Source organism: Terrapene carolina, unplaced genomic scaffold (genome assembly GCF_002925995.2).
Source record: "Terrapene carolina triunguis isolate 2854851 unplaced genomic scaffold, T_m_triunguis-2.0 Scaffold193, whole genome shotgun sequence".
NCBI lineage: Eukaryota > Metazoa > Chordata > Testudines > Emydidae > Terrapene > Terrapene triunguis.
Window position 1 is genome coordinate 2,419,008 of NW_020664544.1, and position 71,181 is coordinate 2,490,188.

General features: G+C 49.0%; 2 protein-coding genes across 3 annotated transcripts; one reads left to right on the forward strand and one right to left on the reverse strand.

Moving 5' to 3' along the window:
• The first annotated feature begins 5,559 nt into the window (after positions 1-5,559).
• CCR7 (C-C motif chemokine receptor 7) lies at positions 5,560-19,787 on the forward strand. Its single transcript, XM_024193394.1, has 3 exons — positions 5,560-5,623; positions 14,690-14,739; positions 18,291-19,787. The coding sequence occupies exons 1-3, from the start codon at positions 5,614-5,616 to the stop codon at positions 19,356-19,358; spliced, it is 1,128 nt and encodes a 375-aa protein (XP_024049162.1). The 5' UTR covers positions 5,560-5,613; the 3' UTR covers positions 19,359-19,787.
• A 6,405-nt stretch (positions 19,788-26,192) lies between these two features.
• On the reverse strand, positions 26,193-45,179 carry LOC113407077 (death-associated protein 1-like). 2 transcript variants are annotated; one of them, XM_026654809.2, is made up of 5 exons: positions 43,129-43,353; positions 42,158-42,266; positions 41,216-41,358; positions 30,598-30,640; positions 26,193-29,368 (listed from the first exon to the last, which is right to left on the reverse strand). In XM_026654809.2, the coding sequence occupies exons 1-5, from the start codon at positions 43,176-43,178 to the stop codon at positions 29,249-29,251; spliced, it is 465 nt and encodes a 154-aa protein (XP_026510594.1). In that variant the 5' UTR covers positions 43,179-43,353; the 3' UTR covers positions 26,193-29,248. The 2 variants fall into 2 exon arrangements, with proteins under 2 accessions (XP_026510594.1, XP_026510595.1); XM_026654810.1 differs by lacking the exons at positions 42,158-42,266; positions 43,129-43,353 and adding an exon at positions 45,146-45,179.
• Positions 45,180-71,181: the final 26,002 nt, after the last annotated feature.

Genomic DNA, 71,181 nt, shown 5'->3' on the forward strand with positions numbered 1-71,181 from the left:
CTTCCTGCAGCTACAGGCCTGGCAGCTTTGTCTAAAGCAGCTCTGCTTAGTTCATAGGACACAAATGTGAGAGTCTGGGAGCCACTTTCCTTAGCATATGGACATTGGTTAAATGTGCAGAGAGCTTGCCAAGTGATTTGCTCATGTCAGTAGAAGAATCAGGAACAGTACGCAAGAGTCCTGACGCTCATCTCCTGCTTTGAGTGCTAAATTATTCCCTAAAATGCATAGTAAATATAATCCCACACCAAACTCTTACTTCTTAAAATAAAAAGAGAACTGAAGAGAAGCAAAATAGCATAATTGAGAGGGAGGTGGATTCCCAGTGACAGCATGTATGTGCCCTTTACGTGTGTTTGGCCCACAGAGAACGCTGAGTCAAATGGGCTTGTGGTTAGCTGGGATTCAGAATCCTTCTGGCGAACTGCCTGGCTCTGATTATCTACAAGATGTGCCTGCTGCACAGGCGCGTGCTTCCTCCTTCGTGTGGATGGCTGTCACTGTAACAGCCACATCAGCAGAGAATATTCTCATGATCTTTCAGGATATCCCCTAAAAACACAAAATTACCCCCTGGCTGGTGAATGCCAGCTCACCCTGGCTTTTAATGTCAAGAATTCCCTCGAGATTTCACTTCTGCTATTTTGTTTGTTTGAAGGGCACACTGACTTCAGTGAAACTGAACTTTTCCAGGGTGGGTTTCCCCCCCCTGAAACTCTCTATTACCAGAGAACTGGCAGGGACATTTAGAAAGTTAGAAGCAAAACTTCTAGTGAGATAATCCAGAGATGTGACACGCTGGCTCTCCTGTGTATCTTATTTTGCATAGGGAATTTTTCTGTGCTTCTCTGGCACAGAAAGGGTAACTGTGGACATAGGGAGAAGATGGCAGAGTTGTCTCCACAAAGTTTCGGGTGCTTCACTGCGCTTTCAATTAGGGGGCAGATGACAAAGGCAGTTAGATACCCAACTCTTATTGAAAATCAGTGAGAGTTGGGCACTTAAGTGGTTTTGGAAATTCTCCCCCTTAGTGACCTACTGATTTCCCAGCCTAGATGAATCTGGGCTTCCTTCAGTGATTAGGGGAGAAATCTTCTGAGCTGGGTCAGAGGGCAAGCAGAAGGGTGGGTAGTAGTCTGGGCTCCCATACATCAAGAGGCATTCCTCCACAGTACCTTAATGTGTGGCGATACAGAAAGTGCTTGGAGGTAGGGCAGGGACCAGTATGTCTGAGATTTGAATTTGGCCTTCAGCGTTTTACTTGGCAATATGAAACCTTTTTTCTGATACTTAGCCTTACTCTGTGCTGGGATGATTTCAATCCCGTAGTTGGAAAGGATTTGTTAATGCTGCTAGCTCAGTGCATTTTATGAGATGATCCATGAAATGCAATTTGGCTGATTCTTTGCACTTCAGTACATGGAAATAGGTGGCAGTGAGCAAAAATTGGAATTCCCAGCTGATGGGAAATTCTGATATTTCAACATCTGTTTGGGACAAAAAGTCAAAATAATAAAAAAATTTGTGGAGTGAAAAATTCAGAAAAAATTTGATTTGGAAATCTTGAATCATTTCCTTTTGAGTCAGATCTGCAGATACAGTTTAATATCTGTGGTGGCACAGAGCCTCTTGAGTGGTGTAGTTCAGGTGCCTTCTGCCATCATTACTCTCTCTGGGCCAGGCTACCTGGCCAGATTACATCTCCCATGATGCAGCACATGGTTCAGTGCATCATGGGGATATAGTCCAGCCAAGAAATACAGTTCATAGAAGAGAATGGGGACATGAAGTATCTGAACTACAATTCCCCTGAAGCACTACAACATCCTAGGCAGATTCAATTTAACGTTAAACTGATTCAAAACAAAATGTTTCGGTTCATTGCAGCAAACTAAAATGTTTCTGGTCAGGTTGAACCAAATTTTGTTTAGATTTATTTTTAATTTCCTGTAGAAAATTCTAATTTTATGGAAAGTGTATGTGTGTGTGTGGGGGGGTCCTACCAAAACATCATTTTAATGGAAAATCCCAACCAGTTTTAGAATTGGGTTTTCATGCAATGAACTGTAATGCTGATTTCTTCTTCTTCTTCTTTTCTTGCAGTCTTGATTGGCAGTAGTAAAAAGTGGTTCTAGCATAATGATATCTGTCAATTCCTGAATCCTCTCTCTCCTATGATTTGTTTGAAAAAAATGTTAATTTGGATTTTAATGTAGTACATTCTCTCCTCTCCTAAAGGGCCAGTTGGCAGTGACTTCACTGGGTCAGGCCCAACATGAAAAGTTTCTTAAAACTTTGTGTGATCTGAATGTCAAGTGTCAGCTTAGCCCCTGTAATAGGTAATCATCAACACTTTGAATTGCACCCAGAACTGGATGGGAAGCGTAGGTGTTATATGATCCTCCACTCACAAGCAGAAGCTTCCAAGTAGCCTCCAGCCTGGAGATAAGAAAAGCATGGGTCGCTGTGGATTGGAGCACATCAGGGAGGAAGGGCTTGACCCCCTGTCCTGACCCCGCTACCTGAAATATGGTAAGAAGTATTTTGAGCTAGTGCTGTCATATGATAACCAAGGAGCAGCAAGAAACCATACCACTGAGCACAGAAGCAGACATATCTCCTCAATAAAGGGAGCACTCCTAGTCTATCCTTTCCTCCTTCTGACTCCCCTCGATCCAAGTTAGTACATCAAGGACAACAGAGGAATAGTGGGGGTACTGGATTGCCATACTCTTCTTTATCAGTTTTCCCTACAGAACATCCATCTCCATACACCTGACTACTGAAATCAGCCATCTGCCATTGGGACGTTAACCTCTTCCGTGCTGTTTTTGTCTGTGAAGTATGGTAACCTGGACAGGACAATCATGGAGGAGGGGCACCGAGGGACCAGTGTACCCGTGTTTGCAGATAAGACAGTAATAACAGTCTGCTAGGATTCTGAGCTAATGGTCACCAACACAATCTCCTTTTTGGAAAAAACATGAACATGGCTGCTAAGCAACAGGGGTGATAATATTTCACATTGAAAACACATTGTGCATTGTTATTTTTAACATTTCTAGCCGCACCTTGCAGAAAGTTATTTACATAGATTCACTCGTCTCTGACAACCTATCATTTAACCTGAAGCAGCAACGACAGCTTTGAAGATAACCCATGTGAAAAGCATACAGGAAGCTGCAGAAGACACTGCAACATCTGCTTGGCTGCCCCACTCTCATTGTCTCTGACCGCAGCCAGAATTACTCAGTATTGACACTGCATTAGGCTCAGGTTGGCTCCTATATATTTGGTAACTGCTGGCCAAGAGAGGGTTCAGAAGAATGTGACCATCCTACCAACTCCACTCACTCCTATATCCAGTAAGTAAAGTGTGTAAGTCAAAACCTTTCCACCTACCATTTCTAAATATTTACTTGCCCTACAATGTGGTTTTCCTCTTCAGACCTCATTCCAGGAAGAGGTATTAAAAAAAAAAAAGGGGGGGGGGGGGATGAATCTCTCTCAAAGGTAGCACATCTGCTTCTGCAAGTTGTGTAGTCAAAGTAAAAAGTGTCAGAGATTCAGTTGTTAAATGGACCTACCTATAGCTAGAGAAAGAGGGAGAGAGAAAGAGCTAGTGTGACTTGCATCATGGTGGTATGTGCTTAGGAAGCCACAAGTGAATTTTTGTAGATCGTCCCAAGTGAGGACTGATTAAAACTTCAGTACCATGCCACGTGCAGTATCTTATAAAAAAAGCAATTTTACAAAGTTGGCACAGAAATTATTGGGAATATTTTTTCTTTTCCCTCCCTCCCTCCCTTACCATCAGCATAATGCTTGCAGGATAACAACTTTTGGATTGGCTAGTGAAATGGTTCTAGTTATTGGGCTAAATTCATCTTTGGTGTAAATGCATTGAAGTCACTGGGGTTGCATCATGGATTTATTTGGTCCGTGGTGTGAGAGAGACAACTAGGATTACACAAAGCACAATTAGGGGAGAGCAGCACGGGACTGACAACCCTTAAGAACAAAGTCCCTCCAAAGAGCAGGTGATACAGTCCAGCACGGGCAACTGCAGTGCAAAGTTCCCACTCTCTCCTCCTTTGCAGTGTGCCTCGTTGTTAACCTGGAGGAACCATCTCCTCATGCTCGCTCACAGGCCCTAGGAGTTCTGCAGAGGCAGTATGCTCGGGAAGCTCCTGGTGTCCATCCTGTGTACTGAGAGGCCTTGGAGGGAGCGGCCAGGAAGGAAGGATCAGGCCAAAGGAGGGATACGATATCCTTCTGTAGGGGACAGGGTGCGGAAGATTGGCGAGGAGCTAAGTGGCGGACCGAGTATGTGACTGAATGTGAGCGGAAGATGCAGGCTGTGCAGTTGAAGGCCATGCAATGAACCTTGTGCGGCAGATCCAGCCAAAATGTAGTTTGGTATAGTTCAGCATGCTTTTGTCTGTAAACAAGTCAGCTTATATAATATGTATGATTTATGAATGCAGCCAGCTGTTGACCCCATGTAACCTTGAGATAAGCGCGGGGGGATATAGCATTGCAGCGGACTCCCTTCAGTGGAGTCCTGCCTGGCCAACTGTCCCGGACGGTCACCGTTCCCTGCAGCCCCTCTGTGCGCCCTGGGACTCCCCGCGCAGCTTGGAGTGTAAGTTCTTCCGTCAGTAAAGCCTTACTTTTTTACTCTCAGGCCTGAGTGTCATTCTTTCGCCGGTATCATGGGCCCCCTTGCAGGCACACCTTCAGAGTCCAAAGCTCCTGCAGTGACACCGTCCCACAAGGAGGGGAGGACACTGTTGCGGAAACTGGACCTTTAGTCAGGAACTTTTGATTTCTCTGAAATCCTGGAGTGATGTGGTGGTGGGGAAGGAGCAGGGGAATCACATATCCACGGAGACTTTCGAGGCAGATAGTGTGGTGAGATATTTAGCAGATGATAATGCAAACCACAGAGAAATAATAAGAGGAGGAGGAAATTTGTTTGCTGGCTTAGAAGCTGTTGAGCATTTAGAGACGGGGGAGATCAACTTGGTGATGGGAGCCAATATAATAACCTAGATAGATTTACCGTGGCTTCCTCACTGTAAACAAACCACTGGAGAAAACTTGTTCCCTTCCCACGTAGCTGTTGAGTGCTCTCCCCAGGAAAAGATGGTAGGGGGGGAGTGGTTTTTTTTCTGTTTCTCATCAGTCCTTGGGTTCTGGTAGATGTGCTAAATGTACTGCAGTCTATTCTCACCTCAGTGTGGATGAATTATAGGGAGGCGAAATAACAAAGGAATAACAAGCCCTCTCCTCTTGGATACAGCCACTGTCCTCGTGTGCCAGATTCTGCTGTTACCGAACTCTGTTTGGGGAGAGCTCCACTCTCGGCAATGTAGCAATGCACCAGGAAGCACTCTGTGCTGTGGTCCCCTGAGAGGCGTAGTGTGGATGGCTCAGTGGGGAGGTAGGAGGAGCATGATCAAAATCTCAGCAGCCTCCAAGCATGTCGTGTATAAAAGCCAGAGTTCCCCAAAAGGGGCCCTTCACAAGAAATGCTGCACTCTGACACCACACTGGAGTATATGGTGCTTCCACCCACCCTGAGATTGTAACGCCAGCAGAAGGCAGACCATGGACAGTGGTGAGTGCATCTTCCCCATCCTTTGGATATACCCATATGCTCTTGTTCTCATTTGCGCTACTAGGGATGCTCCCTGTGTCATTGCAAATGACGCTGAGAGGAAAGGAGCAGCCATGCATTACAATGAAATATTTTTTTTTAAATTTCTATTTAAAATATTCTTTTTAAATTGTTTTAATTTTCCTCGATTTTCACATCTTAAAACAAACAGGGGAAACCATCTCGCTAACCAGATTTTTAAAACTACTTAATTTTCCTATTTTTAAATGACAAAGAGGACCTTTTCTCCCGAGTGTCGTTGACACACTCTAGTGATTTGAGTAGGAGCGAGGACGTTTGGATTCTGTTCCTGGCTCTGCCACAGACGCCCTGTGCAGTCTTGAGTGAGTCACTTCCTCTCTCTCTGCCTTGATTTCCCCTTGTGTGAAATGGGGATAATTTTACAATGCTTCTCTCTCTCAAAGGGGCCTCGTCATGCTCCATGGATGAAGGTCTGCAAAGCATTTTTAGGTCCCTGGATCCATGCAGAGTTGTTTTGGATTCACTCAGTGGGGGACTGAATCTAGTTGGAGTTGTATTTCCATGGATTATTTCATTGTGAAGCATCAAAGTGAGCTGCAGCAGGCACTGGCGCTGTCTGCCGTTGGGAATACAGCATCAGCGTTGTTCCTGGAGAGAGAGAACTTGCAGCTAGTTACTGTCAACATTTAAGACTCTCCTTGAGTGCTTGATTATAGCTCAGGTCTGCTTCGCAAGAACCTATTTCAGATTTGCCTTCAGTGGTTTTGTTGCATCCATAGGGTTAATCATAGGAAACTAGAGTAGGGGGTCAGAGATGTGGCTGAACAGCTAGAGTGCAGATATTTTTATCCTTCAGACTCCAGGCTGTACTCAAGTAATTTCCTTCCTCCTGATGTTTGCTTTTAAACATACTTCTTTTCACTTTCTTTAGTGCTCAAAACACTTGCAAAAAATCATTCCAGGATGAATGAAGGGGGCAAAGAGAGGTGGGGGTGGGGGAGAGAACACAACAGAGAACCGCAGAATGGTAACAGCTTTGCCATCAGAAGAAAGCAGAAGGTTGAACCACTTTGCAAATGAATTAAGCAAAGTGGGATTGAAAGACACCTGATAATGTTCTGGGAATGAATGGCTGGTCAGTGCTATAGTTAGGTGAGTGTGTGGTACAGATTCAGGGCAAGCTCTGCTCTGCTCTGAGGTACTGGCTACAGAAACCACAGAGTACAGAACAGTGAAGCCTCACGGCATCAGTAGATGGTTGGGCTTTGCTCTGAGATGGAAGGTGGGTCCTGCTGCCCTATCTTCATGCCATATTTTCAAGTCAAAGTCTGGAATGAGTAGGGAGTTAAAAGGGCTTCTCTGTGCATTTAGGCCTCTGCCAGCACAGCAGCCTGGGGGACGTTATTGGGACGTGCCTCACAGTAGCATCTAAATGCCCCAGTGTAACGATGCTGTTCTGGCAGGACCCAACTGAGAGTGCCAATTCAGGACAAATTGCTCAAACAGGGCAGTTACAGCCCAAGGCTGGGGTTTTTCCACCTCTAAGGCAAACCAAACCAGGCAGACTAAGAGGACTTTAGTCTCACCCCACTGGCTAACCACAAGTCACACAAGCAATTCCCTTAGACACTCCAGTTTCCCATTATCACCACCAGTGCCACTCGTTATGGGGACAAATGGTTATGAAAACCAATACCCCAGTAAAAGAAAAAAGGTTCTCTCGATCCCAAAGGACCAAGCTCCAGATCAATATACAAATCAGATCTTACCCAAAAATCACACTGTTGCCAATCCTTTAGAATCTAAAATTTAAAGGTTTATTCATAAAAGGAAAAAGATATAGATGAGAGTTAGAATTGGTTAAATGGAATCAATTACATACAGTGATGGCAAAGTTCTTGGTTCAGGCTTGCAGCAGAGAGAGAATAAACTGCAGGTTCAAAATCAAGTCTCTGGAACATCCCCAGCTGGGATGGGTCATTCAGTCCTTTGTGTAGAGCTTCTGTTTGTAGCAAAGTCCCTCCAGAGGTAAGAAGCAGGATTGAAGACCAGATGAAGGAGAGGTATCAGCCTTTTATAGTCTTTTCCAGGTGTAAGAATACCTCTTTGTCCTTACTGTGGAAAATTATAGCAAAATGGAGTCTGGAGTCACATGGGCCAGTCCCTGCATACTTTGCTGAGTTGCAAGGCGTATTTGCCTTCTCTCAATGGGTCAGTTGTATAGCTGATGGTCCTTAATGGGCCATCAAGCAGGCTAGGCAGAGCTAACACCAACTTGTCTGGGAAGTTTCCCAGAAGCATAGCATAAGTTTGAAATACAGACAGTATAGAGCCAATATTCATAACTTCAACTACAAAATTGATACACACATATAGACAGCATAATTATAACCAGCAAACAATTACCTTGTCTTAGACACCTCATTTGACCCCCTTTATACAAGATTTGGTGCCACTGCAGGACTTTGGTTGCAACCATGTTCTATATGGTCCCAGTTCAAATCAATAACGTGACACCCAGCTGAGATGAGTCCCATTGTGTAGGTGCTGTACATGCGTAGAGAGACAGTCCCTGCCCCTTAACTATTTCAATGGGATCTTTGAGTTACCTTACACTCTTTGAAAATCCCACCCATAATAGGCAAGACAGAGAAACGGTGGGTGCAAGGAAGTATGTTCCCCTTTGCAGAGATGGTGAAACTGAGATGCAGAAAAATTAAGTGACTTTCCCAAGGTCACACAGGGAGAAGGTGGTGGAGCTGCGGAACAAACCCAGGTTTCCTAGATCTCAGTCCAGTCTTAATCACAAGACCATGCTTCCTCTCTAAGGAGTTTTTGAAACTCCAGTAGCACATGCCCACAGTGAACATAGATTGCGAATAATAAATGGGCAAACATAGGGCAAGGTCTAGGGCAGCTGTCACGGAACACGTGTGCTTCGAGTAGGGCCAGTGCTGTTCAGGGATAGAGGATCCTGAGCCTTGGCGTGGCGGGGAAAGGAAAGAGGTGCAGAATGCCATTCCGCTTAACTAAATATGGGGGGACGACAGGGAGGTCACCTCATTGTCCATGCCCTGTGAAAGCCTACAAGACATTAGATTATGGATTAGAAACCCTAGACTGCAAAATGTACTCACATTACAAATCCCTGCTCAGTTGTGTAAAGGTAGCAAGCTCCGGCTCAAGGGACTTAGGACCTGATCTCGCAAGGCACTTCAGCACATGCTTAACTTTACCACCAGCACAATTGGAGCCACTGGGACTACTCCGATGCTCAAGTGCTTTTTCAGCCTGGGGCTTAGTGGTTATTACTGACACAGCGCTTATGGCAGAAAACACGAGTTACTCTTTTTTAGAATGAGTTTTCTGCTAATCTGTTTATCTCTGCAGCCCTCTCGTTCGGTTCACAATTTCCATGAGGGGGTGGGGAAAAGAGAGTTTATTTCTTGCTGCTATCACAATGTGTTGCGAGTGCCTGAGACGAAAGGCCCAGTTTTGCCTGACTGGTCTTTTTCGCTACTGAAATGAGGGAACTAGGCCTTGATGGCAAGAGCTGAGTGAGAGAACGAGAGAGAGAGGGGAGCTATGGGCACTAACACCTCCACGAGAGAGACTAAATATGCTAATAAGTGATGATGAACCATTCTTTCTCAGAAACTGGTTGTTTCCATGAAGGTCACAGAGTTTGAAGAGAGTGAGGGGGGCGTCAGAAGCAGCTTCTGCCTTAGCAGGCACCCTATCTGAAACCCAGGCCAGGTCTACACTACAGACTTACAGCGGTATAACTGTGTGGCTCAAGGGTGTGAAAAATCCACACCCCTGAACGACATGGTTATACCAACCTGGCGGCCTAGGGCTGCCAATTTTGATTGGACATATTCCTGGAAGTTTCATCACATGACATAATCTTTAATGAAAGACTCATCTTTAATTCCTGGAGACTCCAGGACAACCCTGGAGGGTTGGCAATCCTAACCTGGCCCCTGGTGTAGACAGCGCTGCGTCGACAGAAGCTCTCCCGTTGGTGTAGTCGTGTCTTCACTACAGCAGCACTGCACATGAAGATAAGCCCACAAACACACATTGCATTAGCCCGTAGGTGTGTCTACACCGCACACGAAGGTACAATGGGTCACACAGTTATGCCTACCCGTGCTAGTTTTAATCTAGCTAATGAGGACAATAGTAGTGCAGATGTGGCGGCATGGATTTCAGCTCATGACAGTTCCAGGGTATGTACCCAGGGTCCCCAACGGGCTTGTATTGGGGTGGTTAGCCCACACTGAATCCTGTACGGCTCCATCTTCACTCGTCTTGTTACCCGCACTAGCTAGATTAAATCTACCATGCGTCTGCCTAACCGCACTGCATGAACTTGCCGTGTAAATGTGCCCTTAGTCTAAATGTGGGTTTAGGTCCCTGACTTTGAAACTCAGGTTCTGTATTTCTGGCTAGTGCGAGAGGATCATTCGCCTGTGGCCATAGCCCCAGAGTAGACTCTTCTCTATAAGAGCCAGGCAGGTTTTCTGCTGAGTTTATTGGGTCTGTTGCTGCTACTGTTCAAAGTCTTCTCCAGCCATCTTCTGAAAATCCAGTGGCATCGCCAACTCCCTGTTACCCTGCACCTGGTGCAGCCGTTTACTGTGCAAAATGGGTGTAAAAGGACCATCTCTGGCTGAGAGTTTAGCCCACCCCAATCTATGAGTCCTAGATTCATAGCAGGTGAGGATGGAGCAGACCTGTTAGGTCACTTGTGGTTCATTATGCAAGAGTCCGTGTAGGATGGTTTTCTGGTCCATTCTGCAGGGCTGCATCCGGTCTAGGTTTAAACGCCTCAGTTGATGGGGTTTCTGCTACTTCGCTTGGGAGGCTGTTCCATAGCCAAATACATGCCATGGTCTGGAAGCATTTACTTTGATGCTCAGCCTAAAGTTTCCTGTTCCTAATTCCATCTCTTTACTTCTGCATAGGTTGTGCAGCTGAACACAAATGCCTCTTTTTTCCTCCTGCTGCAGAATCTTCCCTGATCTGGCTTGAGATCTGTCCCCTTGTGCAATGAGAGGATCCAGAGCATAATGAATACGTGGGGGGGAAATAGCCTAAAGCACTCATGCCTACCTCCATGCCCCCTGAAATTAATGGGCATTTTGCCAGTGACTTAATGGGAGCAGAGAGGGGCCAATGCTAAGCATTTTTTAACATCCTACCTTGTCTCCAGAAGGAGTGAGGAGCTCTCAGCTAGGTCCCACCTCCCCACTGCTAGGCTGGTAGAGACCATGATGAGATGGTCTCAGCTGGGAATCGCTGCTCCCATGTTAATCTAGGAGAGGAACCCGGCTGAGCTGGAAGTCTCTCTGTGCAGGTCTTCTGGTGCGTTTGAAAAACAGAGTGGTTGAAGAGCATGTACAGAAAACAGCCAAACGACCTGGGGGGGGGGGCACTGGACCCCACGTCTGAACTAGTTCCCTGCCCTGGATATTTTTTTATTTATTTAGCATGGTTGTGAGTTTTTGTTACGGGGACTTTCAAGGGGGGATTTTCTATTAGTATTTTGAGAGATGAAACTTTAGGAAAATACCCAGAACCAAGAACAGCCACAAGCCTTTTTTTTTTTTTTTTTGCGTAAACATGCCCATGAAACTTCAGAGTTCAAGGGGCTGTTTGGCTCATTTCTATTCCGCTCCTGCCAGCCACTTCATCTCTCCCCAATTCTTTGGAAAGCTTGGCTCCCTGCAGTGGTGTTAGCGAGATAGGGCAGTGGGCTCTCGTGCCCACTACACTTAGAATGGGACTCACTCAACAAGCTGATGAGGGAAAGCCAGGTAGGAAGAAGTTGTCTCCTTAGTCAGTCCTTTCTGGCTTGTCAACTGCCCGGGGGGGCGGGGAGTTAAGCAGTTTTTCTTGGGACTGGAAATCAAGTAACACTGAAAACTCCTAAAGAAAGCAAAACGGGCTCTTTAAAGGAAAGTTATGTAGATGAGCTATCCAAAAATGGTTAGTTGAGTCACTTTTGTTTTCAGTTCAGTATCACTCTCCAAAGCGAAAACCAGACCACTGTGGGGTTGTGATGTTGTCACTCAGAGGTTAAGTGCGGGCAGATCTGGTCAGCGGTTGGATGAGAGATGCAGTGCCCTTTAAATTACTGAACTCCTGCCTTAACCTGGTGCTAGGAGGCTGCAGGAGGTGCGGTCTTGGAGGAGATTAAAAAAAGACAAAGGCCTCACTAATCACTAAAGATCCCACTGGGTTTCTGGGAAGAGTTGGGGTGTTTGCCTCCGTGTCCCCTCCAAAGCCAGGTAACTGGATTCTGCCTCACTAAATTCCACCAGCTGTTTCAACTGATGGTGGGCACCCTCCAGGTTTCCTGCCCCATATGCGGTGGTGTAGCGCTCAGTGAGGGGTAGCAGCTCTCAGTGGTGAGCGAAGTTGTTCCTGCTGCCAGTTTTGAGGTGGGAGGAGGTGTTACACTTCATCCTTGGAAACATCTGGCCCTGGCCACTGTCAGGGATAGGATACCAGACTGAATGGGCTACTGGTCTGATCCATTCTGGCAGCTTTCCCTGATACCCCATGTAGTTTGGTCAAAGAAACAGATGGAGACCAAAGTGTCTGTGCTTCTGTATTATGTCTAGGACCCCCCAGACGGGGATTGTCCTGGATCCTGTGGGAGGGAAGGGTGTGTGCACAACACACAGTTATATCAGACGTTTGATGACAGAAGCTGGCAAGTGACCCACAGCTACATGCTGCAGAGGAAGGTGAAAAACTCCCAAGGTCACTGCCCATCTGACCTGGGGGGAAATTCCTTCCCAGCCCCACATATGGCGATCTGCTAGACCCTGAGCATGGGAGCACCAACCAGCCGAGCCCCTGAGAGAGAGGGAGAGAGCTCTGTGCCACCTCGGAGCCCTGGCCCTCCCTGCCAATGTCCCATCTCCAGCCAAGGCCTAGACTTTTGAGAAACTTTGTGGTAAGTTCACAGAAGGCTCTGGGAGGAAGAGAACCATGACTTTCTCATCGCTCTATAGGAAGACTAGGCCTCCTTTGGTCTCACATCAGCATGAAACAACCTACAACATCTTTGCTGATTGTCACCCACTACTGAGCTAACCATTGATCTGAATAATGCCATTACCTGTACTACAGACCTAGGACCTACAGGTGGCAGTGTGGCAACAGACTCCTGAAATAATGGATCTCAATTCTCCCAGTGCATAGGAGCAATTCATAGATTCTAGGACTGGAAGGGACCTCGAGAGGTCAAGAGCTTCCTAGAGCTGAGACCCGGCCCAAACTGGCATTGCAAAGGCACTGCAGAGAGACAACAGCCAGCAATCCGAGAAAGAATAGAGCTGAACACAGGAGGGTGGTAACAACAATGGGAGTGAATGAATAATTCAAACTCAGGAATGAATGGGTTTAAAGTACAAAGGCAGCATAGCCTATGGAAGAAACAAAGGGCTGTGAACCAATGGGTCATCACTGGCTCTGCCAGTGACTTGCTAAGCGACCTTGGGCAAATCATTGGACTTTATTGTGTCTCAATTTCCCCATTGGTAAGATGGGGTCTGTCTCTCAGGGTCATTACTTGGTTGATCCCTGTGTGAAGCAAGTGCTAAATATTACTAGGGGGTTGCAGATGTCCTAGCAAACAAACCCACCTGCTCCTAAGAGAGATGTGGGAAGGGCCCAGTCATACCAAGGTATGTCTACACAGGATAGTTCAGTGGTTTGAGCATTGGCCTGCTAAACCCAGGGTTGTGAGTTCAAGCCTTAAGGGGGCCACTTAGGGATCTGGGGCAAAATCAGTACTTGGTCCTGCTAGTGAAGGCAGGGGGCTGGACTCGATGACCTTTCGGGGTCCCTTCCAGCTCTATGAAATAGGTAGGTATATCCCTGAAGCCTAGGGAGGAAGTTGGGCTTCAGAGCCAGAGCTGCAACTCCACAGCACTGTCTACACAGTAGAGCACTAGTAGGAGCCCCTGGGCAGGGGCTCTGTCGACGTGGGCTGGGAGGCTCGCTGCCATGGGCTGTGTAGATAAACCCCAAGAGGCCACGTATCTCCCAAGATGGGCTGCATCTACAGCTCCCCTCAGAGCCAGAGGGAACTGAGGACTTTCACGGCTTGCAGGATCAACTTCTAACCTAGGTAGCTGATGACTGGAGGCTGAGGTAAGAAACCGGAGTCTGTTTTAAACAGCGGAAAGCAAAATGCTTTCACTGGCCTCTGCATCTTCGTTAACCACAGGAGGAAGAGCTGCTTGTCTGCGATTGCTCTAGCACATCACTCCTGGCTCTGAATTTACTCTTTCCTTCCCTGTCTTCAGCAGGCAGCATCTCTGAGTTCAAAGCATAAGTCAGCTCTGACACTTAGAAAAGTATAATAAATTTCAGCCTGCTTCAGTCAACTGTATCCTGTAGGTGAGCTCAGTTCTTTGCTCTGTAGTCTTCTGTCAGGGAACAGCTAGGCCAAATTTATCACAGACACAGCTATACTTTTTTTAAATTCACATTAAGTAAGCTTTAGCCCACAATTAAGAGGCATGTATGAGCTATGCATGGCTGGTTGCTGACTGTATCCTCGTCCCCTGCAAGCGAGAGAGGCTATGTGTAAAGAAATAACTAAAAATAAACCAGACATCGTGATAAACCAAGCACAAGTTAACTGTCTTTAACTTCATTCACCTGGTTTCTATTTCTTGCTTTTATACTAACTTGCTATGTGACTTGGGGTTTGTCACGTAAGCCAAGAAACTCAAAGGTCTTTAGGCGCCTCTCACTGATTTCACTGGGAATTAGGGACATAAAGACCTTTGAGCATCTGGACTTTAACTTCTTTTTTATGCCTCAGTTTATCCATCTGTGCAAGGCTTAATAAGGTTTGTCAAATGCTTTGGGATTCATGGGTGAGAGACGCTATTGCAGTGCAATGTATTATGTTAAAACTCGGAGACCATTTTCAAACTTTATTTCCAGGACAAATGTACATTACCTGGGAACCCCTCTTAATGGCAACCATTAATATTGGGCTTCCTCTTTCTCTAGGTAAACAGGTGAAGGTAACAGCTGTTTTGAGTCTTCCCTTCATTTTCCAGGTAAGAAGTTAAAAACAAAAAAGGGACTTGGTTGAAATCTAGCTGTGTTCATGCACTGAATGTAGAGGTGACGGTACGGATAACTTTGATACATAAAGCAGCAGCAAAAGTGATTGATAGAAACTACTTTTCATATTAGAATCCTAAAGGGTTTTCAGGTGGCCACCTAGAGCAAAGTGGGGAGAATTCACAGAACAACTATCTGAATTATTATCCGTCCAGGGCCAGTGAGATCTGAGGAAAGAAAGAAAACTAAAGATAATGAACGTAATGCAAAGTGACCATTAAGGCTGGGATGTCCAGAAGGGCTTCCGTACCGACAGCCTCGCTCCCATTTCAGTACCTAAACAAATGGCCAGGTTTCCCACCTGTTGGGTGCTGAGCTCTTTGGAAAAATCTGGTCATAGTGACCTGATACTGCAGCCTTTGCTCATGTGAGAAAGGGCTGCAGGATTGGGGCCTGATCAGTGGCACATGGCAGGAGGAGGAAGAGTTCCTCATCTGCCATGAACGCCTCCTTCATTCTCTTCCTCCAATTCAGAGTAAAACTAGAGCTGGAAAAGGGAAACGTAAAAGAATCTAGCATTCCTGAACTGTCCATTCTGACCTGCTAGTGAGCTCTGTGCCAGGACCAGCTGTACTCTAGGAGTGCTGCAGCTTTGGGAGCATGCCTCATCCGCCCCACAGTATCACTCTGCAAGGGACTCTGTGAAACAAGGAAGGTTTTGCGGTGGGTTTCTTTCCCCTTTCACTCCTAGCAGGGCTTCAGATTGTGTGCAGGATGTGGTGAAAGCCAAGCCTGGCAGCAGCAAAGAGTATGCTAAGATTCACGGCGATAAGACAGGCAGATGCTACCCAGAGGGGAAGCCTTTCATCTTTGCATTACAGCAGAGAGGAAGGGAGGGTAGTAGAGACTAATGGCACAGATTAAAGCAGCGTGCAGCTATCACAAGCTCATGCTGCTCTTTAGGCTACTCTAGTCTGGCAAGTTGAGAGAGAAGCAGCAGCAACAGAACTTGAGTTAAGCAGTAGGAGACTCTGAGTGAGAAAGTGTCTCTCATTTCCTGGCAGCTTCACTCACTGGATTTTGTCTGGGCTGTAGTGCCCCTCTCTTATTGTTTTATTACAGAAAGTCATTGAGGTGGGGGGCCCCAGTCATGTCATCCCCCAGGGGCCCTGTCCACAACCACACCAAAGTTCTTCGTTTCTGCTACTTCACCAGCTTACTCATAACAGGGAGAGCAAGGGTAGCAATTGTTTTATGCAAGTTCTCTGGCCTGTGTTACCCAGGAGGTCTGATTAGATGACAGTGCACCCATCTAGCCTTGGGATCTAGGAGAGCCAGAAAGCATCTGAGGAGAGCTGGGCTTCCAGTGCTGTCTCAGCGTTGCCTACTCTCACCGTTCTATCATGAAGCTCACGGCTCCGGCATCATGGAATCGTGTGAGCATTTCCGCTTTCGTTTTTAAAAAGCCAATGTTTGTAATCCCTCTGGCTGGTGAGGAAAGCTTGACAATGTGAGCCTTCAAGGCTCCAAAAACCAGAAATCAAATAGGAACCTTAATTCCCCCCCACCCCCCCAAAATTGAAGCCAATCTCATGACTTTGGGGGGACCTGACTCAATTTTTGAACACTTGTAATTGGCAATGCCGCCATGTCTACATTCCATATCGGTGAAGTGACTGTGGTTCATTCAAACGTTGCTTTGTAATTCAATCGGTGTGCATGCTGGCATTTCTACAATACACTCCATTTTAGTGAGATGACTAGAGGGCCATTGAAATTCGGTCCCAGCAGAGCGAGGAGTCTAGTAGTTCAAAGCGCACCTGCACACAGATTAAATTAAAAAAACACACCAACATTTTAATACACCATGGGCTGAAACTTTAAAAAAAATCTTCCAGGCAGCACCACTGAGCGCAGCTCTTGACACAAGAGCCTCTTTAAGGAAGGAGCTGTGGGCAGTGCCAGTCTGACCGTCTCACCTGAATATCTATAAGGAATCCAACTCCCTCTTCAGCATTGAGCTGCTTTCTTGGTCAAGGGAAGCTTTGGCCAGCTTGTCTGGACTAATGCCACCCCTCAGGTCTTTCTGCAAATTCACCTCGTGCCAGCAGGTCTTCTGCTCACGAGGGCAACATTCCCATTGGTGCAGAGGCCACACTGATATTAACAACTGACTGCCTTCAAAGGATGTGGATGAAAACACACGTCCGCAACCGATGCAGGGCTCTCAGCCCTGGCACATGGGGCTGGAAGCCTCACAGGATGAGTTTCGCTCTTGCAGTAATTAGCTGCTTCCCCCTTGCAGAGTTGCCTGTCGATGAAGTGTTACGCCACCCAAAGTTTGAACTGCTCAAATTAAGGTTCAGTTTTGTTTGGCCTTTAGGGACCTGTCAAGGTCAGTTGTAATTTTATCCAAAAGTCTATCCCTTGGGGGAGTCTCTGAAGAACCTACAGGACACTTTGAGAACAGGGATGTTGATGTTTCCTGGCTAGGCTCACTTGGGTCGTTACATTCCATGTACAGCAGGGGTTCTCAAGCTGGGGGTGGGGACCCCTCAGGGGGTTGTGAGGTTATTACATGGGGGGTCGTGAGCTGTCAGCCCCCCCCCCCAACCCCACTTTGCATCCAGCATTTATAATGGTGTTAACTATATTAAAAAATGTTTTTAATTTATAAGGGGGGTGTCGCACTCAGAGGCTTGCAATGTGAAAGGGGTCACCAGTACAAAAGTTTGAGAATCACTGATTTACAGGGTCTATTGCATACATTTTCTACCCTGACGTGTTGCTGTGTGTTTCATGATGCCGCTTCTGTTTCTCCCCTGAAGCATAGTGGCCTTTGAACCTTTTGGAGATTCTTAGTGATGAAACTGCTAAACGAGAGTGATTTCTTGCTTTACCTCCTGCAATCACTCTCTTTAGCAGTTTCATCACTAAGAATCCCCCAAAAGTTCAAAAGCCACTATATAATTTTAATTGTATGTATTTATGGTTGTGCCTAGGGTCCCCATCCTGGATCAGGGCCCCATGTATAAAAGCCAGCTATTATTAAATGGCACCACTCTGTCTGTTCCATGTCATTTGCTATTCCCAGCATTTATATGCACTTCCCATTATCTTAAGGGAAGTGGTGTGGGTGAACATTCAAGGAGGAAAGGCAGAAAATTCTTTGTGACCAGAGCTGGTCAGGAAACATTTTTGTTCCAATAAGTATGAATTTTTTTTTCTGAGGTTTCTGGTTTTTCTAAAAAAAACATGAAAAAATTTTAGTTAAACTCCAGCATTTCCTATAGAATTTCCATTTTTCATCCAAAAAAAAAAAAAAAAAACAAATTTGATTGAAAAGCTCTGACCAGCTCTGCTCATGATGCTTGCCAGGGAAAGGCTTGGAAGTGATCTGGGATTTCTCTGCTTTTGGAGGCTTGGTGATTTTACTCACTTTACATTCCCAGTTCAGGCCTCGCTCCTGCAATGAGTTATTTACCAGGGATCTGCCTCCTTGCAGGGTAAGGCCTTGAGCATGTTTGTTTCCTTCCCCTTCTAGTTGTGCACAGGCAACAATGTCACTGACTACTATGACCCCAACATCACTGTCGATTACAACATGTTTGAGACTCTCTGTGAGAAGGCTGAGGTCCGGAGCTTCCGCGCCGCATTCCTCCCAGCTATGTACTCACTCATCTGCTTCGTTGGGCTCCTGGGGAACGGGCTGGTGATGCTGACCTACATCTACTTCAAGAGGCTCAAGACAATGACCGACATCTACCTGCTGAACCTGGCCTTAGCGGACATCCTCTTCCTGCTGACGCTCCCCTTCTGGGCCACGAGCGCAGCCAAGTACTGGCTTTTTGGGGAGTTTGCCTGCAAAGCCGTCTACTGCATCTGCAAGATGAGCTTCTTCAGTGGGATGCTGCTGCTCCTGGCCATCAGCATTGACAGGTACTTCTCCATCGTCCAGGCCGCCTCCGCCCACCGTCTCCGCTCCCGCATGATCTTCATCAGCAAGATCACGTGCTTCTCCATCTGGATCCTGGCCTTTGTCCTCTCCATCCCAGAACTGGTCCACAGTGGCGTGAACGCATCCGAGACCCCCCGCTGCTCCATCATCGCCACCACCGACTTGCACAAGTTCGACACTGGCATCAAAGTGTCCCAGATGGTCTTTGGCTTCCTAGTCCCGCTGTTGGTCATGTCCTTCTGCTACTTTGTCATCGTCAAGACCTTGCTCCAGGCCCGTAACTTTGAGAAGAACAAGGCCATCAAGGTCATCATCGCTGTGGTGATAGTCTTCGTCGTCTTCCAGCTGCCGTACAATGGCGTCATGTTGGCCAAGACCATCTCAGCTTTCAACAATACTGACAGCCTGTGCGAGAAGAGTAAGCAGCTTGACGTGGCAGACGACGTGACCTACACTCTGGCCTGCTTCCGCTGCTGCCTCAACCCCTTCCTCTATGCCTTCATTGGCGTCAAGTTCCGCAACGACCTCTTCAAGCTTCTCAAGGAGCTGGGTTGCCTGAGCCAGGAGCGCCTCTGGCATCTGTCAAGCTGCCGGGAGAACAGGCGGTTCTCCTTTGCTATGGAGACCGAGACAACCACCACTTTCTCACCGTGAGGGGTGTTCTGTGCCTGCTTTGACTGGGCCAAGGCTGGGGTAGTCCTGCATCTTGCAGCCATCTTGAATTACTGATTTGAGCAGGGCCAGCCTCACCTTGGCCAGAGAGCTGTATCAGTGCAGAACAAAACCTGTTAACTCCCCCACATTTCAGGAAATCCAGGTAGGTCTACAGTACTCCATGTGGGAGAGACTCAGCTAAGACTACAACAAAGTACTAAGCTGGGGGGCAATTAGACCTCGTGTTAATTGTTCCATTTCCCCTCAGTTCCATTTGGGCATCACTCCTCATTGCTCCCATATAAAACCCTTTTTCTGATGTGTGTTACAGCTGAGCTCTCCGGAGCACCTCCTTGCTTTGAATGCCGCATTTCACAAGACTGCATTTTGCTCTCTTACACACACACACTTGGTAGCACTGATCCAGCTAGTAAGACAGAATGGGACCAGGCCATGCCTCAAACTCCAAGCTCAGCACAATACATGGTATAAGCTAGCATTGACTTCTGATTCTTGATTAGGCTTCAGTTGCTTGAATGCTGGAATGAATCAGTATCCCTAGCATGCTACTCCCAGTTCCCTCCTCTTCGCTCCAAAAGTCAGAGTTGCATAATTAACCCTAAAACTACCGATTTTTAAAATGAATAAGTTTGATAACAGTCACTGTTAATGCAAAATCTCGAAAGTTTGCTGGGGGAAACAATGGCTTTCAATTCACTTTGCTTGTGCTGAAATTTCGGGTTTTGCCTATAAAGTTCCATATGGTTTAGAGCAGGGGTTCTCAAACTGGGGGTCGGGACCCCTCAGGGGGTCACAAAGTTATTACATGGGGGGGTCGTGAACTGCGAGCCTCCACCCCAAACCCCGCTTTGCCTCCTGCATTTATAATGGTATTAAATATATTTAAAAGTATTTTTAATGTATAAGGGGGTGTCGCACTCAGAGACTTGCTGTGTGAAAGGGGTCACCAGTACAAAAGTCTGAGAACCACTGGTTTAGGGCTTGTGCATCATTGGAGGCAGCCTCTTCACTATGGCAGAGAATTAAGCTAACTTCACCAAGGCCACTTCAGTACTGAATGAGAGGGTTTGTCTACAAGGGGACACTCCAGATAAATAATCCAAATTAACTAACAGTGTGAATTTTAAAGTGGATTAGTTAAACCACATTAAATCCCTGTGCGGACACTTCAAAATTAAAGTGGCCTTAATTTGATTTAATTCATTAATGAAGTTGAACTAATGTGCTTTAAATTCACACCTTTCGTTAATTTGGATTTACTTTTCTGAGCGTCCCTGCGTAGACAAGCCCTCAGTGTTTGTAAACTACCAGTTGAGAACATCTGGGGCATTACTGCATGATCCTGAAAATGGCCAAGTACTCTGGCCCCAATCTAGCAGGATACTTAAGCATGTATTTAATTTTAAGCACCCCGGATAGTCCCCAGCCCCTGCCGCCCCAGTGAAGTCAAATAGGATTACTCACATGCTTGACTTTAAGCACACGTGTAATAAGCATTTCGCTGGACTGGGCCAAAGTGTTTAGCAGGAATGAGTCCAGGGCCCCTATAGCTCTATAATATATATTTCTCAGTGGAGGGCTCTGACCTGGAATTCGTTTCTGACCTTGGTTTGACAGCTCATGGACGCCAGTCTTTGGAGCCTGTCATAAAGGCTGCTCAGGCTTTTCGGGAGATGGGAGGCAGGTTTTCCTCAAGGAGCAGCGTTTTTTATTCTCACTTGCTGACCTCAGTTTAATAGAGGAACATGTAGATGCGAGTTCCCCACCCAAACTCACTTTTCCCTCGAAGAAGCTGTAACAGGTGCCTTTTGAGAACGCAAGGGAAATTTTAAAAAATAAACCTCCATAAACTCCTGAAAGTGCATCTTACATTCAGACAGTCAGTGCTATGAACGGTGCTCTTCGTTACAGTTGGATTTAAAAGTGACAGCCAGCCATGTGGCTGTGGCAGCTAAGCAATAGATTACGGTCATGTAAACTAAGACATGGAAAAGAAGCCCAGAGTGTAATGCCCGTTGGTGCATTTAGTGGAAACCTGAGGGACTCAAACTTGTGGAGGAACATCCTGGGAATTGCTGTCATGGGATGGCTGAATGTCAATTGAGTGGGCATCTCCGTAATTCAATCTGCCATTGCAGCTGTTCTGACTACAGAGCTGTAATCACTAAAGCACACAGAGACAGGTCTCCCTTGAACCAGATACCAAGGGCAAAAGGTCCTGGCAGTACCCCAGCGTCTGTGGCAGGGGGCATTTTACGACATCCGAGTGACACAGAAGGAAGCTCCTAACTCCCATCCTCTTGGCACACTAAACACAAATTCTGCCCTTCCTGCCAAGAAGCCTCTAGCTGATCCTTCTTCACCTGCTACACAATAGTCCACTATAAAAATAACCCTCTTGGAAGCTTTTGATCGGGGGCAAGAGAGTCCAGTAAAGGATACACTGCCTTAAAGGAGAAAACAAATTCTGCTCTGCAAAGTTGATGTATTTAGGATTATACAATCCTAGCTGATTGTTTATAGTGTTTCATGGTGCCCATGTCTCTTGTGCGAGCGCTGCTTTCTTACTACCCCTAAGTAACGGGGGCTGTGAACTAACACCCTGGATATTTAGTTTTTTTGGTTTGATCCGGCACTCCTTATTCAGGAAAGCTACCAATCATCTCTCAACGTGTTTGCCAGAGCAAGGAATTCGTCTAATACAGGGTCTTATTTTGGTGCATCACTAGGATAGACTTGTACTGTATATTCAGATATATAAAGTTGCTATATGTAGAACAAGAGGTGAATTTGTACATGAATGTATTCTGTAAGGCTGTACTGCCCAGAAACAGGGTTTGTCTATACAAACAATTCATTTATGGGAACCTGGGGTGTGAATCTTCCCTGCACTAATCTGTTGTGGACTAATTTGTTCAAGTACACTCTGCTGATTTGCATTAACAGTTTGTTAATATGCTTTGATCTAATCCTCTTTGAAATGGGACTAGATCAAAGCACATTAACAAATGGTTAACATGCACTAGCAAGGCCTACGCCAACAGTCAGTCTGTGGCAGACAAGTGCTGGGTAGAGTCACGCTACAGCTTGCTGCAAACCGTTTGTGGAGACAAACCCTACGCTTTTTCTGGCTAAACATGTTCAAGCTAATTCATTTTTCATTTAAAAAAAAAAAACAACCAAACAAAAACTATTTCACCAAGAAAATGCAATTGTAATTTTATCAAGTCTTATAAGAACAACATATGAATGGCCATATGGGGTCAAACCAATGGTCCATCTAGCCCAGTGCCAGAGGGAGTGAACAGAGCAATTGAGTGATCCATCCTCTGTCATCCAGTCCCAGCTTCTAGAAGTTGGAGGTCTATGGAAACCCAGAGCATGGGGATGCATCACTGACCATCTTGGCTAATAGCCACTGATGGACCTATCCTCCATGAACTTATCTAATTCTTTTTTGAGCCCAGTTATATTTTGGCTGTCACAACATTCCCTGAAATGAGTTCCACAGGTTGACTGTGCATTGTGTGAAGAAATACTTCCTCTTATTTGTTTGAAACCTACATCCTATTAATTTCATTGTGTTAAGTGAAGAGGTAAATAACACTTCCCTATTCACTTTCTCCACATCATGCATGATTTTATAGATCTCTATCATATCCCCTCTTAGTCATCTCTTTTCTATGCTGATTAGGCCCAGTCGTCTTAATCTCTCCTCCTCTGAAAGCCATTCCATACCCATACTCATTTTGTTGCCCTTCTTTGTACTTTTTCCAGTTCTAATATGTTTTTTGAGATAGGGCAATCAGAACTGCACATAGTATTCAAGTTGTGGGCATACCAGGGTTTATATAATGGCATTATGATATTTTCTGTCTTATCTATTCTTTTCCTAATGGTTCCAAACATTGTTCCATTTTTTGACTGCCATTGCATGTTGAGTATCAGAGGGGTAGCCATGTTAGTCTGGATCTGTAAAAAGCAACAGAGAGTCCTGTGGCACCTTTAAGACTAACAGATGTATTGGAGCATAAGCTTTCATGGGTGAATGTCACATGCATCCGACGAAGTGGGCATTCAACCACGAAAGCTTATGCTCCAGTACATCTGTTAGTCTTAAAGGTGCCACAGGACTCTCTGTTGCTTATTGCATGTTGAGTAGATGTTTTCAGAGAACTATCCGTGAGGACGCCAAGATCTCGCTCTTGAGTGGTAACAGCTAATTTAGACCCCATTATTTTGTATCTATGGTTGGGATTGTGTTTTCCAATGTGCATTACCTTTCATTTATCAACACTGCATTTCCATCTGCCATTTTCCTGCCCAGTTGTCCAGTTTTGTGAGATCCCTTTGTAGCTCTTCACATCAGCTTTAGACTTAACTATCTTGATTAATTTTGTATCACCTGCAAACTTTGCCATCTCACTGTTTACTCCTTGCATGTAGGTTGAACAGCACTGGTCCCAGTACAGATCCTTGTGGGACCCCACTATCTACCTCTTTCCATTGTGAAAATGGACCATGTATTCCTACTGTTTGCTTCCTTACTTTGCTTAAGAGCCTTTATTGAGGGACCTTGTCAAAGGCTTTCTGAAAGTCCAACTACCCTGTATCCACTCAATTGCCCTTGTCCGCATGTTTGTGAACACCCTCAAAGAATTCTAGTAGATTTGTAAAAGAAAATCCTGCCTCACCAAAGCCATGTTGATTCTCAATCCTCATAACAATCCTCATTCCATCCTCTGAAATAAGGACACACTTCAAGCCTTTATAGCATCAGTGCCTACATTAGACAGATTATTAAAGGAATATTAACAGAATGCTAGGTAAAGTTACACACAAATTATGTAGATACAGAAGAGCCAGATACTTAAACATTTGGCCCAAGATTTTTTGAAAGTTGGGGCCTTAAGTTAGGCTTTAAGTCCACATTAGGCATTTGGTAAGTCAGGCCACGTGTCTAGCTCTCATAAAGCTGAGTACAAAATCTCGATAATACAGGGCTCTTCAATCTACCAGACAAAGGTCTAACAAGATTCACTGGCTGGAAGTTGAAGCTAGACAAATTTAGACTGGAACTAAACTGTACATTTTGAGAGTAATTAACCACTGGATCAACTCACCAAGGGCTGTGGATTCTCCATCACTGGAAATTTTTACATCAAGAGTGGATTTTCCTTCTAAAAGATCTGCTCAATTTCAAAGAGGAATTAATGCAGGCGAGTTCTGTGGCCTCTGTCACACTAGGTCAGGGGTTCTTAAACTGCACTGCACTGCGACCCCCTTCTGACAACAAAAATCACTACGTGACCCCAGGAGGGGGGATCAAAGCCGAGCTCACCTGAGCCCTGTCGCCCCAGGTGGTGGGGCCAAAGGCCAAGGGTTTCAGCCCAGGCAGGGAGCCTGTAACCTGAGCCCCACCGCCCAGGGCTGAAGCCCTCGGGCTTCCGCTTTGGCCCCAGGCCCCAGCAAGTCTAAGACAGCCCTGGTGACCCCATTAAAACGGGGCTGCAACCCACTTCGGGATCCTGACCCATAGTTTGAGAACCGCTGCACTAGATGAGCAAAGTGGCCCCTTCTGACTTGAGACTCTTAAGAATCAAATGCACCTTCCATAGAAGATACTATCGCTCTCAATGTACCTAGTTACTCAAAAAACCCCACAAAAACAGGCCACTTACTTAGGTGTCTAACTTTAGGGCCCCGATAGAATCACAGCGATGTCAGGCTGGAAAGGACCTCAGGAGATCCTTCATTCCCTGCACTGGGGCAGGCTTAAGTCTACCTGCCCAGCCCAGCCCTGACAGATGTTTTTTCTAACCTGTTCTTAACTGTGTTTTAAACTGAAAACTGAGACTGTGTCAAGATGAGTTTTTGCCGGTGGTGCAGAAAGTAACATTACTGTTAACTGAAAAACACACCTTGTTTTTTCCCGCCACTGGTATATTTTCCATGACGTGGAGCTTGTACTGATCATAAAGGTTAATGTTCAATCCTTCTAGTCCTCTAGAGAGATGTTCCTTTGCCCAGCCTAGCTTCACATCAATATTACTCTATAGAAAAAGCTGTGTAAAATATCCTTAATTGGGAACTGATCTGGAAATCTTATTTTCCTTCACCTATAGGTGATAAATACAGTAAAACAAGTTACTGGTGTATTTTAAACAGTGGTGTTTATCCTTATTCTAACCCATAACCCATTTGCCTCAATGCTGCTCACTTACTGTGTAAATCTGATGCCCGTTTTTATGACTGCTTATGTAAGAAGGTATTTTGTACTGTTCCTGAATTTTTTTTTTTTTATTAAAGATAAACAAAATTGTTAATGAGAAGGTCTTATTTTTTGGTAACTTTGTGGAAGTTGTTCACATGATGAGATGATGACAGCATAGCTCCTGGCTGGAATTCACCTCCTTTACTTTTTTTGTTTTAAATTCCTAGAAACTATCAGACTAGTTGTCTAACTATTTTAGTCTCCTATCTCTGATTTTGGCCAGTGCCAGATATCAGAGAGGAAGGTACAAAACAAAAACACCCCATGATGGATAGTTATCCCACAATCTATACACAGAGGGAAATTATTCCTAACCTCCATGGTTGGCTTATTATCTGAAGCATGAGGGTTGATATCCATTATAAAAATTGTCTTATAATTTAACTATGGCAGTTTTATCCTGGGATATTTTTAACCCTTAACCACATCAACAATCCTGTAACGACATAACAGTTAAATCAGAAGGAATTACTGCTGTTGTAAAATGAAATTGGCCTGTGACATGGATGGGATCAAACAATAAACAAGCAGAAAGATGCTTCTCAGTCCAACAGCCTTTATTATTTTACAAGTGAAAATAACCTAAGACGTTTAAAAAGACCAACCACATCTTATAAAATATTCAGTTACATACACACCTTAGCAAAAAAGATGATTAACCAACACAGCCTAAAAAACTCAAAGGGCCATGAACAAAACTAGGCTTCAATATTTTTTCTTTAAATTTGCTTTTTTGTAATTTGCATCCCATCAACTAACTAACATTTTAACCATGAATTAAGGTGCTTAACTGACTAGGGACATGTAGCGATATCTGGAACTGAACATGTGACGCATTTTGCAAGCATGCTGTGCACTTGCAAAGTCTGGGCTGGATTCTGATCTCTGATGCACAGGGACCGCATCACCAGAGAATCCCTAGGATCTGCTGGCAGAGACACAGCAGCAGTATTTGTAATTTTTTGGGACACTGAGTGATGCTTGACAGGCATGAGACACCAGGCTCTGGCCCAGTTTTGGGCTCTCAAAGGGCACACACTTGGCCCCTCTGCAAAGAGCCATTTCACTAATGGTGAACTCCTCATGTTGGGCTAACATGATGCAAGGTCTTTTCACTTACCAGGGACAACCACAGCTTCCAATTCGTCTTATAAAATACAGACTGCTCCTGAAACACAGAGTGATCTCCATCCCTTGTTAGCAAGCCAGTCTCAAGTCACTGAAATAACTGGGTGACATGGTCAGAGCAAAACTGTACATTGGGAGCAGTACCAATGGAGAGAGAAGTGAATGAAAGATCTGTAAACAAGTCACAAGAATGCAGCGATAGAAATGGCTGGATTCCCGATTGCAGAGCACATGTGGATTCCCTGTCAGAGCTCAGAGGCATGAGTTTGCTTTGGTCAAATACAAGAATAAAAAGCAGCTTTTTTGTTTTGTTTTGTACTTAAACGCATTCTCTTCTAAATCCCCGGTCAACAAGCCCACTGCCACCTGCTCCTGGGCAGGTATCAATCGGGATGAACACAAGGCCAAACAAAAATATCCTTTATGCCATCAATAACAAACAGAGCAGGTCAGGTGAGAGTCACAGTCAGCATCCTGAGGTGCGTGGAATCAGGGGAACAAAACCTCAGGCGACACCAGACCCCTCTCTCGCGCTCTCACACACACACCTAGGCTTCAGCGCCTATAGAATAAGGCTCATTTCGGCTTTCACCAAGCAACGCAAGTTACTAATGGTTCCTCTCTAGAACTAACGTATTCAACCAGTTTCAAAGTCAACCCACATTTCAGATAGCAATAAGAGATATCTAAAGGGTGCAACACCACCACCACCACACTGAGGTCACGAGTCTACAGGTAGAGGGTTTTTAATGCATCTCAGGCCAAATTTACCAACTAGTTAAGCAGGTGCAACTCTACTGCATAGAAAGCAATGATATACTAATTTCTTAATTTGCAATTACTGTACTCTGGATCAGATCGATCAGAGCTCCAAGTCTGCCTCACCACTGAGCTCCTGCGAGGCCGCAGTTTACAATCTGTGTCTCCTGTGGTGTGGGTACGGAAAACCAACCTGTCCTGCTACAGGTGGATCTGACCCAAGCTTCTCAATCTTAATGAAAACCCTGGATCTTTGGGCAAGTTCAGATCTTCATTTAGAATGTTGCAGCTGAGGTCCATTAACAACCTTCTCCAATTACAGCCTTAGAAGAAAAGTTACTTAACAGGGGATTCATGTGAATTTCAATTTTAAACCTTTTTTAATAAAAGTCAATTAAACAAACCAACCTCAAGATCACCAGAAAGAATTTTTTATGCATGATGCAGACAAGGTAATCTTAGTTAATTAGGGGCCCTGATGCCTGAATTTAGAAGAGGGGATTCCAGGTTTAACTAGAAACTACTAACCCGTCACACGAGCATTTTACAGATGGGATCTGGAGCCAGCTACATGACACAAGTTCAGGCATTTTTAGAGCCCAGCTTCTGACCACACGTCTGTCAAAATACACATGGCAAAACAACAACGTGGAGGCACAATTCAGTCTCTGGAAGCTACGTTAACCATAGGGCAGGGCAAAACCAAACCAAACCAATCAGTAATTAATCTGGACTAATACTAAACTCTTCTGCTAATGGACTTGATATTTTTAAATGTAGAAAAAAAATCCCACACATACAGGCACAGAAAGAGACATAAAACAGAGCCCCTGCCATAAAGAACAGTGGGGTGAAGCTAAATTCCCAGTACATTAGAAGGGACCAGGCGAAACCATGTAATTACAGTCTCAAGGTTCAGCGGGCCCCCTCCAAAAGGCAAAACCAATCCGAACTCAGACAGGCACGTTCTCTTTCAAAGCACCGAGTGATCCCACTACTCAGTGAAGACTGGAAAGGAGCCTTGCTGTCACTGAGGCTGCTCCGTAGCCAACCAGTTCGTTGGCCCTTCCCCGGTCCCCTTCAGTCTATGGTCACTACACCAGAGCCACATCAAATAGTGCAAGTCACAGAAAACCCTCTTTTCCTCCCTCTCTGGTGGGTGTCCGATGCAAAGCACGTCCACCCCATCCTCCTACAGCCAAGAACTGCACCTCTTGTCCCCCATTAACGAGACCCCACTGCCCCCACCTGCACCAGATAAAAAGCAGGACAGCTAGCTACGTATCCATTCAGCCATCTGGATTCCGCATGACGACCGCTACTGCTTCTCCGAGTCACTTTGAGAGCTTAAGAGAAAGTTGTCACCATTTTAAGGGCTGGGATCCAAATTCAATCCATATTGCTCCCGACATGAACAGACTACTCCAGTTTACTAAAGCCGGCTCCCTGATCCCCCCCACAAACATATATTTTAAAACACAGATCTCTCTATTTTAAAGGGAGTTTTAAAAGCTCTAGACATTGACTGATCCTTGGGGGAGGAGGGAGAAAGGAAAGGTGAATTGGTTTCAAGCCTCACTAAATACAAAGGACGCTGTTGTTCTGTGTGGCTCAGCACGAGGTTTGGCTTTGCTCCCCGGTCTGATTTTAGCCTTCTCTCACGTGCTCAGTCTCATCTTTTCAGACCCAGGTGCTGCTTCCTGCCGGTTCACTTGCAGGGCTGGTGGATGTGCTGATTGCCCCACAACATCGCATCAAACTTCTCCAGGCAGGGCTGCGGTTTCTGGTGAGCCACCTGGACAGCGGCTGGAGGGAAGTCTTTGTCACCCTAGAAATAATGAGTAGGGGCTAAATCGGACAGACCTTGGAAAATAAACAAGGAAGAGCAGTGACACACTCAGCAGCAGCTGGTGGGCAAAGAGCTCCCCTCCCCTCCCCACCTCTTAACACAGGCCTGGTTCAGTTTGTCGAATGGCGGGTGGGGAGTGTTGGATTTTGGGAATTGGGGAGGACGTTATAAAATGAATAGGCAGCAGGTTTAAAACAGACAAAGGAAGTATTTTTTCACACAACTCTTTGGATGTTGTGAAGGCCAAGACTATAACAGGGTTCAATAAAGAACTAGATAACCTCATGGAGGATAGGTCCATCAATGGCTATTAGCCAGGCTGGGCAGGGATGGTGTCCCTAGGCTCTGTTTGCCAGAACCTGGGAATGGGCGACAGGGGATGGATCACTTGATGATTCCCTGTGCTGTTCATTCCCTCGGGGCACGTGGCATTGGCCACTGTCGGAAGACAGGATACTGGGCTAGATGGACCTTTGGTCTGACCCAATCTGGCCGCTCTTATGTTTGTCGGCCACTAGCAGAAGGATGGTCCAGTGGTTTGGGCACTAGATTAGGATGTAGGAGGCCCAGGTTTAATTCCCTGCACAGACTTTCTATGGGACCTTGGGCAAGCCACCTAGCCTCTCTGTGCCTCGGTTCCCCCAGCTGTACAATGGGGAATAACAACCCTGCCCTGCCTCCCAGGGGGGTTGTGAGGATAAATACATGAGTGACTGGGAAGCGCTTAGAGATCTACTGGCGACAAACACTCTACAAGAGGAATTTTTATCATTACTACTAGTTTTTATTGTTATTAGCCGCTCTACAGAGGTGTTTGTCTCCTCTTAAAGCTACATTTGATTGATTTAATACAGCAATTTTGAGCCCTTTGTGTACCAGGAACGCCCCTCCCTGCCCAATCTAGCCAGGACCATCATTCCAGTTAGCAATATGGGAAGGACAACATGGTAGGAATCCTGCTTGCAACTGGCCCTTGCCTCCCCCTGGGAAGTTAGCCCAGGTCAGGAACTCCTGAGCCAATACATGCAGGGGACCAGAAGAGAGGCTCTGAAATACACACAATTCTGTCTGGTTGTTCCTACAAGAGGTACAGGTCCGTGGAGTGAAACGGATCCCCACAAAACACACTGAGAAAGCTAAGGGCATGAACAGCAATAGAATGCTACATTTAATGCTAGGCAACAAGACACACTGTCAGACAGCCTTACCCTTGTTATGGCTCCTGATATAATGAGAGTTTGCTTTGGAGAGCTGAAAGAGAATAAGCTATTAGAGAACAGTCATTTACTACAGTGCGCTCAATGCGGAGACGATGGGTGACCATAAAACAAAATATGTAAAAGAGGAGCAGTGTGGCCTATAGGACAGAGCCCTGGACTGGGACTTAGGAGATGTGGTTTCTAGTTCCAGCTCTGCCATTGGCTTCCCAGGTGACCTTGGGCAAGTCACGTCACACTGTACACCATCTGTAAAATGGGGATAATGATACTTTACAAAGGAGGTAAGAGCTAGGTATTATTAAACATGGGAGCTTTCCCCTTGCTCGTTAAGACAGAAAAACTTGTTAAAACTTACCTGATTCTGGCAACAGTGTATTAAAATCTCAAGTCACCAGACATACACAGAATTTTAAGTTACAGATAAAGCATTGCTGGAAGATATTTTTTACTTTAATCATCCAGCAAGATCTTGTGTCAAGGGTCTATTTCTCCTGCAAACAGTGGAGAGGTCACCAACACCTAAGACACAGAAGGGCAGCTAGCTGTCTCTCCCAACACTGATTTAGGCAGCTGCCATGCCAACAAGTGGTGCAAAATCTTAAAATCTTGCCTTGGCAAGTAGAAGCCTTCAGTCCTCAACAGAGAGCGACTTTCGGCAGGATTTGGTGTTGTTGCCAGTGCAGTACAATGCAAATCTGCAGATTGTGGGAACTGAAACTACCACTTCCCTTCTTGCTGCTTTGTTTTTGGTTTAATTGTCTAAAACAAGGTATTGAACAGCTATTTATTTTCTTGCTAGTTGTGTTTTGTTCGTTAACAAAGTCCCAGTTTTGCAGGGCGCAAAAGTGCCAGGTGCTATACGCAGGTTGGGCCTACTGTTTCTGACAACGGGAGAGTTAGGGGGAGATCTGAATTTTTAAGAAGGGAGGAAAAACCCAAGCCACCTCACGTGCAAAGCAGTCAGATGGGCATCAGTTAACTAACTGAAGTCTTGGGTATTTCACTGTTAAAGAAACATGTTGCTGAGTTTTTTCTCCTAGTTCCCTCCTGTTTCACCATTTGCCTGATCCAAAGCTCACTGAAGTTAATGGGAGTCTCTCTGTTGACTTCAATGAGCCTTGGATGAAGATCTGTATGAATCTCTGACATACCCAACAGTGCCGGGGTAAAACCCCAGGAGACACCCAGAACCACAAGCTGTACCAATTTTTAAGTTTTACTGAATAAAACATTGTGGCTATCGATTACCTGTTCCTCAGCTGTTCTCCCTGCCTTGATAGTGGAGCAGCAGGTTGCTCCATAACTACAGAAATGCTATTTTGCACCTTTCCAGCCCTGCTCTACTTCAGCAGCAAGCATTCCCACACCCCATACAGCACAGGCGGGAGTTCGTGAGGAAGGGGAACGTTTCCATGAGTGCCTAAGACACCCACGCGCAATGAGCCTAAGGCCCATTTTCAAAAGCAACTTTGGCACCTGCCTAGCGTACGGACGAAGCCTCGACCGTTTTCAGACGTGACTAGAGATTTTGGGTGCCCCATTGGAAAGCAGGTCAAGGGACCGTTTTTTGAGAAAGACGCCCACCTTCTGAAAGTCAGGCCCCTTTAAGGTGTCTCATGCCTGGCACTGAAAAACTACAACTACCCAAGTCACTTTTGAAAATCTTGGCCGAAATCAAGGGAAATTACGCTTTTAAGTCACTTGGAATTTGGGTAAAGTTTTCAGACATGCCCAAAATGATTAGCGCCCAACCATATGAGTAGGCCCCACAGCCCCTCCATACGTCAGCAGGAGGGATCTCAGACCCTCGGGTCCTCACAGCAGAGTTCCAGAGAGGAGGAGGAGGAGTTAGAGAGACTTGCAAACCGACATTAACCCCAGACAACCTTCAATTTCAATTCACCGAAGCATCACCCACCCCAGTTACAAGGCAGGGGAAAACACTCCTCTTTCTGCTTCTACCTGGAGCAAGGTAACCTATGTACATGATGACTGGTCTGTACAGCCATCACTCACTCTGATTTAACGAGCACAGCTGGTCTATGCAACTTTGAGATTCCCACACCTCACTCCCCCCCGCACCCCACCAACCACTTTAAAATCTGGTTAGTCCTTACTCTCCACCCTATATATGTTTGCAAACTGCCCAGCGCAGGCGGGCCCTGATCCCAACGCAGACAGACCCTGGCCGCTGCCATTACACACGTTTAAACATTATCTAAGTCCTGCCAGCAGAGCCTGGCATGGAAGAGTTGGTGGTTTTGTGGGAAGAGTTTGTGAAGGCTCCCAAGGACCCGCATGCAGCGTTCAGTCGGGCAGAAGCAATCTCTACAGTGGTGTCCAGGCTGCAAGGGAGAAGACAGAAGTTAAAAAACAGCCTCTCTCAGAATGACTAAACACAGCTAACAGCAAGAGCGGGCTATGCAGCTTCTGCCAGGAGCCGTGCAGGGCTCCTTTGAAGAGGTTAAGACAACTCAGCGACAGCCCACTTTCTTCAGCGTAGCTGAACGTTCCCAGAGATGTCTCAGGTGTCAAGAACAGATAAGCTCAACACCCCCAAACCTAACCACAGGCAGCAGGTTATCTGGTCGCACGGAGCAGTGCTGCACAAGGGCCCGATTTCACACGCTCTTTAGAAGGGGTTGCAAGAGGGCTGGCAAATAACAAGATATTTTATAATTTATCACCATGTCTTCGGTGCCGGATGCCTCTGACATGGCTCCAAGGTAACCCTATGAACATGAGAGCGCCATGTGGCTGCGATGCCTGAGCAAGCTGAGACAGACAGACAGCTCCAGCATCAGACTGGAGGTTGTTTTAAAGCATACTGCAGATAGAGAGAGAGAGATCTCCCTATCTACCAACAATGAGACCCGAAACAGCCTTCAAACCCCAGCTGCTCAGCCCAGCACCCTATTCAGGGCACTGCATGGCTGAACATTGCACCGTCCTGCCAAGGAGCACCCCGAAGACTGAGCAATGAGATGTATTTGCCCCTTTACATTTGGTCATAACCAGAGCCACTTCCACCAGTCCCCGTGTCAGAGCCATTGTTCTTCTGACCAAAGAGGACTGGACGAGATGCGCCCTTTGAAACTCACCCATACAACGAGGCCTTCATTTGACCCACTTCTGCCTTCTCGCCGAGGACTGGGACTGGGCCTGAAGATGCTGACTCTGGAGAGCTCCCAGCCGCTCCTAGCCTAGAGCAGGGAAAGAGCTGTGCTTTGCAATCCAGGCTCCTGCATCAATGTGGCGCAGGGAACGCCCCAGTGTCCCCTCCGCAGCTCCAGGGACTGGCATGGGGGATAGAAACGGTGCTGTGAGGCTTTTGTTTCTTTCTTCCAGCAGGGCCATTGTCTGAGCTGCCGCACAGTCTTAAACCTGTTGCGCGCCAGCAACGCCATGTATTTCCCTCCAGTCATCCAAGAATTGTTTGGCAGGGATCAATACACATGGGTGTGGGCGTGGATACACAAACAGGATGTGATTAAGCAGGATGCCTCAGGTCTGTAACAATTCACCAGGCTTCCTGGCTAACCCCTTGGCTCTCACACCAATGTTTTGGAGGGCAGGGGGCGTACGCCTGCCAAGCAGAAGTGGTGATCCCCCGCTTGCAACATTAATTCATTTTATATCACTAATAAAAAGGATTCTTTCCCCGTAAAGTCCCACAGACGTGTGTCTGGTATGTGGGTCATGGCCTAAGCCGTCCACTGCAATAATTCTGCAGTGACCAGCAGCTGAAATGGAAACATTTCACTCTCTTCCTGTGAGGGGAAGCGATTTGAAGCCAGAATATAGATGAAATGCACAGATTAGGGCAGTGGTTTTCAGCGTGTGCTCTGTCCGCAGACTGTGTCTAGAGTCCCGCGAAAGACAGACTGAAAACAGACTGGATGGAATTCAACGATATACACTGCGCAGACAATAGATTTCCCAAGCTGTCTGCAAACGAAAAGGAGGTTGAAAACCACCGGAGCAGGGTTTCTAGAACATTCCCATGTGACAATTTGCTCTTCACCAGATCAGGCATTCAGGTCAGGCACAGATTGGAATCCAACCCATCCATGGTCTCTGTGGGATGAATGTGGGGGAGGGGTTTCAGTCCAGCCCCCCATTGGGATAGGGGCCCACACCAGAAATGGCACTAACAGCTGGCCCCTTTACTGGCAGGCTCAGCAGAGGCTGAAGATAAATGCTGAGATCTGAAGGCCAAAGTGGGCCATTTATGATGTGACCTCTGGGGAATACAGGCCTCCCCTGGGCCATAGAGAGGCCGAATCCTGCTACGTGCCCAGCACGCTCAATTCCTATGGACTTTGACAAGAGTTGAGGTCACCATTCACCTTGCAGGATAAGGTCCTTCCAGGACCATGGAGACGAAATGTCCCTCTCCCCCTCTGGGTGCAGGTTGAGGCGTTTGCAGGGGAAGCACATGCCGCTGCTGGGCCTTGTTCTTTTCTGTTCCACTGCCAGGATTTTGCTTGATGCAGCCCGGAGTTCGCTTTGAAATGAAAGCGGCATTAGCCCTGGCTCAGCGTTTTCTGCACTCTTACAACGCAGAGCTGTCTTCGTGCTAAGTGAAATCATTATCCAGAGCCACATAACCGGGACCATGCCACTAGCCACACAGGGACAGCCTGCCTACCTGCAGAAGATCTGAATTCCCAGGGCAGTCACCAACTCAGATCCCCCGATCAGCGTGTTAGGAGAACATTACAATACCAGACAATGGTCTGTAAGCAGCAATTACGTCGCGCTGCTACAAGACGTCATTAGAAACAAGGCAGACACTTGGATTGCCTTTTGCTCTCGCAAACACAGACTGTTTGCTGTTCTGAGTAGAGTGTGTCTTAATTAGGGGAACCCATCGGGCTTATCAGACTGTGTAACAAATGCAAGCGACCGGATGGTCTTTTATGCTCAACAGAGCATTAGCAAGCAAATGCAATGCCTGCTAAAACAAGCAAAGAGGGGCACAAAAAACAGTGACAGGCAGCTACTTTTAAAACTTGCCACAAACTCAGAACACGCTGTGCAGTAACTCGTGTAAGAGGCCCAACAACTCTGGAAGCAAGTGCTACCGCCAGGGTAGACAACTTCCCAACCTAGTTATAAAGAACATACACGTTGAACTGGTGTCTCAGGAGTACAACAAAAGGCTGCCTGTTACCAGTCTGGTTCCAGGAACAGACAGAACACATCAAGCAGGGTCTAGTTTATGCTTTAAAACTCTGATGCAGTTGCTCTGCTCTTTGCATGTGGCAAGCAGTCAGTGTGTGGCTACGGACCTTGCTTTGGATCCTGACAGCTGCAGGATGTACGGCAGCATGAACATTTCTATTGCACATTCTTCTCTTTGACCTGCTCCCTTCCTGCTGTGTTAGATAATGAAGAGATGCAAGGGTATTAACTCCTGGAAAGCTTCCCTGGGATCAGGTGAAGGCCTGGGTAAAACAGCCAGCACGTTGTGGGACAGGAACACTGATTGAGCTCTCTTTAAGGGATGCTGACACCTTGTGGGAAATGTTAGTAAATGGTCCCTATACAGACCGCTCTGCTTGCATTCAGCGGGCAAGATTTTCAGAGCAGGCTCAGGGATTTAGACATGTGACCTACCATTAACTGGAGCGTTCAGGTCCCGAGGTCACTTTAGAGACTTCAGTCTCCCCTTGTTCCTCTTACCACTACGGAGTCTGCAGAAAACCAGCATCATTGCAGCTTCAGAGCGTATCCACTTCTGGTGCCGTCCCTCAGCTAAAGGCAGAATCTTCCCAGGTGTCAGTTAGGTTATAGTGGCGATCATGGAGGGAAGGAATCGGACTTACGTTAAAGCTCTTGCTGATCAAATGGGTTCTACAAATAAAGGTTTTCCTCAGGAGGCGTCAGCTGACTTTGACGCACCCCCTGAGCAGAGAAAGAACAGCTGGATTTTCTAAAGCATCATGTTATGCTTGGGATGTTAGCTCTGCAATTCGGGCTTAAACAACGGTTTTATGCAGCTCATTGAAAACATGTTGCCTTGAATGTAACCTTTGGTGCTCTCAATTTCTGTATATTCTACATCCCAATCAGCCAAAGCCCTCTAGCCCAACGCTGCCCTCTGCCCAGTATTATCTGAAGTAAAGCCGTATCCTTCCAGCTGTTCCAGATGGGATAGGGTGGAAAACCCACCAAAATACTACATAATGCCATTCAACAGGATCGCCTCCTCTGGGCTCCTGTGTTACGGTCTGGACACCCGCTCTCAGACAAGGAAATACAGTAGAAATACGTGGGGTTCAGAGACAGTCAACAAAAACCAATTAGAATCCCGGAGATCCTTTCCTATGAAGAGAGGGTGGAAAGGCTGGGGTTGTTTATTTCAGAGAGAGACGAATAAGAGGGGAATGCACCAGAGAAACACAAGGGGCCAGTCAGTAAATTTGAAATGTATCAAATTTAAAACTGGTAAAAAATAATCTGCATGAAAAAAAAATAGTTAGCCCATGGCACTCACTGCCTGAGGCCAAAAGCTTGATCCAGGACTCAAAGGGTTAGAAAGATGTATATGGATGAGAACATCCACAGACACATTAGTTACTATTTTAAAACACGTTTAGAAAACAGTCCTCAGGCTTCAGGATATAAGACAGTCATTAACTGATGGGGTCAGGAAGAAACTTCTCCTATGGGTGGACTATTCCATAATTGTCCATAATGAGGTTTCTAGCACCTTTCTGTGAAGTCGCCTGTCAGAGACAGGATACCAGGCTAGACAGACTGTTGGTATGATCCAGTGTAGCATAGCAATGCCTATCTTCTTAGGCAAAAGACTGTGAATACGGCTGGCAAAAAGTTACCAGATTAGGATAGTTTGCAGACAATTAATAAAAACTGACCCTCCTCCCAGCTGCTAAAGTTCACACATGCAGTCCCTGTAAAGCAGTGGTGGGCAACCTGCGGCCCATCAGGGTAAGCTGATTGCAGGCCGTGAGACATTTTGCAGCTGTTGACGGTCCACAGGAACGGCCCCTCACAGCTCCCAGTGGCCGCTGTTCGCTGTTCCCAGGCACTGGGAGCTGCAGGGACGTGCTGGCCATTGCTTCCCGCAGCTCCCATTGGCCGGGAACAGTGAACCGCGGCCACTGGGAGCTGCGGAGGGGCTGTGCCTGCGGACATTGACTGTCCGCAAAATGTCTCGCAGCCCACAATCAGCTTACCCTGATGGGCCGCAGGTTGCCCACCACTGCTGTGAAGTCTGCAGCTGCAGTTCTTGTCCAATATGCAGAAACTCTAAGTTAGTTTTAGATGCTCTACTTCAATGGAGCCTAACACTGGCAAAGCTTTAACGTCAGTTGCAGGCACTATTTTCAATGCTTCCAGTACAGCTCCCTCTCCCTGAAGGATTCCCACGTTTCCCCGATCCATCCTCACAGTTGGGGATGTACTGTACCATACTCCTCCTCATCTTCACATGGACTCTGCCATTCATGAAATCAGAAGGGCTGGTTCTGCACTGCAGAGTATGAATTTATTATGCTTTATGGGGAAACGAGAGCCTTTGTCACAAACTGACACCTCCCCGCTCCACGGCGGCTGGCTCTGACAACCTCTCTTATTTGCATGGAAAAGGTGCCCTTTAGCTGTGGCTTTTCGCAGAGGTTAAAAGGAACAAAAACAACTGCTGTCGTTCATTTCTACTCCACCTATGCTGACAGCTACCTGGAAGGCGCTCTGCCCACACTTCACACCCTGCCACCCACCAAAAAAAAATATCGGTGTGTGAAGTCTGTTATCTAGAAACATTCCCCCACCCACCCCAAACCCAAGTGTTTTACTATTTTGTTCATTGACTTCCCCCTCCACCCCAACTGCAGGCAACCTCGAATAACAATGTACATGCAGCGGGGTGAAGAGTTCAGCTTCCCTTTGCAGCTTCCACGAGGTTACACGGAACAGCTTCTACCCCCAGTGACCTGCCGTCCCCTCGCCTCTTGTTTTCTAGCGTGTGCCCCAGCAATGGGAGATCTGGAGGGGAGGCGTGCTGGGAAAGCAGAGCAGGGAAAGGATTAGGGCTTAGCACACCGTGTCCTGCAGCTTGTCTCTAACAACACGCTGACCATTGTGGTCTAATCAGGGGTGGCCAACCTGAGCCTGAGAAGGAGCCAGAATTTACCAATGGACACTGCCAAAGAGCCACAGTAATACGTCAGCAGCCCCCATCAGCTTCCCCCAACCCCGCGCATAGCACCTCCCACCCACCGGCAGCCCCCCCCCCCCGCTGATCAGCACCTCCCCCTCCCTCCCGATCAGCTGTTTCGTGGCATGCAGGAGGCTCTGGGGGGAGGAGCGAGGGCACGGCAGGCTCAGGGGAGGGGGCGGGAAGGGGTGGAGTGGGGGCAGGGCCTGTGGCAGAGCCAGGGGTTGAGCAGTGAGGACCCCCCAGCTCACTGGAAAGTTGGTGCCTGTAGCTCCAGCCCCGGAGTCTGTGCCTGTACATGGAGCCGCATATTAACTTCTGAAGAGCTGCACGTGGCTCCAGAGTGACAGGTTGGCCACCCCTGGGCTCTAATTGTTCCCTTGTACTCCCCCTGTTTATCTGTCTTACACTCAGAGCGTGAGCGCTTTTGTTCTGTCTTTGTACAGCGCCTGGCACAACAAGGGCCACAATACACAAAATTAACAAGTTTCCCACGTGACACAAGCTATGGCTTCACATAGGGCTTAGACAGAGACCTCACCCACCAACCCATGAGCCAAGTGAGGGGGAAGAAAGATGGTTTCTACTTTGACGGTATCTCTACTGTGTGATGCAATCCACCCTAATGATAATGAACCTGTGGGAGGTCTGAGCATTGGGGAGGAGGCGGAAAGATCTAGTCTTGGTGCCCAAGCAGAGCAGACAGGTTCAGAGATGCCCAATATCTTACCGCAATCTTTTTCACCAGAACTGCTGGAGAATGAACATCTGCTCGAGCGTGACAGCAAGACAAGAAGCCAAACAGCAAAGGCAAAGCAGGACTAGTTTTTGGTCCCAAAATAACCAACCAGTCCCTGTGCTCAGAACAGCACAAGAGTCAGAGGGTTTTCCTCCCCAAAGCAAAAGAACTGGGGTTTTGTTGGGCATATGAACGGGAACGGACAAGACAAAATGTCTTCCACCTGGACAATAAATGTGATCAACTCCCTTGGAAGGGCAGAACTAGAAGCTTTCAGTTCACGCCAGGGCTCAGTCTCTATTTGAGACATCGTTTTTTCAAAAGGAAACAGAAGTTTGGCTGCCAACTAGGGGAGGTGGGGGGGCACATCACACTGGGGAAAACCGGGATATTCACAAGCTACACGTAACTGCTAGGCCACGCAGAAAGAGCGCCACTGGGACACGTGACAAGCTCAACAGCTCGTTTAGCGTTTCTGTGGTGCAAACCCAGTAAGAAAAGCCTGTCCTCCTGCACAATATTAGTCATCTTTTTAAAATTTCGCCACTAGCGTTCACCTCTATCGCAGTGTGGGCCCAATCCAAACACAGGGATGTTTGCACTGGGGGGTTGAGGGAGGGGGTTTCTAGTTAAGAATTAAGTGTTATTCCTCCTCTCCTGGTTTTTCTTCTCCAAGAGGCAAAATCATGCAGGTTTCTCTACTAGCTAAATAAAAATCGGAAAGCTATTCTCCAGTGAGTGCTGCAGACACTCTCTCGCACCATGTGGGGTCTGAGGCTCATTTCCAAAAGCAAACAGACACAACACCTAACTTCGAGATGGGAGGAGCTGCCTGATAAGTTGTCAATTGTGCAAACTGGTTTTCACACCTTCCCACTTGCCAGTGACTTGGCGTGGCCCGATCAGCACCCATGCGGTAAGGGCGTGATTAAAACAAAGTTAACCCTCGGGGGAAGCTACACCTGAAATCCAAATAATCCCGGCACATGGGAAACAATGAATTGTGCTTCTCCTTCCCCACCCCCGCCCGACTGGGCTCTAAGCCTATTTGAATCAGGACAGACACAGTGCCGCCCACAGATGTCTTTACAGACAATCTGGGGGTGCAGCCGGCAGGGACCGAGCGAGGCAGTAAGATACGCTGATCCTGCTGGACCCTGCACTCTCCAGGGCCCACACCTCCCTACTGGTATCAAAGGAGGCAGCGTTTGCTCTATAGCGCCCTTGCCAGCACGGCCCTTGGCTTTGCCCATCTGGCATTAGAACGGCAAACTCTTCAGGTGTGCGCCTTGGTGGGCAGGGACTCGTCGGGTTTATGAAGAGCGACGCAGCTTTGTGAGGAAGAGGATGTGGAGGAAGGGAAAAGACGGCAGCCACAGGTTGGAGGTGCACTGGCGCAGCATGCAGGCAATGTCACGCTTTGAGCACCCCGCCTCGGACCATACACTAGACATGGCAGATGAGTGTCAGTTGTACTTCAGTTAGCAGGAATGTCTAGAGCCGGGCACAGGGACTGCTACTTCACCGGGATGACCCTAGGGACCCTTTCTCTCTTTGGTGTGGTCTCTCGCCAGCTCCCAAAGTGTTAAAATCCAGGAGAGAACCCTGCATTGAGTGGCTGACCCTCTCCGCAGGTGCAGAAGCTCCAAAGGACCCAAGGAAAAGGCCGCTCGGTCTCTTACCTGCCACACTCCCATTCTTTGGGGTCCTGGTCTCGCTCTTGGTTCCAATGTTCACCACTGCTGGGATGCTTCCCTCCCGCTTTCGCCGGAAAGGGGCCATCGCAAGGTGGTTCAGTTTCAGTCACCGACGGGCATTGGGACATCTGGGTAAAGGGGGAAGAGAGAGATGCTGTCAATTCCTTCCGCAGAGCATTTGCAAAGAGAGGAGCATTTGCTTTTCCTCGGTATTTATTGCACCCACCAAGAGTTTGGTGAAGTTCCGGGGTCTGGTTGTATTACGTACATTATTTTTCATTCCTAAGTTAAACAACATTGGGTAAAATTTTCACCAGTGCCTAGGCTTTGAAGTCCTACTGGTTTTTAAGCCACCTCGGCACAAATGTTGCCCACTGTCTGGTTCTGCAAAAAGGAGACCCGAGACTTGGGGTTTGTCTACATGGGGACTCTCTGGAAAGTGAAGACAAACGAAAGGCATGAAGTTACAGTTAAAGCATCCTGTGTAGACACTCATTCAGAAGTAAAGTGGGCTTAATTCACTTTAGCTTAATCTTCCTTCAATGTCCCCATGTAGACAAGCTCTTGAAAACGTGTGGCCAGCGCCCTGAAGGGCTCAGAGGAGCACAGACCTTCCCAAGTGCCAGCTAAACAGAAGCTTCACTTTTTAACCCTGACACCAGGCACAGTTGTACCCGAAGTCACACGCTGCTAAGCATCCTGAGCAAGGCCCTTGCTCGTTCTGGAGGGGACCTCCAGCCAATGGCATCTCCCCACGTCAGAAGGTTGCGACAGTTTCTCCACCAGAATGTGAAGAAATAAAAGGTTGGGAGAAAGGCTGGTCTCAGGGTTGAGGCTCTGGGCTGGGACTCAGGAGATCTGGGTTTAATTTGCAGCTCTGTCACAGGCTCCCTGGGCGACCTCGGGCAAGCCATTGCCCTTCCTCACCTGTAAAGTGATGACATTAGTTATTTCTCCCACCCTTTGTCTGTCCGGATTGTGAACTCTTTGGGGAAGAGACGAGTGATGTGTTTCCACAGGGCCTAGCAACGGGAGCCTCTAGACACAAGTGAAATATAAAGTAACAGGAAAAAGAATTTAAACTCCCACAACTCCCCAAGCCCTGAGCCCCTCCAGCACCCCAAACACCTCATCCCCAGTCCCAGCCAGAGCCCTCATCCCCCACCCCTCTGCCCCAGCCCTGAGCCCCTCCCACACCCCAAACCTCCCATTCCCAGAGCCCTCACCCTGACTCTCGCCCTGAGCCCCTCCCACACTCCAAACCCCTCATCTGCAGCCACAACCCATAGCCCTCACCCCTGCACCCCCTCCCTCTGCATCCCTCCCATCCCCAAACTCTCTCCCAGAACCTGCAACCCGCACTTCCTCCCTCTGCACCCCCTCCCAACCCCAAACTCCCGCCCAGAGCCTGCACCCCAATCCCCTGCCCCAGCCTAGGGCCTGCACCCAAACTCCCTCCCAGAGCCTTGGGCGGGTGGGGGAGCGGAGTTTGGGTGGGGGTGGGTTCTGGGCACCACCAAAATGTCTACAAACCCTGCCACCCCTGATCCTGCCCTGCAGACCTGAACTCCCAGCATTCTCAGGACACATGCTGATCCCTAGTGGCCACTGCTGATATCCAGCACCTCCCGCCTCTCTTAACCTGTGAGTCCCTCTCTGGATTGGAACTGGACTGGAACCAAAGACCATCTTGGAAGCAACGTTACCAGCCCAAGCTGTCAAAAATCATGAGTTGACCCCGCAAAAATCACAGGCTCTACCACCGCCCCTTCATTCATTCTTCGGCGGCAATTCGGCAGCAGGCCCTGCCCTCCGAGAGGGACTGAGGGACCCGCCGCCGAAGAGCCGGCCCTGGGGGAGGGCGCAATTTTATAGTCTTGCCTCGGGTGCAAAAATACCTAGTTACGGCTCTGCCAGACAGGTGATTAAAGTTCGGCTGTAGCCACATGGACGTGGGGCTCACCACTGAGAACCGGTTGCAGTTCCCCGGTTACCAGAACTCCAGGCTGAACACGGCCAGATAGGCTGAAATTAACACCAGCTCAGCAGGGTTCTTCTGTTGCTTCCTGCCCTTTGCACCTCAGGTGATTAGTGGATATCGATGATTCGGTGTAATCCGAGCATGGCAGGGGCAGCAAAGGTTGGTCTCTTTCCCAACTGAAAAAAATTAGAATGAAAGAAAACGCCAATTTGCTTTACAGTCCTGCTTCTGCTGTGAGAGGGGGGAGAGGGGGTTTGATAGAACTGCTGCCCAGCGCTCTCCTTGCAAGTCTGCAAATTCCACATACGTTTGGCTTCGCCCCCCTAAAGGAGCATTTCCCTTCCCAGCCCAGGAAGCCGCCAGCAGCCCCGCGGTCAGGAATGACCCAGGAATAGGTCAGCAGTTCGTTAGGAGGGTTAATGGAGACAGATTAAATAAGCTCTCGTGAAGCTTTGAAAAGCACCTCAATAAAGGAGGGTTTGAGGAGCTGAACCCCAGTGCTGGGGACCCTTCACCCAAGGGAGTTATTGACGGCCAGCGTAACACCGACAGACCCTGGTCGTCAGCAGGCGGGATTGAACCCGGGGCCTCTGGAGCTTAGTGCATGAGCTAAAAACCAACGGCCTGTGCGCTTAGGCTGTAGCAGACTCATTAACTCCTCGGTGCCACTAGATGGGGCAGAACCCCACAGCCAGGAGGCGTGTGGGTTACACAAACACCACACACGTCACAGGCGAGCAGCCAGACAGTGACGGGGCAGGCTGTTGTTTGTATTCCAGCGATGCCTACGAGGCCCATACGATAGCAGAGGCCCCCGTGCGGGGTGCCGTACAGATACCTAGGAAGAGACGGCGCCTGCCTCAGAGACCTTACCCCCCAAACAGACGAGATGGGGCCAGGGAAAAGAAAGGTCGTTGTCCCCATTTTACAGACGAGGAGCTGAGGCACAAAGGGAGTAAGGGGGTCAGACCAGATGGCCCTGGCGGTCTCTTAACCCTACGGTTCTAGGATTCTCTGACTTGCCCACATTCACTTGGCGAGTCTGGGGCAGTGCTGGGAATTGATCTCCTGAGGCCCAGTCAAATGCTTGAACCCCAGGAGCATTCATTAGCTGGACTCTTCAGACTCCAGGGAACACCTTGCGTAGCGCCCAGGCAGGGCCCTGGTTATTCGGTTATTCTTACCTACCAAGGGGAGGGGCCACATTTGGTGAATTAACGCCTCATAACGAAGACAACTGCACCCCCCCACACACACCTCCAAAGTCTGCCACCAAACAGACCCTGGAAGCCACATGCACAAGCCTCTGCCCCAGGGAATGACCTGGGCCTGCCAGGGGCTGAGTCGGGGCCGGGCAACGGCCCAAGGCAGAGGCAGGAGAGCCCTGGCCAAGGGGTGGCTGGGGCAGTGCTGGGGGGGGCTTGATGAAGTGGGGAAGAGTTTCTTTTTTTAATGGGGGGAGCACAGGTGCAAACTCCACCCCCCCATTTGACAGCCAGGTGTGGAAGAGCAGCATCCCCCCAAAAATACCCACACACACAGCTCCAACTTCCAGCCCCCGGGGCCACCTGCTACCCAGCCACCAGGAAGCCACTGGACCCCCCTCACTCCCCCCAGAACCAGCCCCTAGGGAGCCACTGTAGCCCCTGAGCCGCCCCCACACACACCCCAGAGTCACTGAACCACCGAGAGCCTGCCCCCCATACCCCAAACCAGCCCCCAGAGAGCCACCGCTACCCCCCACAACTACTGCACCACCCAGAGCCCCCCGATAGTTCCACCACTGCCCCCATGCCCCAGACCAGCCCCCATAGATCCACCACTGCCCCCACCTTCCTCAGCTACTGCACCACCCAGAGCCCCCCCATAGATCCACCACTGCCCCCCATGCCCCAGACCAGCCCCCAGGGAGCCACCGCTGCCCCCCCACCTACTGGAGCGTGACCGGCCTTTGTCTCCATCTCCTCCCCGCGAGGGACCGGCCCCACGTGGGCTCAGCGGGGACACCTGGTCAGAAACACAGCTGGGGGGCGGGGGCCACAACAAAACCACGTGACCGGCGGCGCGCCCACCCCAGAGAAGGGGGGAAGCTCCACCCCCCGGGGGGGAGGTGTTGGAACAGCCCGGGCGGGGCGGGGCGTCTGGCGCAGGAGGCTTTAAAGGGGGGCGGAGTCGAGCTTGGAGCATGATTAGCAGCAGGGAGGAGGGCTGTGCTGGGGGCTTATGGGCTGGAGCAAGGGGGGCCCTGCCCTGTCCTGCCCTTGGGGCTCAGGGCACAAGCTGGGGCTGCAGAGGAAGGCCCAGGCGGGGCAGCGCCTTGGGGTACTGGCAGAGCCTGGAGCAGGGAGGATGGGGTGGGGACTGGCATGGCCCCCGGCCCAGCAAGTCATTGTGTGTGGGGGGGTAGCCCTGGGGGCTCTGAAACCCTGGGCAGCTGGCCCAGCTCTGTGACTTGTAGCGGCCTGGCTCTGGGCCCCGGGGCCAGCTGTTGTCACCTGAGTGACCTCACTATAACTTGCCCCTGTGGCAGGGTCTGATGCCCGGGAACTAACCCTGTTAGTTCCCTGGTGCAGTGGCTAGGGAATTAGGTGTGCCGTGATGCAGCGTGGGGCTATAGGGTACTTGGGTCTATGTTTAGAGCATAATTTCCTTAACACGAACAAAGGCTTCACCCCCATGGAAGGGGAAATGCTGCACCCTTGGAGGGCTGATATGAGAAACCATTGTGTATCTGCTTCACATCCAGTGAGCTATGCTGAACTATGCTGCTAACACATCTGTGCACAAACTGCCCCTTTTGCCTTGCACGTGAGGCTGGATTTTACCGTCTCTAGCCAACCTGAATGTTATTTATTAGTGATATATGGAGTGTTGCACTCACACATGAAGATGCTGCATAACATAACAAACAGCAACGCTGCCAAAGGACCAAGTAACTTGTTTGCGACAGACAAATGGTATAGCTAGGAGGAATAGGGATAGATGTAAGAAAACATACCATCTGGGCTGAATATCAGTGAAATCTTCCTGCGGTTGTGGTCTGTTAGACTGTTAAGATCCCACCCCTTCCAAATGGGGGTGGCAAAAACACAGTGTCTGAGAACTAGAGTCTCTCAGCTTAACCTCTGCACTGCAGCCAGATACCAGAGTGTCATATTTGTAATAGTAATCTGCAGATTTGACTACAGGGATCCATCACGCATTTGCCAGACAAGATTTAACCTTTATATGTCTTTTTCATTTCTTGATGAGAAATATAGCACAGAATGTAGCTGACTACAGATAAAAGGGAAGCAAAGGATGGTTTTGAACTGAGGCTTGAATGATGGGAGAAGTAGCAGGAGGAGGAGGACTAGTTATTTGTGTTTAAGTAGCACCTGTAATGTGATAGATGCTGGTCATACATAGTATGTGTCCCAAAGATCTTACAGGTAAGAAGAGCCTCACCAACCTGGGAACAAGATCGCTGGTCCCAGATATTGCAAATGGCCCTGAATGAGAATCAGAACATACGTTAAAAGCAAGAGCATTAAACAGGAGCCTGATTTTGTCGATTCGTAGATGTATTCCTAACCATGTAACTCCCTGCTGCTCAAGAAATTCAACCCGGAGGAGGATGTTTGTTAGCTGCTTGCATGTTGAAGCAACATCGGACATATCACTGGGGTAGAATAAGGAAGGAGGGTCAGTTGCCCTCCATGGCAATACCAGCTGAGAAAGCGCAGCAGGCGGCAGCGCAAAATGTGCTGCATGAGTCTGCAAAATATTCAGCTATCGTTCCAAGGCGTATGGCAATCGAGTGAGAACACCTTCCCTCTAGTGCTTTACTGGGGTGATGGGGGGCAGTCCCCCCCCCCCGCAATCCAAAGCCCTTTCAACACAAGTGAAAATTGAAGAGCAGGTATATCTGGTCTGACCGGGTGGGAAGTATTGCTTCTCCCTTGTAAAGAAATGAGGCAGCTTTGTAGCAAAAGAGAGGGCTGAGCTGGGCCTTATGAGCCAGGTCATTATCGTCTCAAGTTGTAATGAATCCCTGATTCCCACAATGTGGGTACGTGCTTTGTAAGCTACTGGCCACTAGAGGGCAACATTAGACCATCCGATTTATTACATCTTTGAGCACCTATAACCTTCATCCCAGTAATTAAATGGCAATACATGTACAATGAGTGGAAAGGGAAAATAAGAGGGAACCAGCCCCGCATTGTAGTGTGTATCTGTGCTGGGGAGGAGAGCCCAGCTAAGAGATGGGGGAACTGGAGCATACCCTGTAGATCAGCTCGAATTAGACCCAGTCGCGTATTTTCCTGCCTACATGCTGAACACTGCCTAAAAGCTCAGTTTGATGCTTGAACATCCTCATCTTCCTGCCACAGATTCTATTAAACCCCTTTTTGTTGCTGCTGCTGTTGGGGGTTAGACAATCCCAGAGAAATCCAGAAACAATACGATGCTGGCAAAGGTCAAAGTTTTCTCATTCGAAAACCAGCCTTGGGCCATGTAAGTTGTGGCATCCTCTAAGCACCAACAGTGGCAGCTTAAAGTTGTCATGATCCATGTTTAGACACTTTCCATTACTGTGAACGATAAACAATCTAAGGGGAGAATGGGGCTTTGCATTTCTATAGTGCCTTTCCTCTGAGGATCTCAAAGCACTTTACGGACATTCATGGTGAAGCCTTTGTGATGTGGGTCACTATCATCACCCCATATTACAGGGAGACAAACTAAGGGACAGAGAAAAAGTGACTTGCCGAAGGCTGCACTGTGGCGGGAGCTAGAACAGAACCCAGGCATCCCGGCTCCAAGGTTTCTCCTACTAACTCTGGTGAGCTACCGTAGAAGTGAGACGAAAACCCTAGAGTACTGACTCCCACGCCTCTGTTCTAAACACTAGGCAACACGTTCCGGCATCAATCGGGAGCAATCTGCGATTCAGATGGACTCATCTGTTAGTACGTTGTTTTGATAGTATATATGGTGCTGAAAACAATATGCAAATCTGCAAAATTCTATTCTATCTGGCTTCTGATACCAAGCCCATTACCACAGCATCTGCTCGCCTTCCAACAGTGCATTAAATGATGTGACTAGCCTGGAATAAATAAACAGGCTGTCTACCTGCATGCAACCTACATTTTTTGCTCTGATAGTGCTTTGTAGTTTTTCTCATTAACTACCCATCCCAGTACTAGGAGCAGGCCCTTTCTTTGTATCGGAGTGGTTGGCTTTCGATGATACACTCACATGGGCAGTGACATACATATAAATCCATATATACATTTCTGGTGTGCCCATACCTTGAATACTGCATGCAGTTCTGGTAACACCACCTAAAAAAGAGAGAGTACAGAGAAAGACAACCAAAATGATTAGGGGTATGGGACAGCCTCCGTATGAGGTGAGATTAAAAAGACTGGGACTGTTCGGTTTGGAAAAGAGATGACTAAGGAAGGCTATGATAGCGGTCTATAAAACCATGACTGGAGTGGAGAAAGTGAACAGGGAAGTGTAATTTACCCCTTCAGATAACAGAAGAATCAGGGGTCACCCAATGAAATGAATAAGTAGCAGGTGTAAAACAAACATAAGGAAGTACTTCACACAATGCAGTCAGCCTGTGGAACTCCTTGCAGGAGATGTGAAGGCCAAAAGTATAACTGGGGTCAAAAAAGAACTAGATAAGTTCATGGAGGATGGGTCCATCAATGGCTATTTGCCAAGATGGTCAAGGACGCAGCCCCATACTCTGAGTGTCCCTAAACCTCTGACTGCTAGAAGATGGGAGTCGACGACAGGGGATGGATCACTTGATGATTCCCTGTTCTGTTCATTCCCTCTGGGCACGTGGCATTGGCCACTGTTAGAAGACAGGATACGGGGCTAAATGGACCATTGGTCTGACCCAGTCTGGCCGTTCTTATGGGTTACTCTAGAACTCGGGACAGAAAAGTAAGGGGGACAGAGAGAGAGTTCCCAAGCTAATTCGCTAACGAAGGAAACCAATAAAAGCAGAAGGCAGATCATCTTGTCCTCATAAATGCTGAGTGCCTTCCCTTTCCCATGCCACATTTGGTCAGTGTCATGAGAAAAGCACTGGAAATTCCTTATGGCAGGATGAAAATTAAAAAGGCCATCGTGGCAAGTTTGACACATGAGTCGAGCCCACCCTCGACTGCCAAGATCCATTTCTGACTGGTGGTCTCTCGGGAAAAGAGCTTCGCTGTGCAAGGGGCCCGTGTTAGGAAAGGCTTTAGCAGGCTCTGGGTACGGAAGGGGCAGAGGGCTTGGGGGTCCAATGTCTTTCAGACTAGCTGCCCTCATGCCAGACTTTCCCCCTCTCCAGGGGGGCTGTGCCATGTCAGTCTGCTGGAATTGCAAATCTTACTCTGTTATGATTTGCTGAACCTGAAGCCCTGAGCCCAGGGGACGGCTGAGGAAGTGCTAGTGAGCTGTTCAGTGCTTTCTTTCCAAGGCAGCTTGCCTTCCTCCTGGGGGAAATCCCTTCCAGCTCCATTAGCAGCTTCCATTTCTCTCCTTGAAGTGAATTTAGCACTCGTGAAAGGTGCTGGCTTGGCAGCACTAGCAGGCTGAAGTCTCTGTTTATTCACAGGATAGTTAGAATCAGGGTGGATTTGATTTAAATCAAATTGATTTGATTGACTAGTGATTTAAATCATGATTTAAATCACTAGTCAGGAAGACTTGATTTAATCATGGATTTCTACATAAATGTGCATTCTTGTTGGTTGTTATAACCTTAATACATATTCTTCGCAACTCAGAGATAGATGTCGGTTTCATTTTTAGAAGGTACACACTATACATTTTTAAAGTGATTTATTTTGAAAACTTTTCAGATTAGTTTTACAGCTATATCAGAAAATGAATGATTGTTTGGTTATTTCATTTACCAAAGGTGATTGAAGCAGATATTTATGAAGTCATTGGGAGGTGAACTATCTCCAATTCAGCAGGTTAATCATTAATATATGGAGGATTTCCTTGCCATGCTGTATTAGGAGGAGAACATCACCAGACAGACATTTAAATTGTTATTTTTAACTAAAACAACAACGTTATGTATTCTGGATTTTTTTATTCAACAGCAAACATATAATATTTTAACAAAACAAGCATATGCCCCTCGCTTCTCACATTTATCTCCAGACTTTTTCTCCTTGTCCAGATCTATTCCGCCCCCAACAATCTTCTGTTCATTGAACTTTTTGAAACTTTGCACTTTTAGCGAGAGGTAAGGGATTGACTCTGTGTACACAAATTTGCAGAGGGACAATAGGGTTGAGGTCTGTTATTTCTCACCTCTATATATTATTTATTTATTTGTTTGTTTGTTTAAAAACATTTTTGCTGTTAACGAGCATGTTATCTCTGGAGACACAAATCCACAGTTTGAGAACTTGCAAAACTAAGCATCTCTGATGGTATCTTCTAGACTGAGCCCTGAGTCCCATTGGGTAGATAGAAAGATGAACTAAATCATCTACACAGAAGCCCCTGGAACCCCTTAAGATTGGGTCCCTAATCCATGAACTATTGGAACTCATTTACAAAACTTTTCTTAAACATTACATGAATACATTGTTTCATACTATAGAATTTATAATCCCTATTCCACGATGAGATAGCTTTGCGCTATAATGTAGCTTAAATCCGATTTAAATAACAAAAAACTGATTTTTGATTTAAAAAAAAAAATCATTGTTTTTTATCCACCCTGGTTAGAATATGGGCAGCAGCAAGGCAAGCAGCCCATATGCACCGGCCCGACCAGTTCTACCTCAGCCCTGCTCCTGGACAGACTGCACCTCCATCCGCTCTACTCAACCCTGGGTCTTTCTGCTGAGGCTGCCGAGGAGGGGAGCTGGGGGCGCTGCAGGGCTGGCCTGAGGGGCGTCGCAATGTGGGACGCTTGGGACTGGAATAGCAGGGAGCCGGCGAGTCAGCACGGAGCTGCCTCGACAGCTGTGCATGTGGCTCCAGCACTGGAACAGCAGGCTGGGTGGGAGACCAGGCCCCGTCGAGCAGGGGGATTGCAGGCCAGGGTTGAGAGAGACAGCGGCTGACTGTGTCCGGAGGAAGTATGTAGGCCATGTAGACCATGCTGGCACCTGCTCTAGCTGACGTTAGCCGCCTCCCACTTTCATAAATACCTCCAAAGTGTTTTCAGCCTAGAGCGGCGGTGCCCAGGTGTCAGCCCGTTGCCATGCGTCTAGGCAGGGCAGCCGAGGCTTTACCGTCCCTGGGCTCTCCCCTGTGAGCAAACACCGAGGAGGGTGAGCAGCGGAGGGGCCCATCTGCAGCACCACCTGCCACTCAGCGACTGCAAACAAAGGCGTTGGCCACAACGGAACCAGACTCTTGCTGCAGGTGGACACCAGCTTTGCAGCTGGGATCACACCACTATGCACCCGGTGCCCGAGCGGTGCCTAATCAGAGCATGGAAAACAAGCTGATGGAGCCCCCTGACCCAGACAGCAGAGGTGGCTGAGATATACAGTGGTTCCCTGGGGCCTCATCCGAAGCCCACCAAACTCAGTGGAAAGGCTCCCATAGACTTCACTGGGGGTTAGGTCAGGCCCATGATGAATGAGCATCATTATTTATTATTTGTATGAATGTAGGACCCAGCCATGGGTCAGGATCCTGTTATTCTAGGAGCTGTATAAGTAGTTCCTAAATGTGATTTCTTCACACAACGCACAGTCAACCTGTGGAACTCTTTGCCAGAGGATGTTGTGAAGGCCAAGACTATAACAGGGTTCAAAAAAGAACTAGATAACTTCATGGAGGATAGGTCCATCAATGGCTATTAGCCAGGCTGGGCAGGGATGGTGTCCCTAGCCTCTGTTTGCCAGAAGCTGGGAATGGGCGACAGGGGATGGATCACTTGATGATTCCTGTTCTGTTCATTCCCTCTGGGCACCTGGCATTGACCACTGTCAGGAGACAGGATACTGGGCTAGATGGACCTTTGGTCTGACCCAGTCTGGCTGCTCTTATGTTCTTAGGCTCCCAGCACCCCACTGGCCCACCCACAATGATCCTCCTGGCAGGTTTCCGGCTCCCCACGATTCGCACTCGCCACAACCCCATAGGCTCACGATATGGCTGAAGCGCCAAATGCCTGTTTTGTTTCAGTTTCCAGTGAAAAGGTGAGCAGCGATCAGATGATTAGCATAGTGAACATCGGTGTAAATGGGGTAGGATCTGAGGCTAAAATAGGGAAAGAACAAGTTAAGAATTACTTAGACAAGTCTTCAAGGGCAGCAGGGCCTGACGAAATACATCCTAGAACACTTAAGCAACGGGCTGAAGAGATCTCTGAGGCATTAGTGATGATTGTTCAGAAAGCGGAGGAGGGGAGAGATCCCAGAGGCCTGGAAAAGAGCAAATATACTATCTAGGTATAAAAAGGGGAATAAGGACAACCCAGGGAATTATTAACTCTAGTACCTGGAAGGATAATGGAGCAAATAATCAAACAATCCATTTGTAAACACCTAGAAGATAATAAGGTGATAAGTAACAGTCAGCATGGATTTGTCAAGAGCAAATCAGGTCAAACGAACCTCATGTGTCCTCCTTTGACAGGTAACAAACCTTGTGGATAGGGGAAAACAGTAGAAGTGATATACACCTCTACCCCGATATAACGTGACCCGATATAACACGGATTCGGATATAACGCGGTAAAGCAGCGCTCCGGGGCGGGGGGGAGGGCTGCGCACTCCGGTGGATCGAAGCAAGTTGGATATAACGCGGCTTCACCTATAACGCGGTAAGATTTTTTGGCTCCCGAGGACAGCGTTATATCAAGGTAGAGGTGTATCCCCCCTTTGGCAATGTTTTTGTTACTGTCTCATGTGATATTCTCATAATGATCTGGAGGATGGCGTGGACTGCACTCTCAGCAAGTTCGCGGATGACACTAAGCTGGGGGGAGAGGTAGATATGCTGGAGGGTTGGGATAGCTTCCAGAGTGACCTAGACAAATTGGAGGATTGGGCCAAAAGAAATCTCATGAGGTTCAACAAGGCCAAGTGCAGAGTCCTGCACTTAGGACGGAAGAATCCCATGCACTGCTACAGGCGTGGGACTGACTAGCTAAGTGGCAGTTCTGCAGAAAAGGACCTGGGGATTACAGCAAACGAGAAGCTGGATATGAGTCAGCAGTGTGCCCTTGTTGCCAAGAAGGCTAACGGCATATTGGGCTGCATTAGTAGAAGCATTGCAGGCAGATCGAGGGAAGTGATTATTCCCCTCTATTCGGCACTGGTGAGGCCACATCTGGAATATTGCATCCAGTTTTGGGCCCCCCACTACAGAAAGGATGTGGATAAATTGGAAGGAGTCCAGTGGAGGGCAACGAAAATGATTAGGGGGCTGGGGCACATGACTTACGAGGAGAGGCTGAGGGAACTGTGCTTGTTTAGTCTGCAGAAGAGAAGAATGAGGGGAAATTTGATAGCAGCCTTCAACTACCTGAAGGGGGTTCCAAAGAGGATGGAGCTCAGCTGTTCTCAGTGGTGACAGATGACAGAATAATGAGTAATGGTCTCAAGTTGCAGTGGGGGAGGTTTAGGTTGGATATTAGGAAACACTATTTCACTAGGATGGTGGTGAAGTACTGGAACGCGTTACCTAGGGAGGTGGTGGAATCTCCATCCTTAGAGGTTCTTAAGGCCTGGCTTGACAAAGCTCTGGCTGGGATGATTTAGTTGGGGATTGGTTCTGCTTTGAGCAGGGGGTTGGACTAGATGACCTCCTGAGGTCCCTTCCAACCCTGATATTCTATGATTCTATGATAAGCAAACTAGGGAAATATAGCCTAGATGAACCTACCATAAGGTGGGTGCACAACTGGTTGGAAAACCATACTCCGAGAGTAGCGATCAATAGTTCACAGTCAAACTGGAAGGTCATATCAAGAGGAGTCCCGCAGGGATCTATCCTCGGTCCGGTTCTATTCAATATCGTTGTAAATGATTTGGATAATGGCATAGAGAGCACACTTATAAAGGCTGCAGATGATACCAAGCTGGGAGGGATTGCAAGCACTTTGGCGGACAGGATTAGAATTCAAAATGATCTGGACAAACTGAAGAAATGATTTGAAATAACTAGGCTGAAATTCAATAAGGACAAATGCCAAGTACTCCACTGAGGAAGGAATAATCAGTTGCACAAATACAAAATGGGAAATGACTGCCAAGGAAGGAGTACTGCAGAAAGGGATCAGGGGGTTATATTGAATCACAGGCTAAACATGAGTCAACAATGCAATATCATTGTGGGGGGGAAGTGAACATCATTCTGGGATGTATTAGCAGGAATGTTGAAGGAAGACATGAGAAGTAATTCTTCCGCTCTACTCAGCACTGATAAGGCCTCAACTGGAATCTTGCAGCCAGTTCTGGGCACCACGCTTCAGGAAAGATGTGGACAAATTGGAGAAAGTCCAAAGGAGAGAATCAAAAATGATTAAAGGTCCAGAAAACATGACCTATAAGGAAAGAATGGGGAAAAAATGGTTTGTTTAGTCTAGAGAAGAGAAGACTGAGAGGGGACATAAGTCTTCAAGGGTTTAAAAGGTTGTTATAAGTCAGGGGTTCTCAAACTGGGGGTCTTGCTTCAGTGCAGGGGCCTGGACTAGATGACCTCTCAAGGTCCCTTCCAGTCCCATATCTCTATGATTCTCTGATCTCACCTCTTTCTCCTTGATCCTCTGGTTCCTCACCCATCCATCGGCTCCCAGCACCTTGTGACCCTGCCTCTCCCCTCCCATCTCCAGCTCCCCCTCCTTACCGGCTTCGCCCTCCTTATCACCAATGCTAAGTGTAATTAACACACCTGGCTGAGACCAGAAATGCCTCCCACCATCCGGCCGTTCTGCTGAGCAAACTTAGGTGCAGTTTCCCCTCCGGGGTTACTTCCCGCTCGGTGGTATTCAGACCCGGACAAACAGCGTGGGCTGCGGAGACAGAAGAGGAAAAGTCCACCTGGAGAGGGACTATTCTCGCTTCACCTCGCTGACAAAGAACCTGGCTCCCAGAACAATAGCCTTGCCTTTTCCAGTCCCTTGCCTCCAGGGTCGTAGATCCCAAGGCCAGAAGGGACCATTGTGCCCATGTCGTCTGACCCCCTATACGGCACAGGCCAGAGAATTTCCCCACAATAACCCCCCATCCTGATTTCAAAATGCCCAGTGCTGGGGCAATTGTTTCACTGGCTAATTACCCTCACTGTTAACACTGTAAGCGTTCTTTCCAGTCTGAATGGTGATGGGGGAGCTGTTCCTGGACTAGGGAATCCGGAGAGTGTTGGCTTAGGTGGATAGTGAGTGGTGCCTTGAGAGGAAGGATAGCCCAGTGGTTAGAGCGGTAGCCGGGTTCTCAGCTGGGTCCCTGCTCTGCCACAAGCTTGGTGTGGGATTGTGGACAAGCCACTTAGCCCCAGATTTCGAAAGGCGTCCAGGCGTTGTGATGACTGTCAATGGGATTTTGGCTCCTACATGCCTAAATCTCTTCTGAAAATGCATGGAGGCTCCTCGGTCAGTTCGGCATTGTGACGCTGAGCACCCCAAGGCCTGAATACCTTTACACATCTGCATCTCAGTCTCTCTCTCAGATCCTTCTCTGTGAAATAGGGACAACAACCCTGCCTGCCTCCCCGGCTGGGGGCATAAATACATTAACAAAATCGTGAGGTGCTCAGAACCTCCGGGGATGGGGGCTGTGCAAAGACCTGAGATGGACGGACGGAATGGATCAAGGCCCAGAGCATCAGGTGGCCCTACCCCAATCTACGGCCACTGTCACCTTCTTCATTGTATTGTAGATTCTCCCCACTGCCCCTTTGCCGTTAAGGTAGCATTAGGGGCCACCCAGACAGCAGCTATTTGCCCTGTGTAAGTCCTCAGTGCAACATCCCCGGTGTCACCTCCTGGAAGTCTGGGGAAAAGAGGGGGGGAAACGTGTCTTCAATGCGGCAGTGTTGCTTTAAAGTTCTTCCTCCTCCAAGACTGGAGATGTCTGGACTGGGAGTCCGGGTAGTGCACTCCCAGCAGAGAGCACCTTCGCTCATAGCTGCAGCTCAGAGCCATAGAGTGTACAGCCAGAAGGGAGCCCCACGTCACTAGTCTGACCTCCTGGACAGCACAGACCCCCAGCCCTCCCAGCACCCGCTCACAACCCCACCACCGACATGAGACTGGAGGGTCACAGCCCCCAGGAGACTGGACGGTTGTGTGCCACAGGCAGAGAACAGGAGGAGCTGGGCGCTCCGTGTCCGAGGGCAGGTTCTGTCTCCTCTTGGGATGCCGTCAGTGTGTGCAGAGCTGCACCTGCCGCTGGGGCCTCTGGGGGGCTCGGAGAAATAAGGCCCAAATGGACCGTAGTGCATATGGGCCAGGCTGTTTAATTACTAGCTGGGTATGGTGCATAGAACTGGGAGGAAAGGTCCATCTGCCGCCTCCGTGCAAGAGATTCAACTACACTCCAGACTAGATGAGATTATGCAAAATTTCCTTCAAGCTATAGCGGGTGGGCAGATCCAACAGGCGTTTTTCTATCCTCCCCAAACACGCCCCCCCACCCCACCTTCCTCACCTCTAACAAATCCAGGTTTTCCTAAAATGAACATTTTAAAACATGGTTTCTATTTCCAGCCTTCCCGTACTTCTGGTCCAACCAGGCATGCGCACAGACACCCAGCACAGGTGTGCACACGCCTTGCAGATGCCATATGTGTACACACACACACACACACACACACACCCAGCACAGGTGTGCACATGCCTTGCAGATGACATATGTACACGCACGCACACACACACACACACACGGCACAGGTGTGCACATGCCTTGCAGATGCCGTATACACACACACACACAGACACCCGGCACAGGTGTGCACATGCCTTGCAGATGACGTGTGTACACGTACACACACACACACACACCCAGCACAGGTGTGCACACGCCTTGCAGATGTCGCATGTACACACACACACACACCCCTCTGACGCAGGCTCCACCCCCACATGCAGCACGTGCTCAGACTATTTGGCTTTGCTGACATTTTGGGGGACCCCCCACATTCTTTAAGCCGTCCCCTTTGTCACCCCAAAGGAACCGCCGGGTTTGATCAAGGGCTCATCCCACGTGAGTCTGGGAGAGTCTTTAATTAACAACAGCTTGTTCTCCTCGGCAGCTTGTATTAACATTTCCTCTGCTCTCCGGCTCCGTGGCTCATGGGGGGATCATGTGAGGAATGTTCCTGTCTGACGATACAATGGCGCGCCCCCAAGCCTCACGTCAGGCCCCAGATTCTGTTGGTACTTGAGAGCGCGATGATTCAGGCCAGGGCTTAACTAATGACTAGTTCTCCTCGTGAGCGTTGCATCCGCCCTGCACTCAGTCACTCGCACTGGAGAGGAGCCCCCCGGAGCCACCCAGAATGCATTGCTTTCACGCCGCAATGCTGCTTTTCATAACCCGGGGCTGATCTGAAGGTGAACCGAACCCTTTGGAGCCTTGACTTGCTTTGCTCTGATGGGCTCTATTCCTGCACAATCTCTAGAGGGGTTTTCGTCCTGAAGGATCCCCAGGGGCTTTACAAACTATGCAGGGAACACTTCACTCAGCACGGCAGGGCAGCCGCCTCTGGGATGGGATGTCGGGGCTGTTTGAGGTGACTGGTGAAACTCTCAATGATTTCACCGGGGGCGGGGTGTGAGGCTGGGTCTGAGCATCCACACAGCAATGGAAACCTGGGCTTCCCCACCGTGCCGGCGCGTCCGTTCTGCAGTGCACAGACGCATGACGAAATAGGCCAGGCCGGGAAACGGGGAGGAATATTGTATCCCTTTGAAGCGGTAGAGGGAATTTAGGGAAGCTGCCCACATGGGAATTTGGCCTGGATCCTGGAATGTACGTCCCTCCCCAGGTGAAAGGTGCCAGGGGATTGTTAATGGGTGGGAGTGGTCAGGACCTCTCCGTGGTGCCCCCTAACGCTGCGCAGGGACGGGGTAAGCGCCTGCATCGACACCACCGCCCGCACATCCCCCGGGTGTTCCTTGGAGGTCTCCGATCCATGTTCTAGCGAGAGCTGGTGGGATCACAGCCCGAGGCCCCCGGTTAGGGACTGGAGACCAAAGAAACAGAGCTCAAGTCACACCCGCATGTCGGCAAGGGAGGCGTAAACGCCGGGCCCCCTCAGCACGTCCGTCCTTGGGAACGACGAATGGGGCCCCGATTCCAAACCTGTCGACGGCTCCTCGACTAGCCCCCCCCCCGGGCCTGTGCTAAAAGTCCCTTTGACGCCAATGGGAGCCAAGTTCTTTAGCCCCACGTTGCTGAGCCAACACGAGGTGCCTGGCACAGGCAGCGGGAATCTCCCCTGATCCGGGAGAGTGCCCCAAGCCACCCCCCGAGCAGCCCCTGCGATTGTATTGGAGAGGGTGGGGGGCGCCGGTGCTCGCGCTGCTCGGTGGGGACTGGCATCACAGGGCACACGTTACCTGCCGTCTGGCTCCCCCGCCAGACGTAGTGTAACACGAGCCCGTGATTCATCCCAGCTCTTACATAAACAGGGAACTTGTTCAGAACTGCAGCGAGGAAGCTCCCAGAGGCACCTTTCTAAGGAAAGCTTTGGACCCTGACGTGTGGATTTCCGAAGAACGGGAAACACCCACTCAGGAATGCCCAGCACCACCCGAGCTGTCCCCTCCGCCACTGGGGATGTCCCCCACCAGACAGCTTCACCGGGGGGGGGGGGGGGGGGTGTTGTTTTACACAAACCTCCTCATTAAAAAATCCCATCTCCAAAATGATTAATTAAAGGAAACATCAGCCCAATGGCCTGGCCAGGGGAAAACGCTGCCGATATGGCCCAGGCTTTATAAGGGAAAACGCACGAACAAAAGTAAATGATAGGGGGACCGGACCGCCTGTGGCCTTTCTGCTGGCGCCTGTGTGCTCTTCCGCCGACTCCAGGGACACACTGCGCCAGGCCGGCTGGAGAAGCTGTGGCCTGTCTCCTGGGTCTCAGCCCATCCAAGAGCATGAGCTGGTGGGACAAATGCAACCTGCCGAGTGTGACACAAACCCCGGGGCAGCCTTTAATCTCTACCAGGGAGGCGGCGAGCCAGTGGGCAGTGCGGGACGCAGGGATCAGGTGCGCTGCAGGCTCTGCGGGGAAGGTGGGGGGGGGGTCACTTTTGTATTAAAGATGGGGGTGGCTGCAATCCACTCCATGTCCTGAGTGGGCTTGGGATTGGGAGCCCTATCCGTGCTCAACACCCCCAACGTCTCCTGGCGTGGCAGGCGCCCAGCACCTCCAAGGATCGGTCCTGGCTCACCTGCAGGATTCCCAATAGGGCCCGATCTGGGCGCGCCAGCCACTGATGGAGGCAGAAAGCGGGAAACAAGCAAGCCCTGGGCCTGCCGTGCTGACCGGCCCCCGGAGAGCAACCCCCACCCACCCAGGCTGGGGGCAGCGGGGAGGGCTCACCACACCGTGTGAAGACAGGCCGAGAGCTACAACCTGCGACCCGGCCACACTCCCGTTCCCACCTGCACAGACCCACGTGGCAGCCGCGGCTAGCCCAGGCCTCCCTGCGCACGTTGGGGGGGGGGGGGGGGGAGCTGTTGAGTCTCTCCCTAGCAAGGCTCATTGTTGAGTGACCCGGTCCCGGGCAGCGGATACGAGCGGCCTGCGGCTTGCCGCAGGGTTCGTTGTCTCACGGGGAGCACAAAAGGCTGCTATTCAGAAGAGAGTGGCTGATTAATGCAGCTCTGGGGGAGCGTCTCGGCTCTGAGTAAACATGTTCTGCAGGCGGGTTCCGAGAAGAGGTGACTCACCTGGCAGCGCGTGGGGCGGTTCTGCAGCCCCTGCCGGAGCTTGTGACTTGGCAGGGGTGGGGTGGGGGGAACCCTCTTCTCAGGAACCAGGGACTTGCTGCTCTTCGCTCCCCCACGTTTCTAGCATGAGGCTATGGACCAAATTCGTTCCTGGTGCAACCCCATTGGCTGCACTGGCCTGTGCCTCTAAATCTCAGATTCTGTTGCCTCAGGGACTGCTCTTCTGTACTCCCGTGGCCTATGAACCAGCCAAACAGCTGCACGTATCACGCCAACGTCCGCTCCGGAGACCTGCCTTCAAAGCTGATCTCAACCACAACGAGCTTGTTGGTCTCAGCGCATGAGTTGCGGGGGCTGGGGAGGTGGTTCTGCCTAGGAGCCAGCAGAACTGCAGTGTTTACAGGTTCAGAGTGAGGTTCAATGGTGAAGGGGTGGTAGGGTGTCCAGATGTCCCGATTTTATAGGGACAGTCCTGATATTTGGGGCTTTTTCTTATACAGGTGCCTATTACCCCCCACCTCCTGTCCCGATTTTTCACACTTGCTCTCTGGTCACTCTAAGGGGGGAGTAGGGGGGCTGCAGATCAGGGCCAAGGTGCATCAAGGGATCCCAAGACTGGCAGAGCTGGGAGCCTCACGCCAGGACTGCAGGGGATTCCAGAGCTGGGTGGGGATCCCGGGGCTGGAAGAACACCGGAGTAAGGGAGTTGCAAACCAGGGCAGACGTACGAGAAGACGGCATGGCCAGCCCTGAGAGTGTGCCAGTGATGGGTAAGTTTCATGACCGACAAATTCACACAACATAGTTGGAATGATCAAAAACTCGGCCCACATTATACCGCGTCCGCATGGCAGTGTGCCTTTCAGAGCACTGCACCAGGTGTCCCAGGCGACTCGCAAAACTCCAGACCGGATAATAATCAGCCATTGTGCTCACGCAGTGCGCTCCCATTTCCAGAGACCCGGCGGACATTAGCAACTCTGTGCAGCAAAACACAGCTCCGAACCGGAGTAAGTCCCCAGCGCTGTATCGGCGCCTGGAGTGAGTCCAACACAATGCATTCACTGACGCACGGGCAATGAGTTCCGAGGGAAAGGTGCAGGGGCCCAAAGTCTTTCAAGTCCTCAGTTCTGAACTGTCAAAGAGCAGACGGCAGAGAGCACCCAGGAGTGGGACACGTGGTAGAAGCATAGCAGGATTGGGGCCGGGTTGCCATGGCGTTCGGAGTGGCTGCAGCATGATGCACGGGAATAGCTGTGCACAGTATGGGTTGTCTGAAGTAAAAGGGGTTTGCAGAATTGTTCGCCCTGCTTTGCTGGGCACAGAACAACGTGCCTGGGTTCCCTTTTGGATCAGGAACATTTTGTAAACCTTTTTCAACTGACCTGAATGCATAGACGCTGGCTTCTTTCCCTGAAGGGGGGTGCTCAACCCCTGCTCAGCCCCAGGCCCCACCCCTACTCCACCCCTTCCCCCAAGGCCCCACCTCTTCCTGCTTCCACTCCACCTCACCCCACCTCTTCCCCGCCTCTTTCCACCCCCTCCCCCGAGCGCACCCCGTCCCCGCTCCTCCCCCTCCCTTCCAGCGCCTCCTGCATGCCGCTGAACAGCTGTTCCACGGCGTACAGGAGGCACTGGGAGGGAGGGGGAGGAGATTATCTGGGGGGGTTGGCGGCAGGCGGGAGTTGGGGGAGGGAGGGGAGCTTGGCTGCTGGTGGGTGCTAAGCACCCACTAATTTTTCTCCATGGGTGCGCCAGGTTGGCGCCTATGCCTGGATGCCTTGTTTGAACACATGAACTGGAGAGAGGGTTTCAAACCCTGCGACGGGAACAAGACTAGCGTCCCAAAGGAGAGTTTTGGGTGTGTCATCGAAAGGCAGCTCACTGAGGAAGCTGCAGACGAAGAAAGGTCCCGCTAGCAGGAGCGGACGGCACAAGCGGGACTGAGCAGGAACGTGCAGAGCGCAGTGCTCTGGGTGAGCGGGGGGCCAGGCAGCAGCCGTCATGAGGCTCACACCCAGGACTGGCATTATCCCAGGATTGGGGACCAGGAGGCAGTGCTGCTCCTCGGCATCGCCAGCCGGATCTCGATGTTCTCTGCACTCTGACGCCACCGCCTGCCGGACTCGGGGCGGTCGGGGGAGCTACGAGTCTTTGGGGTCCCAGTGAGCTTTTTGCAGCTCGTCAGAATTGCAAGTCAACGGGACTAGTCCTGCTTTGGTGTTTGGCTGGAGACTTGGGCCTGAGCGAAAGGCCATCGCTGTTAGTGGGCGTCTTTCCCAAGCTACTTAGCCCATTGCAGTAGCCGCTAAAGGCTCCAACCAAGATCCGGGCACCATCGTGCTGGGCGCTGCATGCGCACAAGGTAACAGCCCCAAAGAACTTGTAATCTAAATAGACCAGAGAGACAAAGAGCACGAGGGGAAGTGAATTCGGGGCAGATCCGGACTAGAACCCAGGTTTCCCATCCTGATGCCCTGCTCATTAGACCACGCTGCCTTTTGCAGCCTGTGGTGGAGCAGGGCCCAGTTAGCGTACAGCAGCAGGAGTTCACCCCAACTTGCATGGCCTTCTCCTCCTGGGACAGTCCTGTCCTCCTTCCCAGCAGACCGACATTCTGGGGAGCTTGTTTGGGTGGATTTTGGAGGGGAGTTTTTCTTTATAATGTATTGAGATCCAAAATAGCATTCATGTGTTTGCTGCTCCGCTTAGCTGCCTTATCGAACTTCCTGTGAATCACTTTGATCTTTTGGGCCCACTGCCACTTAACTAGTTCTTATTTTACCGAGGCTTTGCAAGGATTTCTACAGCCTGGGAGGGGGGGTGATTAATCTATGTCACAGGGCTTAGGCATTTTTCACCACCCCAGGGATTCAGCTCCATAAAGAATGTTTGAGTTCACAGGCCGGGGCAGCAGCAAAGAACTGGCCCAGCAGTTCTACCTTCTTTTATGCTTCCCAGTCCGTTGTTTATAACATGAACCCCGGCCAGGGCTGTGTTAGACAAGTCCAGGTCGGAGTGCAGGCATGGGCAGCAGCGCATGTGCGTGAGACAGAGAAAGGAGGAAAAGAGGGAGCCAGTCCATGTTCTGAAGAGTCTGTAGCACTGAGTGGAGGAGAGTTTTCCTAGGGTGAGGAAGGATGGAACAGATCCTGCCCTAGCCCTTAGACGCTGCGCCAACATTTCTGCTTCTGGAACTGCCCAAATCCCAAGGGCTTGCAGCCCTCTTTGCCATCCTGCTGGGCTGTGCCGCCTCCTCGGGGCACAGGCTGCCCAAAAGCCACATCCTCACTCCACGCCGAGAGAGCCAACAGAGAGAGAGTTTTAACTCCCTTGTCCCGTTCTCGTTGTTAATCTGCACGACTGTTCCCTCTGAGCGTTAAGAAACCTCCTTCTCCACCTGTGCTTGTCCCAGGTTAAAAGGCCCCTTTGTGTTTGGTCAGGCTCAGATCGTTCCGTGTATTGATGCAGTTCAGGTGCCAGAAGCAGGAATCAGAGATGTATAAAATCACCCTCGTCCCGGGAAAGGCTGCCTGGCATTTCCTTTACTGGTAGAATTTCCCCTACTTTATTCCTCCGGGCCACGAACACTGGGGGGAATCTGCCCTTTTCCAAAACCCAAGTGACTGCACTTCGGCTCCTTCACTGACTGGGCTTGTAACCTAATGGAACCCCGGGGGGTTCGGGGGGCGCCTGCCTTTCCTGGGCTTGAAAATGTTTTTCAGGGGGGTGTTCTAATAGCTCCCTTTTGGCTCAGGTCAGAATCCACGGGGGAGTTTACCGTCTTTCTATGGCAGCTGGGCCCTCCGGGGCATCTCCGAATGCCGTACAGGGTGGGACTGGGAAAGCCCTGAGTCGGGAATGTCTGGTCTGCAGCAGAGCAACATAAAAAAAAGCAAGACAGGATTTCAGTTTGGCCTTAAAAGTGCCAAGAGCAGTAGCAATCCGGGACCCGCTGACGAAGACGTGCCTCCCTCTAGGACACAGAACCCTTCTAAGGCCGTTCGAGTCCAATGTTAAAGACGCAGCAAAAGTCTTCCCAGTTTTGTTGAGTCGTGTTTTGCTTTTCGTTTGTCAAGTGAGGTTACTGTTGGCAAAGGGGCCTGAGGTGAGAGAGACTGCAGCTCTCCACTTCGGCCCGGAGCAGTACAGCCATGGGGGAGTGCCAAGGAAGCCCCGTTGCCCTGTGCTGCACCTGGCTGGAAGGACGCCTGTTAGTGGCAAGAGGGGAGTTCAGGTTCCATTTAGACATTGGCCTCTTTGCGGAGGCTGCCTATGCTGGGGCGTTGTGTCATGTGGATTCCTTCCAGCCCACAAGGAACTGGACTGAGAACCCCCAGCCGGCCAGGGCTTTGAGGTCACAAATGGGCTGAATCCAATATGGGAATCTAGAGGCTAAAGGCTCTGTATCTTATCATCAAACCATCCAATTCCTCCTTCCTCTCTCACCACTAGTCCCAGTCGGTGCTTTTCATCACTGCACTATCTTTAGCTCTCAGATATGGTGCATCCCTGTCAGCTGCAAAGCCAAATATCTCCCAAGGAAGGCCAGCCTTGAGACTCTGGGAAATCTGGGCTCAGCTCCCAGCTCTGCCACAGACTACCACTTTGACCTTGGTCAAGTCACTTCATCTCTCTCTGCCTCCGCTCTCCGGCTGTAAAAGGGAGTGGTAACACTTCCTTGTCTTGATAGATTGTGAACTCCTTGGGGCAGGGAGCATCTCTCACTTTGTGAACGTTCAGCACCCAGAACAATGGGGCCCTAATCTTGGTCAGAACCCCATGACACTACTGTAAAGATGTATTAAGAGCAATAATAAATATCCCCGTTCTGGTTATAAATCCTGGCTTTTGAGCACAACAATGATTTCAGTGGATTTTGTCATTAAAGGAAAATAAAATTTGGCCAGCGATTTTTCTGGGGAAAATGTCTGTGCAGAAGGTTACAACCCAGAGAAAATTCCGAGAAAATACTGATTACCCAGGAATGTTGAGAGGAAAAAACGACAAGGGGTGGTAAACTTAACACTAGGTAGATTGTTAAAAGAGATCAAGGAGCTATAAGGAAGGAAGTTTATATTGTGGTCACATGGATTCTCTGGTAGTCGGAGATTTCAAAGAGTTAGCTAACAATGCCAGGTGGTCAGGTAAATCAAAGCATGTAGGGGTATACAGAGTGGTATCTCTTCCTGAATGGATTTATTCTTTTAAAGAGCAGTCCTTGCTCCCACTGAAACTGGGGACAAAACTCCATTGGTTTCAATGGCCCCAAATCTATAACTATCTAAAAAATATTTAAGGTAGACTCATAGAATATCAGGGTTGGAAGGGACCTCAGGAGGTCATCTAGTCCAACCCCCTGCTCAAAGCAGGACCAATCCCCAGACAGATTTTTACCCCAGTTCCCTAAATGGCCCCCTCAAGGATTGAACTCACAACCCTGGTAGGATGCATAGATACTACATGTCTCATCCGTTTCACTGCATAATACCCAGCCATGGTGGTACGCTTCGGGGGAGTTTTGCAGGAATAAGGACTGCAGAATCTGACTTAGCGCTTTTAAGAGAACCTCAGAAGGGCAATGATTTATGGTGCATCTGTGAAAAATATGAAGGTTCAATCTGTAAATCTCTCTGATAAAATCTGTCTTATAAAGATTACTCTGGGTAGAGTCACCCAAGGGAGGCAGGCAGGAGGTCTTTGAGGTTACGTCATGTGGGAGGCACACAGATGCTATGGGGATATGTGCCACTATAAGAGGATGGATGGATAGGGGGATAAACACTAACACAGTAATTGTAATAAACTCGATATCTCCTCATTCCGACACGCGTCACAAATGCCTTACTGGAGTCCCCAACGTAAGTCGTTACATTCTACAGCAGCGTGATGGTTCACTTACTTGCTTATACAGAGAGTTTTCAAAGGCACCAATTATTATTACCCATTTAGACTGTGGTGGTGCCTGACTATCCTGACCAGACTGGGCCCCATTGTGTGAGGCACTGTCTGAAAGGGAGTTGGCAGGTGCCCAGCTGTCCCTTGCACGTCTCCCCCATGAAGTACAAGCTGTGCAATTGTCTAATAGTCCTAGAACGGTATGTAGCACCAGAGGGAGAGAGGAATGAAGAGGCTCATGCTAGGGAGCACAGACAGGATGTCCCTTTCCTGACTTTCTTTTCCAATCTCTACTTAAAGCCTACGTTTCAAGAGCGAGTCGGAGTTACGCTCCATGTCCATTCTCTGTCCCGCCATCTCCCGGTGCTCCCGGCCGCGGTGCGTGTACTGTTACGTACGAACCACTTGGCTACCGCAGGATGACAGTGTGCAGTGCTAAAGCCCAGGTTTACGGAAGCCACCGTGTCAGACCCTCAGCCGATTTCCATGGAGCTGTGTCGATTTACACCAGCTGAGGAGTTTTTATCACCATCTTGCAATGGGAGCAGAATCAGGCCCTTCCATGAGAAACGATCTTTCATGCAGATGGTATCCCACTTCAGCCTGCAGCAGTCACAGCAACACTCCTTGTGCATCTATGTATCCAAGCCTGGTGTATCTGTATCCAGCTGCCGCTGAGGTGCCTGAAGGGGAGAAATTAACATTACATGTTTGCAGGTGGATGGAATCTGAACTGACATCTGTGTTTCATGGGTCCTGTACTGCTAACCTCTAATGGAGATTCCCCCTTAACTCAGGTGTTCAGGGCTTGGGGTTTTGGAGCAAGAGGGTGAGTTCTATCCCCACTGTCACCATGAAGTTCTCCATCTCCTTGGGGTGCAACGTAGAAAGAGCTGTAACGTCCCAGGTGGTTTACTCCTTTACATTGCCAGAGTGGTGGAAAGGAGCCTTCTTGTAAAGGACCGTATGGCCCTAGAAATGCTTATGGTGCTTTGGTGATTAGAACTGGTCTAAATTTTTGGACTGAAAAAATTTCCTGTCCAAATGTGCTCCATGAACTGTTTGCTACTGACCTTTCTGGAGATGGTCAGTAGCCAGTATAAATTGTGAGTTTGAGTCCCCAGCCCTCGCTTGCGTGCTCTTCAGTTGCCTATGATGTAACACTGAGCATATAGCTGCATATATTTGTTGACTAATACTTAGAAGTAAAGGGTCAATACGAGTTACACTGCTATTAGACAGAGGGGGTTTGGGGATTTCCTCCAATGCTCCCCTCTCCCATTCTCTATCCATTGTATTGTAGTTTAAATCAATCACCAAAATAATTGAAACTAGCTGGATTATATTGCATTATTTTGACCAAAAATATGCAGAATTTTGCAGAATTTTAAAATATTGTGCACAGAATTTTTAATGTTTTGGTGCAGAATTTTTAATGTTTTGGTGCAGAATTCCCCCAGGAGTAGTGGTTGCTGGCTTGATTGCAATATTATTCCCCGGGGTTTGCATCACTGACCTCTTACGCTTGATTATAATAATGAAGAGTCATTAATAGTTTGCCCATCTCTAGATTTTTCCTTCTGGGAATCTCAAAGTGTGCTAGCACCCCCCAGAGAAGGCTTATTATTAATTATGATTATGAGTGGCTAGTATTGGTGACACCTATGTCCATGGGTCGGGTGGGTGGTGAGCCTGCTGCCATCTCCCTGGCACTATCCTTTGCAGCTCAGAGGAGCTTGCACTGTGCACACACAGCTCTGGGTGTTCAGTCCTCCAGCACGTCCTCTGCAGCTACCTACCGGCTGTTTTGGGAGAAGCCTGGACTATGCCTCCCTTGGACTATGGCATCTGGACCATCCCTCTTACAGCACACCTGGGCTTGGCCTAGAACATGCCTTGCATGGGGGAGGGCAGGCGTGGCCGGCTCGTGGGCGGGTTGTTAAAACGCAGGCACCAGCAGGGCTTGAGACCTTACACACTCCCTCTTGCCCTGATTCATAAGGAGCAGAGCTCCCAAAGGAGGCGTCACAGCAGGAGCCGGGACCAGGGAAGGCGCAAGGAACTGCAGCTCAGGTACCTGCTTTAGTTATGCACAGCGCTGTTTCGAGTGCAATCCTTGCATGCGCCTTATTTTTAAAGTGTCTTTCCTAATGAATCGTCCCGTTCATTTTGTTTCAAATTGCATCCGTTCATCCTGCGCTTGTCTATTGTTCTCCTTCATCTGCTGCTTTGTGTTTAGCTGGTGATTTGTTTCCTGCCTTTTCTCCCCCCTGAGAGCAAATATCCAGTAGAGTGGTGGTTGTCTGAGCAATGCAGCAGACTGGCAAAGGCACCAATTGTATTTACTCTGGGTTGTTTGATTCTATTCTCACCTATGATTTTCCTTCCCACGTTGGGGTTCGAGCATATTTCACCGTTGCGTGATGCACGCACCAGTGCCAAGGGATGGGTAACCCCCGGGCCCACTGACACCTGCTTAGCCTACAGAAACGGAGCACGGCCTGAGTCCCCCCCCGCCCCCCATAGCCTCTAGCAATATCCCCCTGCAGTGAGAGTCTGCCTGGCGGGAGGTGCTGCAGTCCGGGGGGGGGGGGTCAGGAGGTCCATTGGGAATGGTCCATTAGCCAAGCGCAGGTAAGACTGCAGCCTCTGAAAGGGGCATTCAGCAGGGCCGGGAGGGATTCAGCGTGGCAGGCCAGTCTGGAGATAGGCTGTTGAAAGAAGCTCAGGCCCCTCGTCCTATTTTCTTAATGACGGGGCGTTGGGTTTGATTATTGTAGGGTAGCCGCTAGGGGCAGCTGAGATCATCGGGCCAAGCGCTGTCCAGGCACAGGCAGGAGACGGGCTGTTTCCAGTCTACACAGACAAGACGGACAAAGGGATGGAGGGGGAACAAGGCACAGAGAGAGGGGAAGGGGACGGAGCCTCAGCCCGGTGTGTTAATCACTATGGATGCTGCCATGGTCTGGAATTTGTACGGCTTAGAAACGGGCCCTAGCGTGGGGCTCTCTCGAAAGGGCCATGGCCGGTGCACGGGAGGCGGAGGGAAGAGCGCCTGGCGGTTCGCGGGGCGCTTTGTGTAGGGTTACAGTTTCCAGGCGAGGGATTTCCTAGAAAAACAAGCACTTTGAATCCCCCAAGGCAGAAGGATGGGAGGGCCTGTCCAAGGAAGGGCTGAGCCTCCTCGTCTCAGTGACTTCAGGGGGGGATCCTGCCCCAGCTGTTTCAGAGGTCAGACAGCCCTCTTTCTGCCCCGACGCCCGTGTCCTCGCCCTTCCCTCCCTGCTAAAAAGCTTCTCTGAGCTGCTGCTCCTTCGGCGTGGGCACCATCTAAACCAGCCACAGGCTCACAGAGATACTTTTCACCCGGGGGCGCTTTACCAAGGGAGGCCAGTACAATTACCCCCATTTTACAGGGGGGAAACTGAGGCACAGACAGGGGACGTGACTTGTCCACAGTCACCCAGTGGATCAGTGGCAGAGATGGAAAATCCATGCCATAGCTAAGGAACTTGCTGTTACCTCTGGAGAGGAAAAGCCTCCGGTAGGTATCTTGTCTCAGATGTTCCCTGATTAACTAATCCTGGGTAGATGAATTCATTTCATTTCATTTGGACTGAGATCCCCTTCATAGGAGTCAGATTTTATTTTACTTTCCTGAGTTTTCAGCTGTTGTTCTCCCAAGTTGTCAAAGTAGCAAAGCGCCTGCAAACTCCCCCCTCCCCCCTCCCAGCTAGGCTTGTCCTAGGAGCGTGGAGGCAGCCAAGTCTGAGCAGTGCAGCTGTGCTGAGGTTCCTTCTGGTTCGTGAAGCAACGTGTCTCTCTTCACTAGGGCCGAGGCGAGGCTTGAGGGGGCTGGCTGGCGCGCAGAGTAGCAATTTCAGTACTGCCAACCCTGGCTGTTCCAGATTCACAAGTCCAGTTCCAAAAGTCCTGGGATTGGCTTAACAGTTATGACATTTTATCAAACGAAACATAAACTTGGGGGTTGGGTTTTTTGTTGTCTCTGGGGGCGGGAGTTGTTTTTTTAAATTTAGGGGTCATGTTTACAAGCTTTTCTCTGCAACCAGGAGGGCTAAAAACCTTTTCCAAATGAAAGCTGGGATTCTGCTGTAATCCCATGATTCCAGGAGCTGGGGCTTTAAGAAAAAGACCAGAGAGCATAAGACTCCTGATCAAAATGTGAACGTTGGCAACACGGCGTCGAGTTTCTAAGAGGCTTCTTGGTGCTGCTGACTATTTAGAGTTGTCCCTGTTTTCAGAAGCGTCTCTGTCATCTGAAAACTCAACCTCCCGCTCCACACACAACAGTCAGACTCAGCTTCCGGCTCCTCCGCCAGCACAGGCTGCCTCGTGCTCTGGCGTGCTAACTCCCTGATAGCCACGGGCATATTAATATTTGCTATATGATACAGCTGCCTGTTCGGCAATCAAAACACAGCCGGCATCACCATGGCAACTGTTTTCCTCGACTTCACTGACGCACCCTGTTAGTCCGGGCAAGTCCCAAGAACAGGCCTCCGATGACTAAGGAGGACGTAGTTTGCTCTCTAGCCCTAAACGCCTGTGTCTCCTTCCTCTCCCTGATGTCAGAAGGTGCTCCAGGGCTCACATTTCAGAAGTGTCAGAGCTGGGTCTCCGGTCAGGCAGGAGAGGCTTGTGGTTGTAGACGCAGAGGGCCCAGGTTTGATTGTGTGATGTTCAGGACGTACAGACAGAGAAATTAGAGAAAAACGTCAAATACTCTTGCTGGAAGGTTGCAATGTAACACATCCTGGTTAGGGTTAACCAACCCACAAACACACAAAACAGAGTGAGAGAAAACAGGCTTCTCCCTAAGGCAGCGAGGCACAAGTCATGCTACCTTGGTCTAGGATAGATCTTTGCAGACTAACCGCTGAAAGCCCCAGATCACCTGCCTCCCTATAGAGACCCAGAGGCTACAAGCTCTCCAGGAAAACCCCAGAGAATTTAAAGTGATGGCTTTCAATTTCAGTGCAGATTCCTGCTTCCACCCAGAGCTTTTAAACACAAACCAAACGCACTCAGGGACTAGCCAGAACTTCGTATTAGCCATGTTCCTAGTGCATCACTTCAGTCTCCTGTGCAGCCAGCACCTTGGTCACACTTTATCAACAATACAATGGGACGACGCACGTTCATCCCCATGCAAAGATCCGAACTCG

Bases quoted from the DNA above. Each gene is read 5' to 3' on its own strand.
- CCR7 (XM_024193394.1), top strand. The intron at 14,740-18,290 runs GTAAGAAGTTAA...TTCCCCTTCTAG, and splicing joins GTCTTCCCTTCATTTTCCAG to TTGTGCACAGGCAACAATGT.
- LOC113407077 (XM_026654809.2), bottom strand. From the start codon at position 43,178: ATGTGGCTACAGCCGAACTTTAATCACCTGTCTGGCAGAGCCGTAACT. The intron at 30,641-41,215 runs GTAAGAGACCGA...ATTCTCTTTCAG, and splicing joins AAAGAATGGGAGTGTGGCAG to CTCTCCAAAGCAAACTCTCA. The intron at 29,369-30,597 runs GTAAGGCTGTCT...CATTATTTCTAG, and splicing joins TATCAGGAGCCATAACAAGG to GGTGACAAAGACTTCCCTCC.